This window comes from Glycine max, chromosome 2 (genome assembly GCF_000004515.6).
Source record: "Glycine max cultivar Williams 82 chromosome 2, Glycine_max_v4.0, whole genome shotgun sequence".
NCBI lineage: Eukaryota > Viridiplantae > Streptophyta > Magnoliopsida > Fabales > Fabaceae > Glycine > Glycine max.
Window position 1 is genome coordinate 10,038,093 of NC_016089.4, and position 72,089 is coordinate 10,110,181.

The following is a 72,089-nucleotide window of genomic DNA, read 5'->3' on the forward strand; positions in this document are numbered from 1 at the left end:
TATCCCTCAATTAAAAATAAGAGTGAGAAACTTAAATAATAAAATGAAGGGGCAAGTAATTTTTTATGTAAAGATTTTCGATGGAGAAAATTCAAGTAAAAATCTTTTGGAGTATTTAACATTGTTAAGGGTGTGTGAATGTTATAAATTTCTGATGCCATATTCAATTTATACGGTAAAAAATAAATATTGTTGCATGGTCAACTAAATGATGAGTGCAATCTAAAGCAAGTTTTAAGATAAAATTTCTTACTTTAAATGAGAGAGTTATATGTTAGACTTTTTTGTCAATATATATTACCTTTTTTTCATTATAAAAACTAAAAATAAATAGCAAATATTTTTTGCTGATAAACTTAAAACTAAAACTTTAGTTATTTTATCTTTAGAATAATCTTATATAATTACATATTTAAGACTCGAACTAAAATTAATATCTAATTTATAAGTCAATGCAAATGCAATTGTCCAATCACCTCATACAACACACAAATATCATTTTTCTTAATTCTGCACACATCAATCATTATGGGTACACCAATCATTGAGTCATCTTATAAGACTGAAGCTTTAGACATGTAAAGAATATTATTTGAGTCTATAGTATGATTGCATGTTTGAAATTTCTTATTAAGGTTATGTTTAACAAAATTAGTTAAAAAAAAAGTTGGAAGCTGATAACTAGAAACTGAAAAACTAGTTTATTAAATTATGAGTACTAGATAAAACTAATGGCTGAAGTAACTAAAAAAAAATATGACTAAAAAATAATAAATCATGATTTATTTAAAAATGATAAACATGAAATTTGATAAATATATCTACGATAAAAAGTGAATAAAATATAAAAAATTATAAATTATAAGTTAACATTTTTAAAAAATGTTAACTTTAAATAACTTTTCAAAAAATTATTGAGAAATTACTAAAAAAAATTATTTATTAAAAAAACAAATAAATTTTTTAACTAGTAAAAAAATTAAAAACTAATTAAAATATCTTGACAAACATTATCATAAACGGTCTTCATATAAATTTTAGTTTATTCTAATAAATTTTAAAGTTAAATTTATAAAAATAAACTCTCATACAATAACATTTTTTAAAGAATTTTTTTTCTATATCTAACTAAAGGTATTTAAATCTTCTTATGTAACACTCAACTAATTAATCTCCTGCCAAATCAATCAATTTTGAGAAAAAGTAATACGACTTGATGTCTAAACCAAAAATTAAACCCAGACCTTGATTACCCAAATCTCAAACCAATTGTTTCAAACCATTAAAGAAATACTTAATTCACTAAAATGCATCCTAGGTCCAATTCCATAAACATTTAGATTAGTTGCTTAATTTTTTGGCCAACCCATTGAGGCATGTGGCGACTGAAAATTGACGACAAACAAAAAGTCCATAAAAATGAAAGTCAAGAAACATAGTGACACGACCCTTGAAAATAAAAGGCCCGTGCCGTGCCCGCCATGTAGTTGTTTATTCGTTCCTTTTTATTAATCCTTCATCCATTAATTTCATCTTTGTTTGAATTGAAACTTTTATCAAGTTCAAATCATGCTTGCCTCTTCTTTTACTTTTTCTTCGTTATCTCTTTCAGATGCTGATTGAAACTTTTATATTAATGTCAACTAGCAATTGTTGATTGATGTATTTCATACTTTAATTATGTGTTTTATTTTTGGCGAAAGTCTAATTATGAGTTAAAACTAGGAAATGCAATATATATGAAATAGCAAGGTAAAGTATAACATGCTAACTTTTTTGAGAGAAAAGAAAACATGTTAATAATCTAACGCAATCCATCCATGAATGACATTAACCTAAATGTCACTATGAGAAAAGCTAATACCAATTCCAAATAAAAACTTAGACGCAATTAAGAACAACTAGTGGTTGGTTAGTTAAGGTAATATTTGATCCAATTTGCTTTGAGTTGCTGTTGCTGCATAAAGAAGAAGGTGAACCAACTATATTTTTAATTTTTTTTTTGAAAAAGTTGGTTTTACAAACTTTTAACTCCTATTTCTTTATTTATTTCTCTATTTATTTCAAATTTCTAAATTTGAAAATATACCACTTTCAAAATTTAACTTAAAAACTATAAAACCATATATTGAATTTTAAATAAATATATTTTCTTAGTCTAAACATTTATTTTTAAACCAGTTTTAAGTTCCACAAAAATAAATTATTTGCAGTTGGAATTCAATTCAAAAGCCTGTACTGAAATTCATAATGTATTATAAATAAAGTGTTTTCAAATATTTTTAAGATTGAGGGGGGCACAACTCCATTAAGCCTTCTAATATTTAGTTAAATTACTTAATATTTCTACAAACTCTATTGCTTTTTTTTTTCAATTACATCACTTATCTTCTCATATATTGTTTTCTTATATCTTTCTAGTGTGTAAAAATTGTTCAATAAAAATTAAAAACAAATATAATTTCTCTTTCCCATCAAGTGTGCATTTGGATTGGAATATTTGTAGAGACTATACTAAGTTTCCATGTAATTTTTTTTATAACCATGCTCTCTCACATTTGATAATATTGCTGCAAATTAAATTACAGTTTTCGATTCTTTTTATCACTGATTTTTTTTTTAGAGATAACGATTAAAGCAAACATATTATTTTCTCTTTTTATTCCCAATATATTATTATTTTAAATACAAAACTAGTTATTACAACTAATTTCATAACTTTTTTTTTTAATTTTACTACAAGAGAACCAATTCTTTTAAGCAATTCAAATAAAATAGATTATCTAGAAATCATTTTTTTTTTGTACATCGGAAAAATGAAAAAGACAAGAAAAAGAACTAACGGGCAAACATTAAATCATTGCCTAAACAAGCAATGACTGAATTAGGGATGGGATGCCCACACTGCCAAAAGATCAGCAACTTTAAACTAACTTATTGATTAATTTTATTAAAGGCACCCATAAGACATTGTGTATAATTTTATTTACCGCTAATTAAGTTTTTAGTTTCTTAACTTTTTTATATTATAATATTTGATCTTTTTTTTTAACTTTTAGTCTTTTATTAATTTTTTATTAGCATTTTCAGTTCCGTTAAACTTTTTTTTCCTTTTTAGTTCCTCATTCATTTTTATTACAATAAAATTAGTCTTAAATATAAAATAAATAAGAGACTAAAAATTATTAAAATAATGATTAGTTTTGAACAATAAAAATAAACACAAGACTAAAAATAACTAAAAAAAAAGAAGGTATTATTTTGCCTCAAGAGAAAGGAAAAGAGGGGTATGGAAAGGAAGGGGCCAAGGGGGATTCCTTTATTTGGTTTGCAAGGTCAATGAAGGAAACATACATAAGGTATTATTTTGTCTATGTAATCATCACTGAGAATCATAATTAGAATGATAGTTTAGAGAAATTTAGTCAATTTAGTTAAAAAATCATAAATTACTTTTTCTATTCTCCAAATCTGCTAAATATTAGAAGGGAAACAAAAATAGGAGAGCATTACGTATAAAAAAAAAAAGGAGGGCATAGATTTTAATTCCTCTATACCAAAAAAAATAATTTAATTCCTTATTTTCCTCTCCTTTCCTCCAAAATTTTTTAATTAAAGAAGATTTTTTTTTTTTCAAAAAAGAAAACAGCTCTCTTCTTCTTTTACTTCCTTTACTTTCACCTTAACTATAGATAATATATAGCCTAACTTCAAATCATGTTAATACGGTATGAGAAAAAAGTAGGATGATTTATTGTACTGTGAAAAGAAGTAATTTAAAGGGTGCGAAAAACATGGGTCACATATAAGCAGTAATGGCCCATATTTGTCCGGTTGATAAGTTGTGAAATAAATCTCAATTTTTTTCAGAAATTGCTATTTGCAAGTCCCTTTTAACTTAATAGAGTCCTTTTCTTTTTTCAAATTACCCTTGTAACAACATTCTCCCTCATTCCCCCCCCCCCCCTCCCATATACCTCTATACCAGCTTCTCTTTCCGCCTCACAGTCGCACATGCCCTCCAACTTTGAATGGACTTGAGGTGATGGGTATGTGGAGGAAGAGAAAGAGATAATGCTAGGAACATATTCATTCTTATTAACTGAAATCTATTGAAAATAATAAAATTTTATGGATTTCGAATTTTATTTAATGACTCTTTCTCATAATTTTGTAGTTTTTAATGAATTTTAACTAATAGGAAGGAGTGTGTTAGTAAAAATGTGTTAGAGAGTGTGTTGTTAACACTCATAGGAAGAAAAATGCTAATGTGGTGAAGAGGACCATGAAAAGAAAGGGGCAACGAATAAAGTAATAATAGAAGGCAAACTTGAAGGTCATTTCTTAATGAAATTCTAGAATTTTAGGCATAGATTTTATTTTTGTGATTTGAATTTCACTATCACTAAGTTGTAAGTTGGGAATTACCTATGCGAGTAGTTAGACATGCATGCAATGAACCAAGTTGAGTTGGATTTTACGCCCCCATTAAAAAGTGGATTTATGTGACAAAGGTTTCTAAATCATGAATTGTATTTAACACACACATCCATGCCAGAACGAAATTGAGAGAATGGGGTGCTTTTATTCTTTTTTGGGAAGAAGGGATAAAGAGTAGAAAGAGACGAGAATAATTTAGGGGAAAAAAATTAAAAAGCTGATGTCTAACCGTATAAGAAAAAAATGGTGGTGCAAATAATGACTTTTTTTCTTCTTCTTTCAGTTATCCGGGTTAAAGTGGCCGTGTTTGAGTCGACGGTGATATTGGGTGGAGGTGGGGCTTGCTTTGGAGATGTAGGGGTATTTATGTCCGTTTATATCTTTTAGGGGATGCAGGAAGCAAAAAATGAGGGGCAGGAAGTAAGAGCCTCATTGGTGAAATAAAGTCAAAGCCCAAGGCCCGAAATCTACTCTGTTTTCGCTGAGAGAGAGAGAGAGAATGAGAAACCACCCTGCATTTCAATTTCTTCTCGGTAGCTCATCGAAAATGCAAGCGTTTCGACGAAGAATCTCAACAGCGACAATCTCCACGGCGAAGCAATTCAACGCTCTTCCATCCATTATTGCCGGTGAATTTCCGGCAACGAGACGGCGGTGGTCGAGCCGCAAGTCCCGGAGCGGCGAGGACGAGTGGAACGAGGCGTGGGAGACGGCGTGGCTTCCGGATGACCTGACGCCGAAGACGCAAGCGCCGTGGGAGAGCGACGTCAACTTCCCTTCCTCCTCCTCCTCCTCCTCCGCCGCCGCCGCCAATGACGGAGACGGCGACGAGGAGACGAAGGCGTTCGTGGCGGAGATGAACGAGAATTGGAACGAGCGGCGGAAAGGATCGAAGGAGAAGGAGAAGAAGGAAGAGAACGGCGCGCTTTACAGCGTGGAGAATATGAAGAAGGATTATCGGTTGAAGAAGCAGAGAATGCACGCTGGCTTGTGGATGAAGGAGATTGAGAAGCTTGAGGAAGCGAAATTGGGCGATTCTGATGTTGCTGGTGATGATGACATTCAGAGATTGCTTGATAGTTGCTCCGAGTATAATTCTCTTTCTTAAATTGGACTTTGAGTTTTTGATTATTAATTTATAATTACTGATTTAAGTTCCATATATCATGATGCATTGAGATTATGCTAGTAACTTTTAAGGCACCTTTTATAATCTAAAACCCTAAAACATAACTCATAAACCTTAAACATGTTTTTCTTTTATAATTTAAAACCAGAGTTTCTCGTGTTGAGTGTACAATTTGAGACTATTTTTAGACCTTGAAATGAAATTTCTTGTGTGATGTGCGAAGAACCGGATAGGTCCGGTGTTGTGTTTGTTCTTTAGGTGAAGACTGGTGAATTTGTGATTTGATTAATCATTAATGAAGAGTGTTAACTGCATACCCTAAAAAACACTAACATTGGTTAAAATTTATTTTAAAATATTACAAAATTATTATAAGTAGGGTTCGTTAAATAGTGAGATCTACACAATTTTGTGATTTCCAACAAATTTCAGCCAGTAGTAAAGTGTGGTAGAGAATGTTTTGCTAGTTGTGGTCTTGGGCAATGCATAGACACAGTCAAGCTCCCCTGTGTTGAAATTCAACTTATAAGAAATGGAGTAGCGGGGATTGAACTTCTGACCAGTTGGTTGTAGAAATATCTAACATATGCCATGTCAATGACTCAATTACCAACTCTCTTTGTAGCTTAAGCTTCTTGGTGAAAGATCAGGATTGGTTTTATATCTCTAATATGTTCCTTTTTTTTTTCACCAACAATATTGCATTGCTTTTGAGAGATGAGGAAAAAAGGCAGCGAAAGATAATCTATGAAGAAACTAAGAAAGTACTGTTGTTTATTTGGGGGGAATAATAGATATGTTTTCTTTCTCTTCCGAATTCTCTTATGTAGATAGGTCTAGGTATTAGTTGGTGACTATTTATTTTATTTTTCTTTACAAATTTTGATGATATGCTCTTATTTTATTTTACACACACAAGATGTAGGGCCATGCTTTGTTGTATACACTATGGATTTTTCAGGTCTCTTATTTGTGTTATATGTGCTCATTAATGTCTCACAGCATCATAGTTGTAGCACACATTCATCTTTATTTTTATCAAATTTCACACATTGGATCAATTTATGAATTTTGTACTTAAATCCCCTAACGACTGCAGCATTTTTGACCCTGGCAATAATGATCTCAACAATGTGCAAGTTCAAACTTCTGAGTTCAAAAACATGCCTGATGGATGGGAAACAATATCAAAAAATCAAGAAGGAAATGTGTGGGAGATGTCACAGAGAGAAGAAGATATACTTCTCCAGGAATTTGAACGACGTATTGCCTATAGCAAATTTCAGGTGTGTATAAAATAATAGTTTGACATGTTGCTTTTCTAATCCCAATATTAAAGCAATGCTGTTGTTTTTTTGGAATCATGGTATGTTGTCATCAGATATCTTGGTGTTTCTTCCTAAATTTTGTTTCTTTTATCATTCATAACTTTCTAAAACTTGTATGCAGATTGCTAGTTTTATCAAGACTCATATATTTAGCCGGAGGAGGCCAATTGATGGGTGGAAATATATGATTGAGTTGGTGGGACCAAATGCTAAGAGAGGGAAGGGTAGTGTTTCTAGAGTACCAAGTCTATCTGATCCCTCTACCCAACCATTCAAGGAGGAGAAAAATTCAGTTGATAAGACATATGTTCCCCGTGAGAGAAGGTAGCTTGGTCATGTGGTGTTGTGTAATCACTTTAATTGTGCTGAGTTGCTGCTACTTAGCCTTTACTGACAACAGATGCTCTCCATGGAATCTCGGTTAAGGTTCAAAACCCTGCATGAAGGATAAAAGCAAGTGACAATGTGACCCAGGATGAATGTGATACTAATTATTGGTCTAAAAGCAAAAGGAATTTTCTTATTTGCGATATTAAGAGTTACTCCTAAATCTGGAGTAATTGAACGAAGATATTAAACAGGGGATCCCAAATTTTAACAGGTGTTTAATGTCTGTAGCTATATTTTTGTTTACTTGTCCTAATCACATGAAGGATGCAAGAGAGGTTTCATCAAGGATATCAAAATATGAAAATGGCTGATGGCTATATTATATTTCATTGAACTTGTAGAACTAGATAATAATTGACGCCCTCTGCATGCTAAAACATTGTAAACAGTTAATCCCATCGGACTGATCTGTCTACACATAGTATCATATACTTAGTGCCATGCGATAGCTTGCTTTTTGTGTGCATGACTCTGAGTGCATTTCAATGAGAGGGGAAATAGATGAGTAGAAACCTGCATTTTAACAGAAAGCTTCTGACTGAGAATCGAAATTGGAAACAATATTTATCGTTGTGGTTCAGACCAAAGCTTATTTTATTGCGTGGTTTTATCTTCATGTGTTAACGTGTGCCCTACTTCTACTTTTCTGTCAAAGAAAAAAAGCTTGTTTATGTCATCATGCTTTGGCAATCTATCCATGAGCTAAGCTTCCTTTTTTGACACAGAAGATTGCAGGCTATATGATATTTCAATTGAAAATTTGAAAAGACAATACGCAATGTTTGACAATATTTTTAAGCATAATGGCCGTTTGAACATATAATTTCATGTTAATTTATCTGAATTTCTCACAAGTAGTTCAATTTTAGTGGCAAATTTTTAGACAAATTTTAAAAGAAATGCCCATGGTATGCTTTGCTACTTTTAATTTTTATTATTAAGTAAAATTTTATGATAGTCTTGGCAATAAAAGGACGAAGCCATCGTTAAGTCAAATTCTTCTTTATCCTCTGGGTTGCTAGATAACTCAAGACAATTTACATGAGCCATTTCGAGTTAGTTTATCCTGTCAGATTTTAACAGAAATTATGTTACTTCCACTTATACACAGCTGTAAACTTCAACTAAATTTTAGAATAAATAATTAGTTTATTCTACCTCTTTTCATCAATCAAAACGTAGGCTTAATTCAGTACACTCATATGGTAAGCCTGGTGAATGAAATATCTGATTCAACTTTGTATCTTCGAGCAAAACCTTTCTTGTAAATCCCTATGAAATTACATCTTTGCATGTGGCAAGATTTACTCCTTTATACCAGCTAGCCCTAATAGCAAGAAAACAACGTAATCTTAGATTATATGTTTATTGGAATGAAATGTTGTCTTCATTCCTTGGACTATGAAAAATTCGTGTTCATTTTGAAGAAAAATGTTGGATGCATACCATGTTTTCTGTTGAGCTGGTGATTGATTGGTTAACCTATATATAAACTAAACACAAAATTTGTTTATACTCTTGTAGAAATTCCACAAATGAAAAAGCTGATAAGTGCTAGCTAGAAATAGAACCAGATCATTGAACCTGTATAATATAGTTGCTTTACTGAATGTAGCAGGAGCATCACACTCTAGACAGTAAAATAACATTTTGTTTAATTGATTTTAGAGTTGAGTTGGATAACTATAACACTAATTCCAATCACCAATTCCAATGTCGCCACACTTCATCTAATTCAGCTACGATCTCCTATGTATGAGTTTAGCATTTTTTATTTATCTTGTGTGCGTGTATGAGAATCAAGACCTTGCATTCATGCGATGTGACATTGCACAACTTTTGTAAATTGATCCATATAGCCTACCTCACCTAGTAAGATATATATAATATAATGCTTTGTTGTTGTTGTAAGCTCAGTGAAAAAAAAATCAATGTGGCTATATCTATTTACTTGAAGTAGGAATGAAAAATTCAGATTTTCTTTGGCTAGAAGATAGTGATTGCTTCTGACTTTGGTCGTCACTAAGATGAAAACAAGCTAAAATTGGCATGATTTCTCTCATTCCCCATCACTTTCTCCCTCTTTTATCTTTCCTGCTTATGTCTTTATAGTTGGGCTAACTGGATGAAATGTCTGAACCTGAACTAAACTTATCTAAAGTCACCAAGTTCATAAGTCATACACTTAAATAACTATTTAAGGAATTGTCATAGTGATAGTAGCTAGTATACTACAGAGAAAAGTTTAAGGGTTAACTCAGTTAATCTATATAATCATCATCAAAGATCATGTAATTTCCATTCCTCCTTGCTCTAGCTTCTCTGTCAGCCTGCATATAATAAATCTATAAGTACTTTTCATGATTAAAATAAGCACAGTAGCCTATATTTTCATGTTTAAATTGCATTAAAAAAGGGTTACTTCCTATAAATTCTTCAATGAAATTCTTGGTTTTGTATTTCATGTATATAAATGGATTGGACTGAGTTTTCTCTCAAGCAATTCACAACCAAATTAGTTATAAATGGCATTTTAGAGTAGTTTTCAAATTCGGGCACTTCTGCGAGTTAAAATAAGAAAAAAGGAATAGTGAGATAAATCCCCCAATTTTCCATAATATAAGGCTCAGAACAGTGATATCAATCATGTCTACGGTCTTCCTCTTAGGAACTATAATATGCCAATAAGCTTAGTACTATCTCTAATTCATAATTAAATGTATTTTAAATCATCCAAGGTTATGGAAAAGTCAAATTCAGTGAGATTAAGCATGAAACTATATCTACATTGCCACCAGAAAATTTGGAAAATGTGTACCTTGGTTATGAGTCTTTCAAATACTTCTGTTCCATGCTCTTCCATGTATCTTTCAGCAGCAGTTAGGACATCATCCTGCTTACTAAATATGTTCTTTCTTGGAACATACCACATTTGAGAAGCTCTTGGGATTTGAGGCATTTGAGGCATTTGTGGATTCATGTAGAATGGTCTAACATAATGCCTATAAACATGTGCTGCCCCATTAAAGTTTGGAAGAACCAGCCAGCAACTTAGTATCAACTTGGCATAGGGCCATATGGCAAGCCTGAAATTAGTGACACAAATTACATTGGAAAGTTGCAGTGGAACTAGAAACTTATTAAAAATTTTATTGTCAAGAAGAGAAGTTGTGAGAACTTTTTGAAGGACAAAAGCAGATCAATTGTGCATGTTTGAAAACTCATTGTATATGAAGGAATCACATTTGTGACGTGGAAGTTATAACTATTAGTTTCTAAAAATCAAATCCGAAACATGAAAAATTTCATCCTAAATGTGAAACCAAACACATTAAAAATAGTGGTTAAAAATGAAAGTTTCTCCAATATGGTAAATAAAAGTCTGAATGACCTTCACTATTTGCAAGTTATTTGAATTCGGCTAATTAACTTTGATTATTTAAATGAGTCAAATTTAAGTTTGTTGTTAATTGTTTATGCATATTTGCATTACTAAAAAAGATAATTTTATTTATACATATACTTGTAAGTTTATTTATAATTATCTTATGTCTACAATTTAGTTAACTATAATGATTAAGAGTTGCATATTTAATTAAAAGGCCTTTCAATCTTCCTTAAAAAATTTTAAGTTGGTTTTATTAATAAAAAGTAATGATATATAAATCACTTTTATTTTAAATATTTTATCAATATCTCTCATTTCTCTCTATCTCTCTTTTTATCACATCATAAATCCTATCATATTTACATTTTTTTTTCTTTTTTACTCTCTCTAGTTGCTAGATAACACATTGGGTATCTATAACATTTTCCATTAATAAAATAGTGAGGTTAACATGTTCACCAAATACCCTAATTTTGGTCATACTCAAAGATTTATAAATTTATAAATAATTATAATAGGTTACAAGCTAACAAAAAAGACTTCTACAACAAACTCAACATTAAAACTTAACGTTTATTTTTCTCAGATTCCAAAATTAAAATTTAAGGGCATATTTGATTCCTTTTTCATTTTTAAAAAAGTTATTTTTGAAATAATTTCGCACTATCGGCAATCAATTTCTCATTCAAAAAATCTATCAAGTTATGAAAAATTGAAAATTGTTTCTATAACAAGTATTTTAAAAGCTAAAAAAAGAGAAACAATTGAAAGATGCATGTTTTCTCATGTTTTTCGTTTATTGTCATCTTGTTTAACCTCTCCCTTAGTTTCACACTCTACTCTCTATCAGTTATTTGAGCAACTAAAAAGTAAAAACAGAAAATACAAATAAAACATACCCTTAATCTTAGATGTTTGATTTTACTCTACCCTTTCATACTCTTATTAGCATTCAAACAAACAATGTACCAAAAAGAAATTGCATACTAAATAAAGCCTTGTATATAACTAGCATTACTTGACCACCAATATATAACATTACTTGACCACCAATATATAGCATCCAAAAATGTCCATATTCACTTGTTAACTTAACACTTCTTTACCAAAAAAACAAAACTTGTTAACTTACACTTCAAGAACTTTGGCAAATGTGAGCTCAAAGAGTGTGATCAAAGAGTAGAGAACCCAATAAGTGAGCCATTGCTGATCATCAGTCCTAGACCTAGTCTCTATGGCCTTGATTGAAGCATATCTGTCACTCACATACCAAAACCTCAGATACACATTGCTACACTTTTTAGCACAAAAGTAGTAAACATTTTACATTCAAAAAACTAAAGGCAATACTTACAAAGGGTAAACAAGGGTGACCAAAGGCCTGAATAAAAAGTAGAAACACAACTCAGATCATAATGATTCAATGTAATGTAACATACACAAAAAGTTAACAAAAAATAAAAATCTGAATCTACTTCATATAATGGTATTCAAACTTAAAGAGATATAACAGAAAAGAAGCATACAGAGCAAGAACATCGAAGTTCTTGGCGACCACTTGGAGAAAATTGTTGCCAGAAGCACCCATGTGTTGCAATGCTGTTCTGTTTTCTTCTCCTTTTTTCTGAAGTGGAACTCAGAAAAAAGAGGGTTATTAAAGAGAAAACAGAGAGAGGCTTCAAAAGTGGGACACTACAAACTAGAAAGTAACAAAGACAATGAAAGTATGTTAAAAAAAGGAGTCCTAAACAAAAAGCTTATATTATTTTATGAATAAATAATAATATATGATTTTTTGGAAGAGAAATAAATAATATATGTAATAACAACATTTTTATAAATAATTTTATATTATAATTCGATTTAAGTTTATTTTGAAAATTGTGTTAGTGATGATTTTTGATTGATTGTGTTATTTTTTACTGAAAAATATTTAATAATTGATTTTATTGGAAAGTCGTATTGATTATGATACTTTTATCAATCATATTTTTTTTTTCTTTTTATTTAAACATGAGAAATTATCTAAAAAATCCAAGTCCAGTTTTATTCTGATCAAACACAGGTTAATGATTGGTTGTTCAAGATACCAAATTTTTATCAATTAAACTCATATTTTGTTACACACTTTCTTTCTTTCTTCCATCTTTTTTATTGGGAAATTTTATAAAAAAATATAAATATAATTTCTGTGAAAAAAAGAAAAGATTTTACTAGAAAATTAAAATGTATTTAGCACGACAGCAGAGGCACCTTATGTTATGGAGAGGGTTATGACTGGCAGCTGCTGTCAATAAACTTCCCTTGAATTACGCCCCACATACGGATTACGAGATTTATGATATGGATAACAGTTCTACAATGATTTTACGAAATGCTAATTTTATATATATAGAAAACTCTGGGTAAGGTAAATAACAGGAGCTTATCAGGATGAGAATAAAGCTTAAAATTTAAAAAACGTTTATAAAGATATTTATATTCTTCTGAGATATGAGTGAATTTATTTTTTATTAATTAGATAAATTTTTAGTAAATATTAGTAATATATATATAATATGAATATTAAGTGATAATTTTTATATCTAAGAAATTGATCCGGTTATTTTAAAGAGTTTAATGATTATGTATTGACGGTGTAAAATAATTTTATATTATCATTGATATGATAATTACTATAAAATTTAATGATTTTATCAAAGATGGTGGATTGTGATTAGAGATGACAGCAAAAAACTTATTACACCATCATTGTATAATTTTTTTTTCTCTTTTAAATTAAAAAATTTAATTTATGATAGTAGTAAAAGACACATCTTATTAACATTTGAAGATTACATGTAGGCATTGTTTGGTTAGGAAGATAGAAGATGAAAGTTGTGAAGAGAAAAAAAGATAAATTTTCTATATAGTTCGATTAGAAAGAGAAAAAAAAGTTTTTCTTTTAGAGAAGGGCGGAAATTATTAGGACTCAAAAAATAATATACACGTCATTATTTACGAACCTCCCTCTTAATTTCATGAATTAAAATATATTTTAGTTAATCATAAAAAATACTTTTACTGCAATAACAAAAAATATATTAAAAAAATAGGCTGCTAAAATTCATGACACATGATCCTTAAAAGCCATAATGCAATATTTGGTAGCCCAAAAAAGACAAATCAAGGTCGTGTAATCTTGGGCTACCCATTGTGTTTTGGGCTTATTAAACTATTTTAGTTAGATATTGGTCTTGGGCCTGTTGGTGCCTGTGTTGAATAAAGGTCATACCAGTGAAGGAATTATAGTCTTTGGAAGAGTAGAGAGTGGAGTATTTTGGAATTTTGCAATTCCACCCATTCAGATTAGTTGGTGAAATCAAAGTGATGCAATTAATCTAGAATTTATTAAAGTTGTATAACACATAACCATGCCCAGAAAGAGGACAATAGTCAATATAGTGCAATACACTTTTATGGTAGAATAAGAGCAAAAATCAACAATCTTTCGTTGGATCGCACCTGTGACTTACCATATTAATATTAATATACTAACCTTGAAATTTTTTCCTCAAGGGAATGGCCCTGCATAAAGCAAAGCTACTAAGGATGCTTCTTTAATACAATATTGTTTTCATTTTTCAAGATAAACCACTTAATTTAATAATTTTACGTTCCTTCTAGTTATGCATGACAACCAAATCAATTTCCCACTAGCTACCATGGGTTAAATACACAGCCAGCTTTGTTTGCCTATATATAAAAAAAAAAGTACACGGCCAGCTTTTATGTTCATGTGTTTTTTTATCAACTTTTATGTTCATGTGTTTTTTTTTATCAATAAATATTAGTTATTAGAATATGAGTTTTATTAATAGAAATTATCGAACCTGCAATTATAGAGATTAATATATAATTTTCTTGTAAAAAAACTAAAATCTAAAATAAAGATAATTACAAAATCAAGTAAATAGTTTAATTATTAATTCTTTTTAACGGGAGGAGCATTTAAAGGATCCTACTTTTTTTAAAAATCTTTGACCATAGCATAATAATGTCCCTTAAATCAAAGTGATGCTTAAGTAATGTTTTTCCCAAAATGGCGATTCCGAAATTCAAAAGAGCGAAATAAAATTATCCTAAACCAGAGTCGGCTGCCAATGCTACCAACCATTCTTAGGTTAGAAGATCATTGTTGGACCAAACATGATAATTGTAGATATGACCAAACATCAATTTATATACATGTTTTTTTTATGGTAGCATTGTGCATATATCAGTAAAACAGTAAAAAAAATGTGCTAATTTATGTAAATGGAGACTCAATTATGGGTGGTTGGTGATATATCAGATACGTACAACCATGATGAATGTTGAAATTATGCTTTAGGCCCCACGTTCTGATGAATCTAACCGTTTATTTGGGTGATCCTTAATGACTTTCTGTTTGTATATAAGTTTGTTTTTCGATTCACACAGTAAGTGCATTGAAAAAAAGGATGGGTGTCTACTGCTGAATAAAGAAAAAACTGCAGTAGTTTCTGTTGGACCTATATATATACGAAATCAGAATTCAAATGTACACACTTTGTTCCTTACGCGCGACAAAAAAATGCCCTTGATCCCTAATGATTCAATGGTAAAAGTTTTGAAACAAAGCTTCAACTTTGTTAGGAGAAAAATAGGGTACGATTCATAAGAAAAATAAAAATAGGATACGCCAGCTTATAAAGCCACAGTATGGGATTATAATTGGAGTTCATTAGAGTGTCCGTTCATAGACTATGAGTCATGCACAACAAACTTAATTAACAATGGATTGAATTGGAGTTCATTAGCTTAAAATTAATTGTACTTTTTTTTATCAATAAAATTAATCGTACTTTCAAAAAAACTTTACTTGAATTTCTTACATAATGAAGTTTGATACTTGAAGTGCCAATTCTCAAAAAATTAATTTGCCCACTACTACAAGTAAACCATTAAATATTTACATTTTGGTAGATTTTATAGATAGAAGACGACTCTTTATGACTATTATATATTTGTTTCTTGACTTGTTAATATACTCGACAGTTAATACAGGTCAGTGACAGTAATACATGACCCAATAGGTTCATGTGAAACGGTGACAAATTAAATCTAACAAGGTTTTTTTTTAGAGGAACAAGTTATATGGTTGAAGTATAGGATAAAATATAAAGTAACCGCATCAAGTACTAAATATAAGTGATTTGAATATAGACTAATAAGGATTGTGTCTAATGAATGTAAATACTTTTCTTAAAATAAAAGGAATACAATAAGTGCATGTTTTGTTAATGATTGACATTTTCGAAAGAGTAATATCAATATATTATGAGTGTTTAATGTTGTATATGCAAAAAGATAGATGCAAATACTCTCACCAGTACTCAGAGTTAAAGGAAGCCACGAACGAAAGACGTAATTAAGGGAAGATTTCACAAACGAAAGAGGGAAAAGAAGGTAATTAACAATCCGTAATAGAAAAATTAATTAATACTAAACAGGGATGTTATGCACATTTAGTAAGTAATTCTAATTCTAATGTGATAATGGAAGGGTGTCTGTTTAGGAGTTGATAACTTGCGCTTAGTGAACTTTGGGTCAAGGCTGAACTGCTAAAGCCTTTTTTTTTCTTCTTCGATAACTGATTTGCGGAATTCTTGAACAGACAACTTGAAATTATTGACATCAATTGCAATGAGAAATAGAATATTTGACAAGTCTAGTGGTAATTAAGCATTTTGAAAAGTAAAAATAAAAATAAAATTAAATAGTTACTTAATTAGCAAGACTTGTGCAAAGAATACAATACCTTTTACTGCTTACATCGAGATGCATCTCTAAGTAATTAAAAATAAAAAATAAAAAAAATAATAAGAGTCAAATCTCATTTTGATATCTAAAATACATTTTCCCCCGCTTATCTACCAATTTAATCTCATGTAAATAAATGATATTAAATCCGTAAATCTTAATTATGTTTCAATTTTGTCCTCTCTTGATTCATTTAAAATATCCTTACTTAGAGATGCATCTTATGAACTATAGAATTTTTTTTATCATTTGAAATAGAATTTTTTACTATGTTACATTATTTTGTTTGAAATAAAAATAAATTTTAATATTATGTGTAAAACTAATAAATAATTTTTAGAAGTCGTCATTGTTTATTAAATAATTATATTTTAGAAGTTATATATTTAAATAATTGTAGAAAAGGAAAAAAAATTTCCAGTCCTATATAATAGATTTCTGAATTCGTCTGTGATAGTAAAAAACGTGTTAATGGATTGATACTAATTAAAATCATAAAGCAAAGCCTTTGAATCAATCGATCGGTTTCCTTTGACATAAACCCAAATTTTTGGTGCGGCTCATGAGATGAAAGTGATCGACAACTGGTAAAAATGAAACAAGTAGAACGTTAATGGAGAATGTGGGGGAAAAAAGTGGAAGCTTCAGTTTACAATGATGTTATTTTTTTATTTATCCCGATTAAAAATGTGGTGGATTTTTTTAAAATGAGATGTTACATTATGATTGGGGGACAGGGTTTGGGACATGAAGTGGGTACAAATGTTTTTTTCTTCCTTCTAAATCATATGTATCATTCAATTAAACCATAGCTATCTTACCTTTAAATATTTAATACAACCGTATTCAGATTTAAATTCAAAATTTTAGTTAAGTTAGAGTAATTTTACCTTAATTGATCGACATATTTGGTGATAGTAATACAAGTGTTTTATATATAATTGACATTATTTGATATTTTAGTCATTTTAGGTTTAATTTTCTGTAAAAAAGAAGCTATATTTTGGGTTTTACCTTTTTGTGTTATGAAATTTTCTCATATTCGAAATAACATTTTCCGAATGAACATTATGAAAAACCTTTAATCTATCGTTTTATCATCTAATGTCTATTAGTTCTTCGAAATTTCATCTCGTTCTCTAGCTTACTAATATTCCAAAGTTGGAACCTGAGGTATATAATTAATAACGTCCGATGCTATTTGATAAATAAATAAATGAACAAGGTAAGAACTACAACACTTCTAATAGTTAAATTAATGGTTTGGGTACTGTTATGCGCATGAATCTTTTACCTTTTTATTTTTTTTCGCAACTTTTTCTTTTTGTGGTCTCATCGTTTTCTTAACAAGGAACCCACTCTGTCCTACCTAGTTTTTTTTACCTACCCTAAGTATTGCGCCATGCACGACTTCCTAATGCATAGACGACGTTCATATAAACCATAACTAGAATACGAACCATGCGCACAGGACTAGTTTAATTATCAGAATATAATTTTATATTATTAAGATGATACTTTTGAAATCTAATTTTTTTTTGTGTTTTGTCGTGTGTAATTTTGTTAAGAGGGATGAATAAGACTAAGCAGCATTACACTTTATACATCTTCACAATTAATTATCATTAGCTTGTAAATATTTAAAAGTAACATCATTCAAATGAGTAAGTGAGTTGTATAATTTTTCTATTTTTTTTACGTTAGTGACTTATATAGTTGAATAATTACAATGGTCCAATAATATATGTAATAATTTTAAAAAAGATTGGAGTTATAATGCAGTTTGTTTAAAAAATACGCAACAAATTAAAAAAAAAAAAAGAAGAAATCAATTAGAAGTGTTTTATTCCATTTTTAATTTATGCATAGAGTTTGGGAAAAGGAGAGGTTATCCTATTTCACCATCTGGATAGGACATAAATTTCAACAAGGATTAATTACAATACTAATAGCTAACTTAGCCATAATTTTTTTCAAGAATCAATTCAGCGCATGCAAGACTTTTGCATTGACACTATATTGGATCCAACTGATTGAGATAAATAATTGGCTGGAAAAAAGTATATAGCTAGAGTTTGTTAGACATTTTCAGTAGACACAAATATCTAAACAACAGTGAGCAATTATGAATGTATCAATAACATTTTATCATTTTCTACGACCTTTAACTAGTATCACTAACGTCTCTAAAAAAATAGTATCACCAACGATTACTTTTTAGCATTTATTATTTAGAAGATAGAATGAAATTTTAAATAGATGTTCAAAACTAGTATCATTTAATAATATGAAAAAAGCTAGTATCAATTATGTTGAGATCGAAGCAAAAAAAAAAAAAAACTTTAAAAACAACTCATTTATATTAAAATGGACTAAATGAAACTTTTGAAAAGAAGAGTGTGTACATTTTAAAATAAGCAAGAATGAGAATGTAATTTAAGCATCTCTCAAAGGAAATGAATGCAATCTACTCAAGTATTTAATGAGATTCAACGATTCTACTTTTAATTTTCTACCTCTTATTTGATTAAGCATAAGCATTTCATTTCATTAATGAATTTAAATATATTTTTCTTTTCTTTATCTCTCTAATTAAATGCTGACAAAGATAAAACAAACAAGTTATAAAGAAGAAGTAATTACTCTCAATTAATCAAGTTTTTCTTTTCAATTATCAACATTTAATCAAAGGGAAGCAAAAGAACATTTGAACCTTTTTCATTAACATTAAGTACATATTGATGGCACAAATGTCACCCCAACAAGTGTACTATTGTGGTTTTAATTAAGGCAATTAAATTAGGCTATCCAATGATAGAAGTATCTGAGTGGTCCATGAATCAAACACGTACGAACATTTTGTGCCAAAGATGCCAGAAAGAAAAGAAAAACTATATTTAGACACAAAAATTCCTATATGATTTCTACACTTTACTTGATGGGGAAAATAAAAATGTAGAGAGATGTGTTTTGGAATGAGAATTTTTCACATTTTATTATCTAAAAAGGAAGTGAAGTAAAGAAGAAGAAAAAAAGGAAGTGAAGTAAATTATATATATATGAAGGCTTAAAGTTTTATATTACTTCTCGTATATAACAAAATAGCTAGTAACGTGGGGCTGAAAATGAAAGTCACAAAACAAATTTATTATATGTAATTTAAATTCAGATTTCATTATTACTTTTGGGAAACTTAATTATTTCTTTTAAAAAAATCTCTCAAAAATAAAAAAAAAAAGATTACTCTACAAAAATTAGTCAAATTATATACCCACTTTCAGAAACCTAATTTTGGTACGGGTAGTTTTTAAATTTTTTGAAAACAACAGTACTGAATAATAGAGAGGCAAAGGGCGAAAATGGGGTAATATGTGATGAGTTCATAGCCCCTAGAAGATTATTACTGTTAATTCGTGCAACGTACTATACATACAATAAACTCAGGCTATGATAGTGTATATATATATATATATATATATATATATATATATATAATGGAAAGAGAAAGAACGAAGGTCTTGTGGAGGCAGTGATTGTATGTGAATTTTAGGCAATGGCCAACCCTTTGGGTCTCACTGGTCACCACCTGAGTTTAAGAGCTTAGCTACTTCAAAGTGGGCTCTTTCTTCATCCAAAGCATCTATTATTTATGTATCTAGATATTGGTCCCTAGCTAGAGCTATGTACTATAGTACACATACATAATTCACAACTGCAGCAATAAGGGATGCATCATATGCATGTGACAGTGTTTGCAGTACTCACCAGAAGGGCAGCATCTTCAACTCAATGCAGTAAAAAAAAATAAAAGATCAAATTCGTACCTTATTAATTTCCTCCCCGGCCAAAGCAATAATAATGGACAGTTATAATGAGTTTGTTAAACCTACCTAGCTTCCTCTTAACAATACTACTAATTTATTAATTAATGTGTCTATGTTTCATATATGTCTTTCTATAAAATTATAAAATTATATATTAAATGATGACAAGTGATAGTGCAGCACCAAGCAACAAATTAATCATATCCCAGATCATAAGACAGCGATCTGATTTTTAATAAGAAACTAACTATCTAAATTAAACACCTTCATAGCACGTATATGAAATATAGAGGAATACCATTGTTAAAATATACGTGTATTAATTTCTTCTCGAATTAAACCCTAACATGATCAACCTCAGCAAAATCACACCAAAGGTCCAACCAAAACCGCAAACTGAACTCAATATACCAAAGCAATCAAACTTGCGCTTCTTGCATATTTTTGCAAATGGACATAACATATATAATTACGTATTTAATATATATTATGCAAATCACTAATTAGTAGTAGAGCTAATAGTAGTAATAATAGCACTAGGAATAATATAGTAATTAAAAGAAAAATTAAGAAGCTAGCATCAGATCATACACTTGTGATTATTTTGACCCTCAGGAATGTTGACTGGTGGAATCACGTCCATCGTCTCCGCCGTGATGTTGCCCGGCACTGCCCGGAGGCTCCGAGACGCCGTTCGCCGGAATCTGCCTGTAGGCATTAAGGGCTGCAAGCATGCCTAAGTTACTTTCACTTAGAAGTTGAGCACCGCCGTTGCCACCACCGCCGCCACCGCCACCAACGATACCGGAACCTAGTTGACCTCCGGGCATAAGGTTCATCGGAGAAGCGAAATTCATGAAATGAATGCCACCTGGAGCAGACATAGCTCCTCTATACACACCACTATTCCCAACAGAGGGAATTGCCCAAATGGGATTATTATCGCTGCTACCATTGTTGCCACCGCCGCCGCTGCCACCACCACTCATGGCTTGGTTGCCGTGACCCGCCACCATCCAAAACGCCGCCGTATTGGAAGCGTGGCTCGCCGGAAGCGACCCTGTGCTTGATTGTATCAAATAGCTTCCCATTTGTGATAGTTCTTGCTCTGGCCTTCTCTTTCTCCCTAAGCTTCCATCGGAATCAGAAGCCACCGATTCAAGACCGCCGCCCCCGCCGGATTCTTCCCGAAGCTCTTGTTTCGCTTGTTGAATTACATTAACGTTACCCATAGGGTTGAAATTCAAAATTGCGGAGATTGAAGAAGTGTTCTCCAGCATGCTCCTTCGAGAATCCTCCATCACCATGCTCATGCTCCGGTCCCACTCTGCGCGGCTTCTCAGCTGAGCCGCCGCCGCCGCGGCGGCGGACGTGGAGAACGTGCTAGGGTTGAAGTAGTTTCCGCGGAAGTAGTGCGACGGGGCCGACATGGTGGAGCCAGAGCTGCGGAGGGAGATGTTGAGGGAGGTGAAGTTGGCGGGAATGGTGCCTGTCCCAGTGGCGGCGATGACGGCGGGCTCCGCCTGCTGGAGGAGCCACTCGATGGTCTCGCCGTCAGACTTATGTCCCAGCTCACGCGTGAGCTGGAACACTCTGGCAGCGCAGGCCGCCGGCATGCGGATCCGGCGGCCTCGCCCATCGACCTTCGTGTGGCGGTCCTTGGTGGAACTCCGTTTCGGCGGAGGCTTCTTGGACTGCTCCGCCAAGTGGAGGTCGTTGTTATCTGAAGTAGTAGTAGTAGTAATAGCAGTAGTAGTAGCAGTTACCACGCTGGTGGTGGAACAAGGTTGTTCCGTGACGTCATCAATGTCCTTTTTCTCTAACAGCTGCAGAGGGAAATTGAGTCTGCTTCGAATCCCATTTTGATGATCAGCTTCCAATTCCATGATCTTGTTATCTCATATAACCAAGCTTCTCTATAAGCACTTTTTTCTAAGGAAAAAGAAAAGAAAAAGAAATGAATTGGTGGGGTTTATTAAAAAAAAAAAAACCTTACTCTTTTCCTCCTATCTGGTAGCTAGCAGCTATAGTGGAAGTAGTAAGTAGTAGTACTGCCACTAGATTTCTTTTTCTATATATTTTTTTGCTATGTATGTTGTTGTGTTTGTGTGTAGTAGCTAAGGAGGTGTGATGAGGTGACCCTCAATTTCTATCGCTTAGTGGGCTAGTGGGTCTCTCTTTTCTCTGTTTGTGTGTTTTGTGGAGCATGGAATTCCTTTCAGATGGGAGATTATTGCAGCTGGGTTGTTTTCTCTGTGTTGAGAGAGAGAGAGAGAGAGAGAATGAGTGAATAGAGGATAAGGGAGAGGAGAGGGCAAGCTTTAAGCAACAAAAATAATGAGTGGGAATAATAAGGGCTCAGTAAAATTTGAAAAAGCATAGGTTTTCTCTTCCTTTCTGTTTTTTTTATGAATGGAATCATTTTTTTTTAGTCTTCTCTTGTGTTATCACTCTTCTTATTTTCTACAGTCTTGACATGAATGAATGTCCCCATTTTGAATTTTTTTACTTTTGGAAATTGGATGGTTGCAACTTGCTGTACAATAAATGTTACAAATTGAAAGGAATAGCAGTCGTGTATACGGAGTAACAACATTTCCTAATTCGTGTGTCGTTTTTTTTAAGGAAACGTGTAAATCGCTATTTCTCATATTATTATTATTATTATAAAAAAGGAATGCATTAATTAGCTTAAGAAATGGTTTTAAAAGAAATGTTAAAAATCTTAAAATTTACAAGAAAGTCATAATTGATACTATTAAGTGTCGGATTGTCCGGTTATGAACCATTTTTTTTTATAACTTAATACAGTACCATTTTTTTTAATAAAATAGATATATTTGTTTTTTTTTTTTTTGTGTGAACATAGTTTATATTTGTTTTAATTTGTTCTAATACGTCACAGGTTGAAATACTCCTTAATTATATTTTATTAAAAAATTTCCTATATTTTTTTTTCATGATAATTAAAACCGATCAATTTAATAATTAAACTCTATAATATTTTCGTGATTATATATAATATTATATTTAATGGTTTAAAAATTTATATTTTAATCATAAATATTTATTTATATTTTAAAATAATATGTCATACACTAAAAAATGATATGATAAATTAAATATCAATTAATTTTAAAATTGTATGTAATTTAGTATACTTAATTAACTACGTGGTAATTTTAAATCTTATGGTTAGATTAATATAAAATTACTTTTTTTTTTATAAAAAAATGTTATTTTTATTAAGTTCGCAATAGTTGATTGATCCTAGCTATCTGAAACACATGAAGAATCAAATAAACACGAAGGATATTGAATCACTAGGAAATACATGAACTTTGCGAAGGTTGTTTCTTTTGGGAATAAAGGATTTTTATTTTATTTTTCTCTTTGCCATTAAATTTAATTAGAAGTGGGAAAGAAAAGGAAATGAACCAGAAAAAAAAGATTTTAAGTAAAATACAGGGTGTCATTTGATTGTGGTTGGACAGTGGACAGTCTCTTGATTCAGACTCCACGTGCGGTGCTCTTTATCATTCAATCCATAAAGACTGTGGTGGCCGGAAATGGGACCCAAACTCCTAAGTCAAAAATACTAAAAACTAAGGCAAATAAAAAAGATAATCAAGTGGATCCCATGTCATTCAACTCATCATTGCCCTTTTCTTTTTCCTTCTTTGCCCCTCATTCAAGGGCCTAGGGCTTCCCCTTAATCCCATTTTCCTTGCCCACTCCCTTCCTCTGTTCATCATCTAGGGTTAACTTAATTAACACTAGCATTTTATTAGGTATATTTATTCCTTCCATTGCTTTTTCTTTTCTATCATTCTACCACTTTTCCATGTTTTTTTTCCATTTATGATTAAAGGAAATATCATGGTTTAACTTACTAAAAAGAAATGTAAATTACCTCATCTTGTTGTTCTTAGTACTTATCATCATGATTGTACTTAATAGTGTTTTTTTCTTCTTACAAAAAACCATGTTATATCCTGAATCATTAATTTGACATATGCCCTATATTATATATACCTTATATTATACGAGTCAATCGAGTATAATACATAGGCGGATATATGTAGCCCATGGATGTTTTCATCGGAAAATAATTTAAGAAAATTCAAGAAACTAAATTGATAAAAAAATTGTTATTTTTATAAAATAAACTAAGTCAAATATGCATGTAATTTTAGCTTTCACCCTATTTTCTAGTTATATTAACAGGATTACAAGAGTATATATATACTGATCTCAATGAAAGGAATTTTCAAGTTAGTGCTGGCGTGCTGCAAGACTACTTCTCATAACAGATTACACCATTCTTTTGATATTATTCTTAAGAAATGTTTGAAACGTATTCTTTAACATATGTAATATATTTACAAGTTTTAAAATTTTATGGCACTTGCTGTTAGAAACGTAAGGATATTGTTAATGCATTAGCCATAATTGGATTGACTGATCAAGAACATTATTAGGGAATCTAGGATTCAACTTCCGCTATCTTCGCCATGGTTTATTAGTGAAAGCTTCAAGTTTTCTTTGTTAAACTTACAGTTTCATTTCTTTTTCTCTGTACCAAATTGAAAAATAAATTAAAGAAAATTTTGATAGTTAATTAATTAATCAACAATCAATCATCTTATTTCTAACAATCGTCAAGCTAATTCTTCACGAGGCGGGTATATACACATATATGTGGTCCTTCAGAATTTTGATTTATAAACCTCAAAACACTATAAGATCTGCCTTTTACATAAAGTCATAAAGGTTCTCGTCACAAAGAATTGTTATGTCGTTGCTCGTCAACTACATTTTGGTTAGTAATAAAAAAATATAGCCCACTTTCTAAATAAAATTGGCTATAAAATCATTTCTCCACTACTTCCTAGCTAGCTAGAAAATCTGCAACTTGACTTAGAAAATTATAATAATTTAATAATTATATTATACAAAACTTAACATCCATGAGAGAGAAAATTGAAGCAAGGCACGTGTCACCCCATGTGGCCAAAAGGGCCAAGTTAACTTTAAAGGGAACAAACAATGGAAATAATATGACCCCGCAATGCAATGGCATAGTACAATTACATTTCAACAACCAACATACCTAACAAAATGATGAAACAATATCGAACACCGCAATTATATACGCTGTACTAAGTGGTTTAGAAAAAGATTAATTAATTAAGATGTAACATTGTTTGCACATGTCACTAAGAGAAGTTTTTGCATTCGATAACGATAATTCCTCCAACTGATTTGTTTCTCAAATTTCCTATTATGTTTGTTTGATTTGTACCACAATTAACTTGCTCGGTTCTAAATGACACTTAGTCATGTCATTCCTCTACAATTGGAGATGCACTTTTTTACCCACCATGGCCATGCCAACGATTCTTGATGCCTTTGAGTCATTCAGATGTAACCAAAGGTACACTTTGATTTCTAAAAAAAGAATCAATAGTATTTGTGGGCTGTCTCATGCACTGTCACTATAGCTAACGACACAACCACGTTCTGCTCAGAAACCTAATGGGGCTTATCATTATTTTGCCTGCGTAACAGCAATCTTGCAAGCATGTTCATACAGGTGAAGCACAAATTACAGTAGAGTAATCACATGTGTAAATGATGTAACATTTAGGTCATAATTAGATAACAAAAGGATTTTGACATATTTTTTGGAAGAGGTTACATGTATTTTTCCAGGAGGTAGAGTACAACAATAAGACTACTTATATAAAAAAAATTCTTATAGGTATTTAACTCAATTGAGTATTCAAAATATAATAATTAAGTTAAAACACTTTCACTTCTCTAATTGATCTCTGTGCTCGATGATATATATTTGACATTATATCCACTAACTCTCCATAAAATTGGTTAAAAACTTCTCTTAGGCATGTGCCAAGCACATTCTATTATAAATTTGGGTCTTAAAAACAAGACCATACTAATGTAGCATGAGAACATTAGGTGTGCCTTGAATATACCCCATGTAACTCTTTTTTTTAATGCAAACCCCCTTTTTACATAGCAATAGAAAGACCAAATTATATCCTAGTTCCATTTTTTTTTCCCTGGTGACTTACTAGTAGCTTAGTTATATGAGAGTCAAGAGTGATTGTACAGCAAAATAGAGTCCTCATCATGAGGCAAAGGACTAGTACTAGTTGATGATCACAAATCAAACAGTTTTTATTTATTTATTTCCGAAGTTGATGAATCACGTGCTTTGGTACCTATTTATGCCGGTGATGAGGATGGCTTACCATCCATATCAGCTCAATCATGCACAACAATTTTGTCGGAATATTGGTGGTTATCGGGCTATAAATAAATCTTTTTCGTCCCATTTTTGGTCAAGCCGGTCACTCGTTTTGAAAGGTGCAAATCTAACTCCCATTCTTATGATATATTATTCTATCGTAATTCTCAATCTTCTGCCTATACATAAAAGATTATTCCGGTAAACGCATCATCTCTATCACTATTATAACAATATGTTAATTGAATAATATATAAAAGAAATTTGATTTGTGGTGCCCCATACGGCACTTATAATTATTAATTTGATGAAAATGGGACGGCGAATATAAGAACTTTTCACAATATTATTATGATTTTATTTATGATTTAAAAAATTATTACACGTACTCACTTTTTTTTTATTACTTATTTTATAGAGTATTTGTAAGAGAATATGCATGTCATTATTTTACCATCTTGTTCATATACTGTATTTTTAAAATAAATCTTAAAATCAAAAGAGAACTATTTTTCTTTGTTGTTTAGAAAACATTTCCGAAAAGAAACAACCAGCTGTTGGGTATTTAATTTAATTTGAGTGCTAACGGATTATTATATGATTAAGAAGAAAAGAACATACATTGGATTGGAAGGAAGAGGAATGACAGGTTTTTTCATGAAAGAAAAGAAAAAGAAGGAATGACAGGTGGCGTGAACAATATTAAATTCCAAGGGCAAGATGGACTTTTCACAAAGTAAAGAACTTATTGTGATGATAATAATAAAGGAAAAAACCAAAACGAATGACAGGTAGGTTAACAAGTTGTGTAATTATCAGAATGGCATATGATAATTTAATTTTGGTCCAAAGAGGGAAATGTGAAAAGAAGAAAGGCACAATTATTATTTTTTTTTTCAATCAGGAGTTATCTGAAATTTTTTGTTAACGTCCAATTAATATTTCTTCTACTAAATAGACTTACTTTGAGATAAAGTAACACTTTTAACTGTGATTTAAGGTTTAAATAAAAAATCAAACTTGATACCATAATTAAAGAATTTAAGTATGAAAGACTTGTATCAGCAACTTGAAAAATAAATAGTAACACGCTTTAGAATTGAATGGTGTTTAGCTGCCGTACCCTGCACTAAAAGTAATGCATGTTGGTACAGTACAACAGGAGTGGGGTCATGCTGATGCATAGGTCGCAGCAGTGCGTTCTAATTAGTGAAGTCTCTTTGTAACCGCAAACAAGTTTGGAGTTGCAGAGAACTGCATGCCCTGGCTTTTTCTTGCTGCCTCAATCTCAAGGGTCAAGACAATAAGATTCCTTTCAACACTCAAGTCAAATACTTACTCATTACACCAGTTATGATATTTTAACCTTTTTCTTTCTCCTTTCATGTGCTCTTTTTCTTTCAGGAAATTCAATTTATACAATCATTTAAAACTAAAAGAAAAAAAATATATATAATAAAATAAGTAATACAATAAAGCGATATATTTGGGTTATATTGCATGTTTGACAAGTATTTTAACTAAATTTCCTTTTACTTGATGAAAAGTTTTATTTCACCATTCATGCAAGTTTTTAGTGTTTTGTGTAAACAACTATTTTTTAATAACTTGGAACAGATTTTGATATTCTGTTTTAAGTAGTGTTTTAGTTTCCAGTTTTTAATTCTTATATATTTTATTTTTTTTCTTCTTTTTTATCTTTGAAATGATATTTATTAAATTTACTTTATACCCTTTTATATAAAGTATAGTTTTATTACTATACTAATCAACATAATAAAGATATGACGTCAATTTATGTGTTATTTTGATTCATTTTAAATTTGATTGAGAATACTTTAAAATATAATATAAGGTTAATATTATAATTTTTAATCATACAACAAAATTAATTTTTATTTTAAACTTGGTTGATAATATTTTAAAATACAATGTAAGATTAACTTTTTTTATTCATACAGCAAAATGAAAATTTATATGAATCATCAACTTTTAATTACTAGCTAATGTTTTTAATCTTTTATTTTTTACTCATTTTTTAATTACTTTTATCAAACATAGTCTTATAAAAAATATTTTTTTTATAATTTATTATAAATTATTATTATAAAAAGGTATTTAAATAATACTCTCTCTCTCTATATAAATTTTAAACTTTCTACATCGAAATATTTTCTTAGAGTTTAGTAGTGATGTAATGCCAATATAAAATAATCATATACTGATAGTCAATCATAAATCAATGTTAGTATAACTTAGTATTCACCAATTTTTTTATAATTAATTTTCGTTGAAAATCTTGAATGATTACTTTTAGTACATTTTTTTCATAATTATATTTTTTTCTATCCAAGATATTTGAATTTAAAAACATGTTTAATGAGATTCATCTTAGTTTCACTCGACTCAATAGAGATAAGATAGTACCCAGCCTCTCAAACTCAACTATAATAACATGAAGAGATTGAAGAATAAAGTTTTTAACTCGGCCCAATGGAGTCCGAGGATATAATTATAAATATAAATTTATTTGATTTCAATGCTCCTAAAATTTTTAGTCCATATTATATATATGTACTTTTTTTCGTTGAATTATTATATATTTGTACTTGCACCACCTAAATTTGACTTTAACTAACTCGTAGAAAATAACATCAATTTGATTTAAATTAAAAAATTATATTTAGTGTTTATAAATATGATTTTTTTAAAAAAAAAGTTGTCCCTTTTAATTTTGTAAATTTTAAGATTTTTAAAATAATACACATCATCACTTAACAATAATTATATTATGTTTTATTTATACATTAGAAAATTATTCTGCAATGATATGATTATACGTTTGTCGTGATCTTTAAGTAATGACGAACATTATTTTAAAAAATTTCGATGTTCAAAAACAAAAAAAGAACTATAATGTTTAAATTATTAAAATAAAATGAAATCAGATTTAAATATACTTTACTCTTTTTATATTTACAAATAAAGATAGAGAATTTAAATTAATTGATTCATATAATTATTTTTAAAATTAAAATTAATTTTTATAATGTGTTTGAGTAAAATAAATTAAAAATTAAATAAAATTTGGAATTAATTATTTCGATGAAAAAAAATTATTTTAACTAAAGTAAAATCGCATATATTGACTGGTTGGAATAATTTATCATTGACTTTTAGATTATAAAATCAATTCTTTAATCAATTATAGACAAAATATATTTTTGATTTCGTGATTCGATTTTCAGATTTATAATTAGGTTCATAGCCCAATAGATATCCTCACAATATTATTGATTAAACGGCATCTCTTACCAGTTGCCTTTCTGCTCATTAAAACCTCAGTCGTCTAGAAATGAATAGTTTTGAACAAGAAAAATAATTATCGTCAATTTTTTTTATTTTTAAATTTAACATCACAGGTATTTTTTTATGCAAACTTGTTTAAATTGAATAAGATTACTGATTATGAGCACAAAATCTTTCCTCCTAAAGATTAAAGTAATTATATATTCCAAACTTGAACCTAAAATTAATTATTGGTTAAGTTCTAACAGCTTCATATCAATTAATTATTGGTTAAGTTCTAATAATATAATTACTTTAATCTTTCCTCCTAAAGATTAAAGTAATTATATATTCCAAACTTGAACCTAAAATTAGTATCGAAGTTATTTCTAGTGTGAAATTTTTGCTTTCTAATATTTAAGATTAATTTTGGTGTCCTCTTTGAAAATATTTTAATATCATTAAATAATAAAAAATTTAAATATATCTTTTAAGATACTTGTTATAAAATTTAGTAATATAATAATAGGTGATTTTTGATGGTGTAAAAATTATTTACATTATAATGGAATTTAAACATGTAAGAGTGAGAAAAGTAAATCTAAGACATAAAAAGAGTACATGCACGCAAGCGTACACATTAAACACTAAGGGCACACAACATTAACACATTACACTAATTAAGGGTGCCTGCGCACACACTATTGACACTAGCTAGGCACATATTTACAAACAACACATGCACACACTAAGTACACGAGCGAACACACACATCGATGTGCACACTCAATAGGTTGTAAAAGAAAGACGTTTAAATCTTCATCCACGTTTAAATTAGTTAAGTGAATCATATACTTTTCTTTTTTAAAATCAACCTTTAGAGTTAGACATTCCTTTGCCAATTTTTTTAATTTCCCAATCAACAATTTCATTTATCATTAGTTCCCCATCAATCTACCTCAAAATAGCAAACCGAGTTGAAGAAATCACATAACTAAGCACCCTCTTTAGCTTACTGTCTAACACTTTTGAAATAATTTTATAAATGCTTCCAATAAGAGATATGGGTCTGTAATCCTTCAATTCTTAGGGACGATTATTCTTAAGGACAAGAGTAAGGAAAGAAGAAGTAATTCATTTTGGCAATTTAATTAGCATTGTAGTAAAATTCAGGGCATAAGTCACATACATCATCTTTAACTAAATCCTAGTAGCTTTTGAAGAAAGAAAAATTGAATCCATATTATCGCAATATTTTAAGTCACAATACCAAAGAACAACTTTAATTTTCTTCATTAAAAAAAGGCAAAAGGAGAATAGAATTTTTAGGTTTTGATAATCTTAAAATCATTTGTAAAGGACGATCTTGTATTGACTCTGAATAGTCATTCTAGAAACAAGAACTTAATGTTGATTATATTTCTTTCTCTCCAATTAGTCGATCATCAACCGTGATAGCAAATATCTTATTTTGCCTCCTCTAGTATAGATCATCTTCAGTATTAGACAATTCCAGTAAGAAAGAAAAACATACAAATGGGTGAAATGGTAAGAGTTTTTTTTAACACACTTCACTCCTACTAGAACGTGCGTGCGAGGATATCTCTACCTCTTACGGGAACAAATACCAGCTTACAATTTCTGACTGATAAATAAGATAAAAAAAAAATTACACACTAAAAGAATTATGCTCTTCTACTCAAGATTTTTCCCGATAACTTGAGACCAGGTCATTGATGATTATGATTAATTTGCTAAACATGTATTCGATAGAGTCATACTCATACATTTTCAACAATTTATACGATTCACAATGTTGATCTTTGACAAAGATTCCACCCACTGATACTTTTTTTTTGTTTTCACTTTTTCAATATCCAACTAACGAATCATCAAACTCGTCTTCTAGATCTAATAACACCTTCAGCAAAAACAAGGCGAAGTTGATTGACGCATTAAGATACACCATGGCTTAATTAGAACCGAAAACATAAAATAACAAATATTTAATATTACAGCAGAACTCCATCACGAACATTCTTATGCCACCACCACTTGCTCCTTGATTGTGATCCCCTAACGAGGCTATCTTTTAAATGCTAAAAAAAAGTTAATTGTTAAAAACTTACATAATAAAAATTATTAGACCCTCCTTTTCATAAAAAAGAATAAATATTAAAAAAAAAAGAGTTTAGCTAACATGTAAATGCATATGTATTTGTTAGGAGTTTTATATATTACGCTGGTTATTTTAGGAATTTTATTATTTTTTTTAATTTTAAAAACTAATTTGATCTTTTAATTTAAAAAATAACATAATATCTCTTTTATAATCTTTTGTCCCCTATTATTTGTCTCAATTATCTTCTATTTTTTTCACTCATTCTTTATTATTATTACTGTCAACATCAGGCATTTTCATTAGTATATGTTGTCTCGAAAAATGATTGTGAAAAACAGTAACGATAATGGATTTGAATGGCTGGAGAGAGACATAAGAATTAGATAAATAAAGACGTCATGAGTTTGAATTTCCACTAACATAACCTATTGATTACGAGCATTTTCTTATGAAAAAAATTAATAACTTAACTTACATTGATCAGTAATAAATTTTCCTTGAAAATGGTTGCTTAGAGTTCATTTTTTGTGTACGGGTTATAAAAGTATTCTAGCGATATTTGCTCAGTCAAACACGGTGAACTGCAATCCAATTTAATATATTGGTCAGTTGGCATTGCTCAAATGAACCTTCTTAAAGTAACACACCAATTGTGAGCGGGTAAATTGAGGAATTGGGTTTGACATTAATTTTTTGTTCTTTTTCTTTCGTCAATCTGTTAACTCTGATAGATTGACTTTGTGTCATAGACATGGCAACGGTCCCATGCATGCACCTTGAAGTGAATTGCCCATGTGTTAACAAATACGTACAAATTATTAGAACCTTTTTTCACTATCACTATTCATAACTTCTAATAAAAAATGGCTGATTATTTATCAAGTGGATGACATTAATTAATTGATTTCCTTAAAAATGGATGAGCTTTAATTTACAGCCAAACACTTCATAAAAGATATTACTAACTAGTAACTAGTCACCATATAACTCAATCACAATGTTTGGCGCCTTAATTAATTGACAAACAAATTAAGCAGCTCAAATATATTTAGGTATAAAAGTAAGTTTTAGAATGATATCTTTTTGAACCAATTAAATTAAGTTATTCAAATCATTGTATTTTTATTTGAAATTTATTTCTTATTTAAATTCTTGAAAATATGTAAGGTCCAAAGTAAATTTTAAGATGCAGTTTCTTTGATCTGATTAATTACAACAATTTTTAAATTATAATGATTTATTTAAATTTTATCTTATAAACTCTTGAAATTGTAAAAATACTCATGAAATTATCATGATAGGTAATTAATATTTACACTAGTTAATATTTTGATAGTTTATAAATATTAAACAATAAAAAGTATATATTTAACTAGAATTAAAAATGTATAGTAATAAGATGAATGGGATTTTTATTAACTATGAGAGAAAGCCATAGCATAATAAGACTCATTTTTTAAAAGAAGAAAATCTTTACTTATAATGTTATCTATCAACTAATTAATAATTTTATTTTAGCTTTTCATAAAAATATTAAGCATTAGTAGTATTTTTAGTAATTAATAATTTTATTTTAGCTTTTAATACTATCATTTAATCACAATTTAACATGCATAATCTAGTTCATTGAATTTTATAATAATTATATCTTAAAAGTTATATTAAAAAAGAAAAAAAAGTATATTGATAGTGCATGTCTATATATTAAACTGATATTTTTAAGAATTTTGAAATAATAAAGTTTAAAATGAGGGGTTTGCATATTTCACCCTAAAAATCCAGCTATGTTACCAAACCGAACTCTATGTATACCTATTTCAACTACGATAAAAGGGTGTTATAGTGGACTAAGTTTGATGAGCTAGCTCGATATAAAATATGAGCTAAACTAATAAAATTTTATGTTGGAAATTATTTTGACTTAATCTTTTTTTTTTTTGTGTAGGGAAATTAGTTTGACTTAGTTTAGTGTAATCTACAATATTTGTTTTTTGCCAGACTTGGGTAATATATTATTTCATGGTGGGAGACTCAACTTTTGGCCTGAAATTTGAACAATGAATATATATTATACCTTTTTTTCCTTTATTATTAGCTAGGTTTGTTAGTTTATACTTTTTTTGGTGATAAAGTAATGATCTCTTAGGTTATTTTGTGATGGGTTTTAAAATATCTTTTTATTATAGTGTTCACATTTTTTTGTAATGGACTTCTTGGAGATTTGTGACTGCAAAATATATATATATATATATATATATATATATATATATATATATATATATATATATATATTAAAAGAGTTTAATAAATAATTTTACGTTATTATTTAATCACAAGTCATCATTTAAATTATTTTAATATAATTATTTTAAAAGTCGTTAACAAATTTATCATACATGATATGATATATTGTAATTGAATGATTATGTAAATTTTTTTACAATGTCAATGCATAATTCTTTTTTCTTTATGTTAAATAGTTATTTAATATATTAATTTAACATATGAGAATGCTATTAATAATCATTAGAATTGGAATAATATAATAAATGTGTATGGGAGGCAAAGAGAGGTTGAGTTTCTTCTACTAACAAAAAAATTAATTAACATCTAATATTTAATATTTATCAATAAAAATATTTAATAATCATTTTATAATTTAGAAATAATTTATTTTAACCAACACTAAAGATTAATTAAGAAGAAAAAGAATCAAGAAATCAATCCCCGTAATTAAAATTATTTTAGTTCCTACAATTTGGTTATTGTTTTTTAGTTATCGTAAAATTATTTTTATAATTTTAGTCTTTATGTATATGTGAATGACATGTAGCATGTAACTATACATATGCGTGCATGGATGACACATAACACAATGTAATATTCTATTGTCATATTATTTTTTAACAAAAATTTCTTTAATGACAAAAACTGGAAATATATATTAAGGATATTTAAGCCTTGAGTTTACTATATTATTATATTAATGTCTGAAAGTAACTTGTACCATGAATTCAAACTATAAAAAATGTTTGAAGCTTTTGGCCCTTTTCAAAATTAATTCTTATAATTTCCAATAAAAAAATACACATTTCTATAGATTTTTTTAAAAACATTTTCAAACTAATTGTTGCCAACCCTACTCTAACACTAAGAAGAGTGCTAATCAAGGATTTAGAGAATTATAGAAGAGACTTTTGGTTGTTTAATGAACACAACTAGTGCTAATATTAATCTTTGAATTTTATATGCCATAAGTTCGTGATGTCTTTGTTAAGTCTCTTTCGATTGGAGACAAAGTAGGTGGTAATGTGACAAACTCAGCATCTTACTTTAAATGATTAGTGGGCAATAATAGCACAAGGTGCCAATCTCAATCCCTTCATCTCCAATTTCTTCGAGATAGAGTTCATGCCCCTTTTGTGGCTCGTATAGATTAGATTATCTATTTGCTATCATAACATCATACACCAATACCGTTTATTGGATATAATTAATTGAAGCTTTAGTGATAATGCTTCTCAAAACTCTATGATTAATGATCGATGTGCCTCCAAAGAAGATGGATTATCTATGAAAAAGAATATAGATCTACTAACTTTAATTAATTATATAAAATAAACTCCGGTAAAAGAGAAAAAAGACAAAAACAGGAATAAGCATTTAGATATGATGGATAACATCACGACGAATTTAAAAGAGCAAACTTCATTATCTCTATAATTTACTTTCCTTTTCTGTCTAAAAACTATACGTACAAATATTTGCCTTTGCTTTACTCTTTGTTTATATGCATGAAATTAGGTTAAAACAGCTTAAACAAGAAAAGCAAAATAAAGGCTTTGAAGATGTCATGGAAAGGGTAAGTGTATGGGAAATTAGGATTAAAAGTGATGGTAATGAATAACAGTGGTTCTGCGTCGTGGAGGGTCATATCGCAAAAGACTTTTTTGCAATGCCGGGTGATTTGGTGCCAAAAGTTATGTTTGAAAATGAAATTTAGGTTATGCTAGGCTGATAATGATCAATTGAAACAGTCAGACGATTTTGTTGAAAATAAATAAATTCTTTGGAGTATAAAAAAGTACTCTTAATTTTATTTAAAGTTATTACTTAATTGATAGAAAATAAATGTTTAAAAGCTATAAATATTCTGGATTAATTATATAATTGTATGACTGTCCTTTTCTTTATTTTATTGCAGGAAAGTAAGTTTTATCTTTAAATATAATTAATATGTATATCTCTTACATTGTATGAAAACATTAAATTTAGGGAATTTAAAAATAATTAAGAAAAATATTAAGATATGTATGCATACTTAATTTAAAATAATTTTAAATTAAAACTTGATAAAGAGAGTTAAGAATAAAAGGTGTCGTTCTTTAAGAGACTATAAACTAAAATACTAAGTCACTTTCAAGACAATATACTCTAATTTAATACATAGGAGAGAAATAATTGGCATCTATAAAAGAAAAAAGAGTAATCACCCGCTAACAAGTAGATTTGAATAGACGTGGAAAATAAAAGGAGAAAATGTAAAGATAAAGCAAAACCCAATTGATTGAAATATAAAAGGAGTTGACCATTGATGTTTCCACACCCTAGATCCGTATCTTTTTCTAAACTTAGCCTCCATAGAGTCATACTTTTAGGTTAGAAGATGTGAAAGAAAAAAATTGTCATATTTCTTTTTTCTCTTTTAACTCTTTTAGATAATATAAAATTAATTATTAGCTCCGATTCCTAGTAGTTATATTATTCCCTACCACTAAAGTGCTATATGACTAGAGAAGTTTGATTCATGAATATCAAGTGCTAAATATAGCTAGAGTTTCATTTTTAGGACAAGTACCAATAAGTGCTGTAGCATTAGCAATTCCAAAGAAAAAACTTTATTTTTTATTCCAATGGTTGGATTTTCTTCACATGGGACTTCGCATAATATTTTACTCTCTTCAAATCCTCTTGATTGGCGAACTCTTGTACGCTTGATCTTCATTTATTGCCTTCCAATTATACACATTCAATATCAAATCATTATGTAAGAGTAAACTACTAACATCAACTAAAAGTTTTATCAAAATTACCTAATAAAGTCCAAAAATAATCCGACAAAATTAAAGCAAAACTAAGATAACCAAACATGTTAGGAAAACATCCATAAAAAAAACATGTTAGGAAAACTTATTCTAAGATTTAATTTATAAGAGTTTTTAATCCCATATTGTTCCAAAATAAAATAATAATATACATATAAATAATAGAAACAAGATTTTCATTAATGTTGTACGAGAATAGTTATATAAAAATTACTTGGGACATCCATCTAGTTTTACTAAATTTATATATAAGTCTTTATAATTTAAAACTTTTTATAAACTTCTAGTTGCTAAAATATATTATTTCTTTAAATGTATCTGTACTAACTAATAATTGCTAAAATTTTATTACTCTGAACTACAAGACCAATGCTTAGATAAATTATGGAGCAGATTTATTTGACGGATAGGAGAAATGAATATATTCATATATTTTATGAATTTTCAATTTTTTTTACTCTCAAATTTCTATTATAATTGTCGTATAAAAATAAATAATTTGTTTCAAAATAATTATCATTTTAATTTTTTAATGTGACATTAATTATATTTTTCATTTATACCTCATATATTAATAATGAATAACAAAATCTAAAAATAAATTAATGATAATATAAGGTTAATTTTATAAAATTATTATTTTTTATGTATATTTATTATTATTTTTTATTTTCATACAATAACCTAAGACAATAATTATTTTAAAAGGTCACTCATTTCATAACTACTCCAAGTTAAGCACCCTTAACTATGAAGTTCTTATGTGATAGGCTATCGAAAAATATATGCATCTTGTTGGTATAAGTAGTACCAATTAATTTTTTTAAGTTTTCATCAACTATACAGTCTCATACCTACACAATCTTTGGATTCTTCTCTTTCCGGTGTGATTCGTCGGGGTGTTACAATTGTTGGATCTTTTTCAATAGAGTGGAATGATGAAAACATTTTTTCTTCCCATTGTACCAACAAATGGTTGATTTGATCCTTCGAAACTACACAAATCAGAACCATATCATCCATAATATATCATAGCCTTAAGCCCTCCAAGTCTTCTATATAGCATAAATCTTGGTCATTGTTAAACATTTTTAGGTCATATAATCTTCCTACCCAGCTCTCTTTGAACCACCTAATCTTTTCTTTAGGGATTTTGATATCCACACCATCCCACTGATCTTTCTAGTTGTTGTGGTATTGATGGTTTTTGTTCTACTCTATCCACACCCCTTTCACTTCCTGATGTTTGTGAGTTATGGCTTGTGCATAAGTCCTTTGTTGTGTCCATACTCCATGTTGATGTTTCCTGTAGTGATAATCAAAATGTTAAGCAACAATTATCTTTCATCTATCTTTTACATGCTCATTCTCCACCATACCTTCCCATCATCTCCCAGTATTCATTAGCTTTTATTTCGATATATCAACAAACATTTTTTTATTACCAATACAAATTTTGTCCAATTGTTGCTCTAACTCCTTCTCATTTCTAACACCTTTGAACCTCAAGAAACCATATCGGTGACCCTCTTGTTTTCTCTTTTTTGCTATAAAAATCTCCCACACTTGTCCCTATCTTTTAAAGATATTTCATATGTTCCAATCTCTGTGACCCTCCGAAAATCTTGAGAAAAAGAAGGTTGAAACATCTCTTCCATTCCTCTAGTTACCTTTATTTGTCTTACCCTTTCACTCCCTTCCTCTCATCCTCACGGGCTATTGATTTGTGTTATTTGATAATCTTTATGCGGAATCTTTCTTGAGCCCAATATGAAGACTAAGGATATGATAAGTTTTATACAAGTGCAAGAGTTAGTCCAAAGAGGTCTGGATATTCTTTTGCCAAAATAAAAGGTCTAGATATTCTTAGACAAAACAACCCAACTTATATACCATTTTCTTTTATATACTAAAGGTTATCAAACAAGTTTTCTAACAAAGATTAGTTAATATAGCTCGTAAGTATGCACCAATGTTATGGTGACCCTAATTATAGCTACAACAGTCCAAATCTCTATTTGCTTTCCAATTCATGACAATGGAGTAGGGAAATGCCAAAATGAAATGTGGCTTCATGAATTTTCATCACTTCTCCTTCCTAGTTTTCTATCAAACAAACAAAGCAATTTTTTTTTGGGCAAATGTTAGTTATTAATTGTTAGTTGGAGGATCAAACTATGACCTTTCCCTCTCTTTCTTCTCTTTTTACCACCAAGCCAATCTTATAATTTCTAAAAAAAGAAAATTTTAATATTTCTCCTTAATCTCTCTTTCGAATCTCTCAAAACAAAGGTTAAAGTAGAGAAAAAGATATAAACTTAGATAATATGATATAATAAAAAGAGTAAATTACACTCGCATCCCCTATGTTTTTTCCAAATTACATCCGACACCCCTCCTTTTTTGCACCCTACAAAAAACTCCTTCATTTTTTAGCTCACATTACATCTAGACCCTCTCCCTCCTAAACATCGTTTAATAATTTAATAGAAAATAAGCACATGTTGGTCACATGAAAATTTATGTCTAAAATACTCTATCTTCTTCCTCTTAAATCCATAAAAGACACGACATCATTTTCAAGTTGAAAATATTTTAACACTCTTATTTCTTTATTTTTTTCTCTAATTGAACGTGAACCCAGTTTTTTGTTGGACATGAACCCACCTTATTAGTACGCATGTGTTAACACCCTTCCTCCTTCTTCTTCTTATTCTTTTTTTTAGTTCAATCTTTTTGGTGCATGTTGGGTCGTTTGGTTGTTGCGTTTTTGTTAGACGTGTTCCCAACAATGTCTATTAATTGAATATGGTTATTTGCTTCAATTTTTAGTATTTTGCTCCTGGATTTGTGTTTTTAACTCCTTTTTTTGAAATATTTATTTTTGATGGCTAGGTGTTTGACATAATATCTCAATCAAGAGCTGCATCTTTTTCAAGTGTTAACAATAATGAAGTAATAGTCAAATATTATAGGAAAAACTGTTATTGCCTTAAGAAATGTCCATTCATAAGATCAATTATTAATTTGTTATTGAATATTTAATAAAGATGTTAGGACAATTTTTTTTGTTCACATATTTCAATTGACGTTTGTTAACGGCATTAACAAAAGGAGTGATAGAATTAATGTAAAAAAAGGAAGAGGTATCGGGTGCGGGTGTGAGTATAACAAAGATGTTAATTTCGTCTGCTCACATATTTCAATTGACGTTAATAGAACGAGGATAAAAGTAATATAAAAAAGGGGAAGAGTATGGATGCGAGTGTAATTTACTCTAATAAAAATAGGAGGCAAAGAAAATAATGAAATGTTAAAAAATATACAAATGTTTGTATTTTACTATGACTATGAGTGATCATACATTCTAAAAAAAAAAAAAAAACAGTGACCATACACAAACGCTATTTTATAAAATATTCCAAAAGCATCTATTTTATATTTTCTCTCTTTCCTTTTCTTTTTATCATATTATATCAATTTTTATATTTATCTGTTTTCTCTTTTCTTTCACCCCTAAAGTGTATAATAACATAGAGTAGTCCATGCAACATTTTCCTATCATCACTGATATTTTGAAGTATGGACACAAATGAATTGAGCGCTAGTAACTCCACGTTAATTTGTCTTTGTCGGCAGTCTTCTCTCGTTTTGTTTTTCTTTTCATCAATTACAACAAATATGAAGTATTATTGTCCTTTATTCTTGTCAAATTCCAAATTCAAAACCGGCAGTGTTGATTTCGTTGGTAATTGTCTTATGGCAATGATCACAAGGGATTGTGTTCGAATTCATTAAACACATGGCTATGTATAAACACAAATTCCAAATTCAAAACTCATTGCTTATTACTTACGAGAAGGAGGTTTCTTATTGGCTAATGCTCAATGCCTGATAATTGGCAGCACTTCAACCAGTGCGAGTCAGAGTGGACAACAGTTCTCAATCTATAATAGTGCAAAAATCAGAATAATTTGAAAGTTTATAATGAAATTAAAGTTGAAGTGTTATCATGTATTTTTTTAAAAAAATAATATGTTGGAGTGTGTTACGACAAAATTTCTGTTAGTGTTCCTGTGAGAAAGCATTGCATAATTGACGGAGAAAAGGGGTACCATCAAACTTTCATAAAGTTTCTTCCAATGGAATTTCAGGGCAATTTTTTTTAATTCTTTTTAATTTTGAGTTTCTCCATTAACAGGGTGCATAATAAACCTATGTCAGTGTGGCAGCTCCTTGATCTTAAGAAGATATGACAATGATTTGATGTTGATTGCTCACCAATAATTTCCAGCAGTTTTCCTTTCTACATTTCACAATGTGTGAAACCATCTGGCCTAATAAGACTGCCATATCGTGTATTTTCTTGGGTGGGACCATAAAATTGCCTTATTTTTCAAACTAGTTGCATGACACGTGATTGACTCATCACAATATCATGGTTCTAACTTTTGGGGTCCTAAGAGTGCCACCTCTAATGGTTTACATCATTCATCTGTTGACACAGTCCAAATGAAACCTCAGGATAGAACTTGTTTTGGCTACATGTGAATGGACACTCTACTATGACTGTGTTGCCTAACAAAGATAGAATTTGCATTGCGTGGATTGTAATGGCTGAAACTAAGATCCTGGTTTCTATTTGGGCTTCTAAGGTTTGGGGTCTTTGCCTTATTTTTCTTGGAAAATTTTCAACCCAAAGATTCTTATGTGCCTTCTAAAGGGGGCAAATCAATTCCTAGATTGAAGCAAGCTTCTGTGCTTGTCCGTTACTGTGAACATGTGTCTCAACTCTCAACCGTTTAATTAATCATTGCATAGAAACTGAAAAAGAAAGAGCACAATGACTGATAAAAAAGAAGCAAATTCTAAGAGACAAGAGAGGATCCGAATTCATTGAATATATCAGGCATATGCAATTGCTTGCAGTAAACGGAAAAACAAATGCTTTCTTAGAGCATGTTTGTGTAGATATTACCAATGAAATTTTTATCATTCCAAAACACAAAACGCAAAAGATCCAAGTTTGTTACTTTTGCAATGTATTCATTGGAAAGAGTAAAAATTGGTGACAATGTGGAAACAAACATACTCTTAACGTGTTTGAAAAGCTGAAAATCACAGCAATTTCACTAGAAAACATAGAATTTATATCTACTAGCTTCTAAGTAAATGGCTAAATGTGAAAAAGCACGTCTAGGACGTGAAACAAAACAATATAAATCCATTCAAGGAGACGGAATTCATGAAATTCTCATGCCAATCATTGATTGTTTGATAGTACTAGAGCATGTTGAAATATAACACGAACTCAATTCTGTTTTATGTTTTAAGAATAAAACAGTAAGTTAAAAAATGAAAAAACTCGATTTCATTGGAATAAAAGGTAAAACAAAAAATGACCAGAACGTAATCGGACGTTTCATTCAATCCTATTCATGCATCAAATCCTATCATTATTATCTGTTATAAGTACTCAAATTGATAACTGACATGTATAAAGACATTTTTTAAGATTAGTTCATCTCTAGCACGAAGAATATGTCTGTCACCTATGGATTTGAAAGTCTATAGTAGGCAAATGCCTCTGTCTAGAAGTCTGTTCAAGCATTTCATCATTTTGTCAACAACTACTCTGTCCACCAAAAACTCAATAATACATAATAACCCTACCACGTACAAGCTGGGAGCTATGGCCCTTTCATGCTGCAATCACAGTGCTTCCAGGAAGCACGTTGTTTCTGTCCCAGATTGCTGGGTATAAAGCAACATCAAAAGCAATGTGAACAATTATTATTAAAAACTGCAATCCAGCACCTTGTAAAAGGAAAAAAGTCACTCACATTTCCAAACACATTATTCTCTCAAGTTACAAGTGACAATCCTGATAAGTTAATAACTAGATGAAATATGACCAAATGCCAAAAATAAAAGAGTACTTATGGACCAAAGAGAAAATCACATGAGGAATATACAGTGATCAAAATGGTATTTGCCCCTACTTTTCCAAATGTTTTGCTCAAATAAAAATGTTTAAGCCTGAACTCCACATAGCTGAGCATTAACTTGCTCCCAGCATGGTCTTGGATCAGAAAAGACCCCAGTCATGAACCCTGAAGCTTGTAACAGCAAGTTTAAAGACCTCTTCCATGGGCATGCATCCAGCTTGAGCAGCTGGAACAGCTACACCAGCACCAACTGTGTCTGCACTTTCGCTAAAAGGGCTGCAGATATAAAATATCATTCAAATGTGTATGTCTGCAGATATAAAGTTCAGATTATATTTCATTTCACTTCTGATTTGATATCTGATCTGCTTAACTCTTAACATAGCAGATTTAAAATGATCAATTGCATATTAATATATAAACCAGAAAGGGCAGGTTTCAACCCAAAATAAACAAGACATATTGCACTCACCCCGAGGTTTAACATGATACTGTGTATATAACAGCATAATACTGTGTATCTTTTCCATTAACACAAACCTTTCTAGATTTCTTATACAGTTATATGGATCAGAATGGTCAAAGAAATGTCAAAAAAGGGGTGAGTATTGAGTATTGAGTATCGAGTGTAATGTCATTAAACTTCAAGAGATGTGAGTGTAATTTGTCCTAAACAAAAGGTCCTAATCAAACCTAAACATCTATCTAAATTTCAATAGAACTCAACGAATCAGTCATAACTTGAGAAAAAGCTTATTGTCATGAAAATGATATGCTAAAACTTACTTTATAACAATGGGCTCATATGCAGTGACTAGTACATCAGTATCAACTCCTTTAAGATGCAAATTTGCCAAATAAACCTGAAGAAATGAAACAATTTTGGAATGACTCAGACCAGTCAATGTAGGAACAGTGTCTAATTAGCATTTGCAAAATTTGAAGAAAAACAGAAACTACTTTCACAAAATTTTGTGCTTCCCTTCCTTGCCGTCCTTTAGAAATTGCCTGCCGATAATAACAGATGACAGCAAGTGATTAAAAACAAAACCAACATTATTTCACACAAGAGATTTCTAGGTCTTACTACCTCTTTATTTGCTTATACAGATCGGATGTTTTGGCCAATTACAATATGCATCTCTATAACCATGGAGAGACATGTGACATGTCTGATTCAAGAGGGTTATCGAGTAAAATGAACATATTTCATAAAAGAAACTCAATTTCTCATTTGATAATCTCAGAAGGAAATAGACATAGACATAGATCAACCACATGCCAATCATTGTTCCCACCAAGAGAAGCCAGTGTTCTTGACAATACAGGCTGAATCAATAAAGTGATAAAACAAATGAATTACAGGCATAGATTGGAAATTTTATAAACAATATGAAGACAATTAGGAGATCAACATATATGCAAATATCTAAGTGGTAGAACAGACTAAAAACTATGTTTCATCTGTAAGCTAGTCATCCTAGCATCACTATATCAGCAGAATTTATATGACATCTCAGACTGCCTCTGATGAATAAGCAGCTAAATGTACTCCTAATTATAGCAAAATCTTAAAAGGCTGGGTAGGCATCAATTTAACAGTATTGAGGTATAGGTGACACCAAGATGCAAAATTATTAACAGATACAATTAACACAAACCAAAAAAAAAATAAAAATATAGAAGCTACTACACAAGTAATCATGTAATAAAGTCGTCATCAAATAATATCAAGATCAAGAGTAATTTTTTTTTTTTTTTTTTCGTACCCCATTGCCCGGAGGCTCTTCGCTATGCGAAGGTATGGGGGAGGGATCAAGAGTAATAAATAATAAATATTAAGTTGATTCAATTTTGCACCTATAACATTGTCTTTGCACATCCTCAATCTGTGACACTGAATATATAGTAAATAACTAGGCACACAAGTGGATTGTGAAATCTAATTGGCAAGCCAGAGAAGGAGAAGTATAAGAAACAACATATGAACATCAATCCCGTCCATGGTCACTCATTCAGATGACCAGGAAATGGTATTGAAACACAAATCAAGGTCAAAACAAGCATAGAAACTTTACCATTTGACCCACTGCAGTTATTACAACTGCAGGCATATTCTTGTACATCAAACCAGGTGCTTCAAGAACTCCTGACTGCTCAATAACCTGAAGTAATTTAAAGGGGATGGATGATCACGAGACACAATAAACTTAGATGATCAAGAAACACAATAAACTGTGCAAAAAATAAGGCACTAAAAGAAAGCTATCGTCTCTGACAGAAGTTCCTTTGTATTAGTACAAGCACACTCACACAAAGCAATGGAAGTAGTGTTATGCTCTAATAAATCAAATCACTTTGGAATTAAAATGGAAGAAATGTTACCAGCCATGTTATAGTGTGCTGAAAAGAAACGGAGTCTGCCAATCATCAATGACAGATAAACCTCCTAAAATACAAAGAAAACATTCACATAAGTTAAAGCTGCAGGTAAATTCAATTATTCTCTGTCTAATTGGATTTTAAATCCAAAGGAATGCTTGGATTCATCTAACAGTTTTGAGCACTTTTGGACATGAAGAGGTTTGGAAATGGCTTCAGGTTTCTCTAGAGGAAGATGATCAAACAATTGGTGAGCACTGGGGGCTAGAACAGTTATGAGTAATTACCAGAGGAAGACAGCCCAAAAATTACAACAGAAAGATAATCAGAATACAGAATAACTGAAGATCATGGAGCAATAAGTTGCTGCCAGCAGAAATATTAGTCATTTTAGTTCGGGTTTCTTTGTGTTGTGCAGGTTTCATCTTATTTGAAGCAGTGATGGAAAAGAACGAATAAGAGAAACACGCTGCACTTTAAGAAAAAAGCGTATCTGCAATGCTATTTCTTTTTATATTGTAAACAGGTATTTCGAGCTAGAGGCAATCTTTTTTTTTTTTTTTTCTGTAATCTCTGATGAAGGTTGTTTCTGACTTGGTTTGCACCACTTGTGCTAAAACTAGTAGTTATTAATAAAATTTCTTCGTAGCCTAACAAAAAAGAAACACACATAGGATACAATTAACGCAATAAAATCTAATTTTCCCTACACCAATTACAGTGCTCTCACTTCATGAATCCCATAACTCGAAGAAACAAACCAAAACCATAATGAACGACATACCACACTTCCTTCAGCATCCTGTTCAGTAGCAAGGTCTTGAAGAAACCATGCAGCACTCCCATTATCAGCAACATCAGGCTTGAATTCTAAAAGCTCAAAGATCAAGCTTTCATCGTGGCTCGGATCCGCAAATACCTCCTATATATAATATCAAGACCCAAAAACAAGTCAGCAAAAGGACTAAACAAAACATGGAACATTATACAATCAAAGACAAAGCATGACAAAACCTGATGATCAGGGACTTGTCGAATATTGCTGACATCCTACAAGAAATAACCAGAACCTTAATTTCAGCAAAACTAAAGCCACACAGTGTCTTCCAATGGTTTATGCAAAGAACAAAAAAAAAATGACCTGGAATCTGTGGGGGAATGTGCTAGCTATTTTGCCACCAAACAAAGGGTGTTGGTAAACAATATCTTCTGGCATTTTGCCGCCAATAAAAAGAATACGAAACAGCACCACCCTAGTTTACATCAAAATTGCAAAATCACCACGACCCATGTTAGCAATTCACATGAAACAACAAAAAGGAATCAAAAAATCAATTCTTTTTTAAGTTTCTTGCTTTAGGGAACGATAATTAAGCCCCCACACAAATGTGCAAACCTAAGCACAGTATTGGATATATGAAAAAACGTTGTTGGGACACCAAAAAAAAGAAACCTAAATGGGGAGTAAGAATATCTGGGAGGAATCGAAGTACGTGAGTGCAACTAGCAACGGGTGAAGCTCTAGTTTGTTCTGCCACTATTTAAACCTTTTCGTTGCTGACAATATACTGCTTGAACTTTAAGCTTTGTCCCTAAAAACAATACTGGTTGATACTTAAGCTTTATCCATTTCTTCCTTTTATTTAGAAATTAGAATTGGAAATTTAGAATCACTGCTTGAGATTGAAGCTTTCTCCTTTTCTTGTTACAAAAAAAAAAAGTTTTCTCCTTTTCTTGTTACAAAAAAAAAAAAGTTTTCTCCTTTTCAACGGTGCACCTTTCTATTATTAGTTTATTAAGTCATTACGTCAAAGGATATAAATTAAAGATGCTTGTAAGTTGTTCATCAATAGTTCAATAGTGGAATGAACTCGATTTTTTGTAAATCAAAGTTTCTTATTTGATTTTTGTGGACGGAAGAAAAATTTTGTTGGAAAAGGAAAACTCCAATAAAGTGATAAGTTAAATTTTTTAATAAAAATTAATTATCAATAATTCATATCAATAATAACAAAAGATAGCTTTACAAATTTTTACATGGTAAGAAATAAAATTTATTTTGAGTATTGCTACTCGCACACCCTTTTGCTATTATTAATGTCCACCCACGTATGTGTCTTTTAGTTATATTTCCAAATTATCCCTTAGATGGAAATACAAGATAAACATGTTTCCTTTACATAAATTGGGGTAAAAATTAAAACATAAAGAAAATACGGTTTTGTTGCACACTTGCATAGTGTAATCATATTTTTCATTGTGCTTTGATTTTTCACTCCCATTTACGTAATTGGAAACATATTTTTGTTGCGCACTTAAAAATTTACGAAATGAAATTATGTTTTCATTATTCTTTTTTTGGTCAAAAATCTCCACACCCTTCCTCTTCCCCTTCCCCTACAGACGGCACATCACAAACACTTAGAGCTGTTTTGGATCTGGGCTGAGTGGCAATGCATGTGTTCTGATTTGGATTGAGGCGGGGGAGACGATTTTGGATTTGAGAAGGAAAGGGGCTGTGGGGATTTGGTGGGTGGGCAAATGAAGAATTTCTCAAGGTTGGTAGTGCCAACAGCAAGGGTTGGTAGTGAGAATTGTAGTTCCCATTTATTTTTAACTTGAACCCAATAACAACCGAAAAACAAATGCCCCAAAAAATAAAAATTGGCAAATGTCATATCCATTCCCCTTTTATTTTAATTTAAAAATTTTACTATCATTAACACTGTCTATACCCAAAATACCCTTACATGCTATTTAATGATTATTCCAGAAAGTAGTTTTAGAATGCTATATATCATCTAATCACGTGCACTTACCATTCCTGGCCTTCCCCATTTATTCCTATAACAACCTCCCTCTTGAGTTAGCTATCAGTTGCAATCTGTCCCCTACACACAAAGGTCTAATTTTCTGTGTCCCTCTTATTCTTCCTAATATGCACCCTCCTAAGTCCTAACCTATCATAAAGTATGCTACAATATCCCAATCACCGGCCACATCAACCAATTACATAGTTATGTCCCATAACTGATTCTCTAAAATGCTGAATGAAAGTGAGTTACAAACTTAAATTGTTCATAGCACCTTCACTGTGTAGCAAAGCATGGATCATAATTTTGGTATTGCACCGCACTGCACCGATATGTTCAAAATAGATCGACAAGATATTACACAGCTAGAGACATAAAACAAAGAGGGACCAATTGATTAGAGTGAGGACTGAAGCCATACTCCTAAGTAACAACAAGAACGCAACAAAAACAAAGAAACTCATCAGTGATATTTGATAGAAATACTAGAACCAGCTAACTATCACACCAACAGTTACCCCCTTGTCTGAAACGGATTCAGAAAATATCACGACAAAAGAATCAGAACAACAAAAATATTTAGTAATCTGAAACTGAAGTGACTACATACATTAAAGAGGATGCTTATTTATATAAAAGAACTAACTACAAAAAATAAATAAGTGATGCAAGCCTTTATTAGAAACAAGAAATATTTATAAAAAAAAAACCATTTATTGTTAAGACTCTCTACTTTGCCTTGCTCTATCAGTCTTTTGCATAAATTCCTGGACTAATTGTTCTATATATCAATAAGCCACGGGAAGAGGACCGAAGAGAAGCCACCAAAACAATCTCGTCTCAACTTTGAAGAGATGCATGTATCGGTTAAAATGCTCACTTGGCACTCCAACCACATTCGTTATCCGCAAGGAATTGAAGCTTCTTCCTCCAGTAACTGCTACTATAACTTACAAGTTCTTAACCTTACCCCTTGGAAGTAATAGGTACCTTTTAAGTGCAAGGATAAGCACCCAGGTAGAAGCAGAGATCTTTTCCTTGATCATTAAGAGCAGTGCTGAGCTCAAAACAGTTTTTAAGATCTGAGCATGCAATCCTTTAAAATATCCCAGTATGCCCTCCCTTTTCCATATTCCATAGAGAACACTAAGCACTGTTTTCTGTGATTTTATCTTTGTTTTGGAGGTTTCTTCAGCTGAGTCTGCAGCTTGAATGATAACTTTGCACCTATAAGCAGAAAGAGATCTTAGAAGGGTCATACTTCGTTCACAAATCAAAACTAGTTTGAAGAAACATTTAAATACCTGATAGCTGGATATGTTAGACAGGTAGCAATGCTCTTTGAAATTGCACCTAAAAGAAAGGCCATAAATGCAGAAAGGGACGCTGGAGATGTTCCTTTATCAGCATTGTCTTGTTTATTCTTCAGTGCTCGTTGTTTAAGCTGATCAAACACCGTATACTGTAGCACGTGGTAGTTCCAAATTAAGGTCTTTTGTTTTCAGATCAAGAATTCTAAATATAACTTCACAGAAAGCACACAAACATATACAGAGTTCCAGATGATGCAAACTGCAGCTTGACCTACCTGAATTGCAGGGTTTGATGTCAGCAGCAAGGAAATACTGAGGCCATCAAATGCATCACTCCAGTTTCCTTCTGTAAGGGTCTTCAGTAGCCCTTTAGACTTTCCAAATTCACTTGTCTGCATCCTTGAAGAGGCTGTATCCAGAGGCTACACAATCATCAATGAGGTATGCTTAGCATTAAATTACAAAGTTTGATATGATACCTTGTCTCTCATATGCAACTTAACAAAGGACAAACAGAAAATAATGTTTATAGGTAGATAGTAAACTAGTAACAGTGGATGATTAACCAAAATTGTAGTAGATTGTGCATTAAGGACTTCAATAGTTTTCATGTGGTTGAACATGTTTTATTCCAGAGATGCACTAGATCCTCTCCTTTTTGGTTTCACAATCAAAATACAAATGACCAAAAATAGCATCAAGCCAGAAAGCATAACTACACAAGACTTTCATCACAATTTTGTGCCATCAAAGATACCAATAAGAAGCTAATGAAAATTTGGTATTAAAGTGTCCTACTCCTAAAACTATAAAAGACGCGTTTTAATTTTTAAATAATCAATTAAAACTAGAAAATAGCTAATGCTGCCTCACCTGAGTCGCAATGGCTGTGCAAGCCCCAGCAGCAGCAGCAATAACCAAGTTTGCTTTTGTTCCAATGGATTTATAACCACTTTTTTCTAGATACAGTCTTTTAAAATAGCTGTATCCGTAGAAGTAGACAAATTGTGAAATGAAGGATTGAAGATTCTTTGTTCCAAGGCCCTGGTAAAGTGAAAGCACCTGACGGTTAGATATTGCCTCCAATAATACATCAGTGAGATTCCTGCAAATAAAACAATTAGAATGAAATTAAGTATATATACCCAAGAGATACATTCAGTTGGCTAATTTAGACACACAAAGGCCAGGAGGTAAGATCAATCAACCATTCAACCTGCATACTCAAGCCAAGAAATTATGATGTTAAAAAATGATTCTTTGATGTAAATGCAACTTGGCACACCGCACACCACATGCAGAATAATTTTTATCATTTGTAAAATTTGAATGCATCACACTTCCCTGTTGAATTCCTTTAAAAAAACATAAAATGTAACAGTCATCATAGGAAAAATTAAACTATTAAGCCGACTAAACCACTAAATAGGCTCTTGTAAGACTTAGTTCTCCTCAATTTGGTCCCTCTAATTCTAATATTCATAATTGAATGCTAAAGGGTCTATCTGATTCTCTTAGATTTTTTGTTTCAAAAACTGTTTTCTAAAACAATTCCACACTACTAAGTAATCAATTTCTCATCCAAAATCTATTAAGTTCTGAAAGTTGTTTCATTCATCCTCTCTTTCTATTTTCTTCAAGTGCTAGCTATGTTCAATACATAGGGGACAAATTTCAGAAAACAGAAATGTATTAAAGGGACAAACACTTTCAAATGTAATTACAGACAAACAAATTTTAGAAAATAGAAAACTGTTTTTTTGAAAATAGAAAACAAACAAGGCCTAAGTGTTTTAAATTGATCCAATTTGATGGTTTTACACATTCTAGAAGCTTTAAAACTGAAACAGAAAACTATTCAGACAACCAAAAACAATTTCATCTAATTCATATCAGAGGAAATAACACCCTCCCCAAAAAAACCATCTCATATCCAATTCTCTAAAGTGTTCCCGATAAATCACCATTGTTAGGTGATCTGGTTACCCCGTAAAGTTTCTTTTTTTTTCCAAGAATTAAGAAATGCAATCTGATAGAAAAAACAACCACCAAAAAGCCTTATATCCCTCTGGATCACACCGCGCCATTCAGCTCAGTTAAAGACCCAAGTTTTAGCGATACTATTTCCATAAGCATCCCTCTAAGACAGAAAACTAGAATCAAAACAAACCCAAGCTAAAAATGTTAAGTCTTTCAAGATCAATAATAGTATATCTGAGACTACAAAGCAAATGCTTTTTTTTTTTATAGGCAAATATTAGTTTGGTAAAATGTTAGTTTTGTTAGCATAGGATCGAACCCACAACATTTCCCCTCTTCCCTTCCCCCTTCACCTTATATCTCCAACAAAGCAAATACTAGAAAAGGGCAAGGCAATTAAACAGGTGGTTGATCAACGACCACCATCTCCTCAACATAAGACCATAACACAAAGTCTCGATCCAAAAACACCCAATTATGGTAGGAACACACAAAAAAAAAAACATTTTTTATTTTTAAATTTTCATCACCATCAACAAGGGGACAAGAAACCAGAACAAATTGAAAATCAATGATAACAAGGGAAATTGAGAATGATGGGTAGGGATTAAACCTGTATTTTGTTCGACCTGAGGAACGTGCCTCAGCCTGGTACTTGGTCTTGCAGGTGTCAAGGGGGTAGAGAATAGTGGTGCTGATCAGTGATCCTATGGCCCCGGAAGTTGCCTCTGCCAATGATTCCAGATCCACGTTCATCTTCTTCTTCCTCTGGAGCCCAAGATTACAGTGGCAGGGGTTGTTGGAAGGTGTGATATTATTAAATTTTGTGATAAATAACAATGCATAAGATAGATGGATAGATATATATATATATATATTATATTATATAGTATATAAATTTATAGGAGTAGTGAGACAGGGGAAGGAAAATGAGTGTTACAGTCAGAAAAGGAAAAGGAAAAAGAAAAAATGGATTGGAGCAATGGACGCACCGAGACAAAGAAGGGTCATAGTTCATAAATCATAAATCGTGGAACGGCACCATGTAACGTTGTCAAACAAGGACAGACATCATATGGTTCCACGAAACTAAAGGAAGAAAACGTGAGTGGCGTGCTGCTATATAATATGTAGTAGTATCTATCTGCCGATTAGGCAAGTCCGTGACTCCGTGTACTACTTCCGCGTTATTGTGTGCGTCACTGCGTGCTATATATACTAGACGGTGTTAACAAAAACAAAAGACACTACTACTACTACATGACACATGCCCATAAATACACGATTCTTCAAAAACCCATGCAATCTAATTGTCATCAAATGATGAAATTATCCAATGGTCTAGTTCAGTCCCTAGAGTTTTTAAGAATTAAAAATTTTAAGTGTGATTGAATCCTTGAGCATTAGTTCTAAAGCCTACCTAAAAGGTTGAAACTTATAGGAATACTTGTGATTAGAAAGTCAAATATTTTAATTACCGTGATTGAAAAAATAAAATCCCAAAAACCAATAAATATAAGAAAATGTTTGATGGAACATTAGAATCAATTTTTTTTGGATTTTGTTTAGAAAGTTGATCTAATCTAATTCAAATCAAATTTTCATTTATAAAATTTTCATATTACCCATGTTTACTTTTTTTATTTCTTATATATTTATAAAATTATTACATAATCTAAATTTAATTTTAAAAAATAGTAATAATTGGATATATATATATATATATAACTATTGAATTGTGTAAATTTCTTTTTATAGTCTATATTTGAAGAAACATTCTGGTTATGCAATGACTTGTAGGTGAGATGTGATGTTTTTTTATTATGCTTCTTATATATTTTATTAAATATTTTCTTACAAAAATAAAAGTAAGATTAAATCAGGCTGGTGGGATTGGTGTAGGACACTTGACCTATGATTAGAGAACATAAGTAACTGCGATTAGAGAACATGAGCAAGTGCGGGTGATTCATATTTTTAGAGATGTCAATGCATGTGCTAACACATGGATAAACTCAAGATACAAAATGGTAACATATTTCTTGAAGGAAGAGCAAGCTAAGAGGTTCTTATGACAATTGTCTTTTATTGATATTTAGGGGTTTTCAACCCTAGTACATTTAGTATTTATATAAAAAAAAAACATAATATATAAATATAATTCAACATTTGAATCAAACTCTATTAAAGATAAAGATGCATGTTTCAATTATTTATCCCATCTTTCTAATACTTGTATAAAAAAATATAATTACTTTTGATAGTTGGTCACTAGAAGAGCTTTAAGTCTACAACTATCTACTTGATGTATGGTTTGACAAACATTTTAGTTAGTTTTTAATTTTTTTATTATTTAAAAAAAAATTGACCATATTAGTAGTATTTGATAAACAAGTGTTTTCATTAAAATGTAGCATTTTTTGGAGACATTACTTTAAGCAACATTTAGCTTTTTATGTTTTACTATCTCTATCCTTGAATATATGATTTTTTAAAACTAATTCATATCATTTAAAAAAGTTGGTTAATTTAGTTAGTAATATTAAATTTATTAGTGACTTATATTAATTTTATAAAATCACCCTTAATTTAGTTAATATTATTTTTATCTTTTAAATATTTATTAAATTTATTTTTTTATTGATTTTACATAAGGTGAAATTTTATTTACCATACTAATTAACATAATAAAAGATTGATGTTTCCTAAGTATATGCCATTTTTTTTATTTTATTTTAGATTTGGATGAAAATATTTTAATATATAATATAAGATTAATAATACGATGTCCAATATGAAAAAAAATACAATAATTAAAATTAAAAACAACTACTAGTCTATTACCTAACTTTTAAACTTTCAACTAATTTTTTAATTTTCATTTTAACTTTTTAAATACTTCTACCAAACACATTCTTAACCTATTACTTGGGCCTTTGACCGTGAATAAATATCCACCTCAATTTTGGAATTCACTAGTTCAAATTCATATAAATACCAAGAAATTTGTAACAAAATATAAATACCAAGAATTTTTCCACCCAATTTTTTTTCCCTCGGTGTCATTTCCTAACCTACAAGAGAAGAAGGAATGGTAGGGTTATGAATTGGGCCCACTAATGAGCTAGGCCCATTGGCTAATTTGGCTAACCCCTTTTCTTGATTGGACCAGGTGTGAACAATATCCAATAAATAATTATCACACAATTATTTTTTGGTTTGTATTAAGAATATTCTTCAACCGATATAGTTTGACACTATTTTTTAGATTACCGAAATAAATTTTGTTTCTTTTAGAAAAGTCTTGTTTATGCATAACAAAGAATCAAACTACTAATATGTTTAAAGATTCCAACTATGTACAATGTATTAACTGTGTGCTTAACCCCCTTAAAAAAAACTGTGTGCTTAACTGTAAATATTATACAGTATAACAGATATCCTATCCCTTAAACTGAAAAGAAAAGGAGAGTGAAATGTATTCAGTGAAGAATTAAAAAAGAAAAAAAATAATGAAGTATGTTTAGATGTGTTTTGAATTGTGCGTATGAAAAAATATCTATAAAAAAATATTAATCCCTTAAATAGATCTTACTATTTTAAAGGATTAATCTTTGACCTTAGACTAAGAATACTCTGATTTAATAAAAAAAAATGTAGAAAAAAAAACAAGTGAAGAAAAAAGACGTTGAAGTTTTAATAAATAATACTAATCAGGTGGGAGTATGACCAAAAAACCCATGACACACTCTTAACAGTGTTAGGATGGCATTGAGGGATTTTATAAATAATAATAATAATAATGAAAAAATAAGGTATAAATATAATGGACAAAGCATAAGATGTAAGAGTCAGGATGGCCGAGTGGTCTAAGGCGCCAGACTCAAGTTCTGGTCCTCGTGAGAGGGCGTGGGTTCAAATCCCACTTCTGACAATTCTTTTTTCTTCTTTTTTAAAGGTTTGGGCTATGTTGGATTGTGGCCCATTTCGAATCCATTCCGTTGGACCCAGATGGTATCTATGAGAAATAACGAGTTGTTCACCTCAAAAGTAAATAAAATAATAGTTTCCATTTTTATATTCCAAATATTTAATTAGCAACTAATAATTTAAGGAAAAAATAAGGTTTTATGTAGAGGAAAAATAACAGATGACTAAATTTATTTAATTTTTAAAATAATACAGGGGTTAGAGAAACTTTTGAAGATTATATTTATGCACACACGATTCAAATTAAAAAGATAACTTCCACATATGTTTTTAAAGCTTCAATTTTTTTTCTCTTCTAGTTGTCTTCAAATTAAAGGAAATAACACTACTACAAAGTTGAAAACCAACAGGAAATAATAATTCTAAAGAATTGATTGAGTGGAGTATATCTAATAGATTTTAGTTTTGAACCGTTTTTTGTCTTCGGGATGGATAAATATAACTCTATAAGTATATGTATATCTTTTTAAGTATTCTTTAAGTTTTGTGAATTTTTTTTTCTTTCATTAATTATTAAGTGGTTTATAACTATAATATTTTTATGATTTGAATTTATACATAACACGTTGAAATTTTTAAAATTTATAAGAGAAAATTAATAACATGTAACTATATGTCATACGAAAATTCTTAATCGAATAACCTAACACTGGTGTGTCATTCTCTCTCCTAAATTTTCCAATCTAAGAAAAAGAAGGAAATTAATAATAGAACCGACAAGAGGATGAAGGTCATCTGAATTCCATGACAATCAATGACTCCATAACATAATCCAGAACATTCCTTTGCAATACAAGCATGTTCTTTAGTTTGTCGTATTGGCAACATTTTAATCTCTAATTGAGCTGTGTAAAGCATATTTTCTCTTCTGGCCGAAGAGCTACATCCAAATTTGAGTCTAGTCATCTTATTCTGCAACTGCATATAACTGTAAGAAAATGATAACATGAACAGCATGGAAGTGACACAAAAGGGAACACTGGTCCCCAACCATGTTCTTTTCATTTGGGACCCTTCACGAGGTCGAGGTGTGCCATATCCCTTGAACAAAAATTAAATATGTTTTATTTATGCAAAAAAAAAAATCATCACTTTGCTCTTATTAATATGCCACGTGTGCATCACGTGGTTGGTTGAAATTTCACCATGCACTTGCAACAACAAGGGTATATATATATATAGTGCACATGCCATTAACAGTTTTTGAAATGACCATTTCTGGCATAGAAAGAAGTAGGTGCATTTACATCCCATGAAAAAATGTGTAGTTATTTTCATGCACCAAATCTCATTGATTTTTTTACTTTTGGTTATTCACTGATATAGGATCAATCACAAGCCGCAATAACAATAGGATTAATCACAAGCCACAATTAATAACAATATCCAAAACAATGCCTCTGTAACCTGTTGTGGCCACTAACTAGTAATGTTTACATGTTCTATATGCCTTAGCCATATATAAATATAAACAAGTATATACATATATATCAATCAGCACAAAGAACGTCCTATAATTTTCACAACTATTAGTGTTACATTGCTTCTTGCATGAGAAGGGGAGTTAGATATTTTATCTTTGAGGAAAAGGGCTAATAAAGTTTAGAATTGACAATTTTTATTTTTATTTTTTGTGATCAATGATTTATTAAACAATTACAATCAAAAATGAAAAATAAAATAAAAAATTGTTGGGGCCATGGCAACCGCCAGCCAAGTAGCCTCCACTATTGGGTTGCCCTATTTGTCAAGAGCATGTTTGAACAGAGGCCACAATGAGTGGGATGGGCAGTGATTTTATGATCACAATTAAGCTAAAATGGAAGTGTAGTGACATCTTGTCCACATTAGTTAGGAAAGCTTCAAGGAATACTTGGAGAGAGGGTAAGTGATAAACCAATTAATGTCACTTTCTAGTGGTTCATCATAGGATAAGGAACAAGCATATAGTTCAACAAGAGAACAAAGAATGTAAATTAGCTGCAGGAATAATGGTGATGGAATCACCTATGGATTTTTCTCCCAACATTGTTTGTCCCTTTGTGCCCTCCTTGTCTGCCTTATTTTTCAAAGGGTAGCATATGACAACCTTCTCTTTGTGTGCCAAGAATTAGTAAATGTCAATGACATAAATGAGTACTCACACTAATAGAGTAGTTGGAAATATATCAAGTTTCCTGTGTAAAATCTTCAGGTTGACCTTTTAGCATGTTCACTCAAAAATGATCCACAGAAGACTCTGGTGACTTTGTGTTCTATTGCATAGGTTCCCTAAGTATTTCACTTTTAGAGATTAATATGTCATTTTTAAAATGGAGAGTAATGATACATGAATTATCTTTTCTTTTAAATATTTCTTATTTTTTTTCTATCTCTCTCATGGAAAATGTTTGATAGACACCCCAAATATTATCTAACACTTAGATAGAAAAAGAAGAAAAAAAATATATAAGTATGATAAGATTTATGATGTAATAAAAAAATGAAGAGAAATGAAAAATATGATGTTTAAAAGAAAAGGTGGTTCATGTATGATTTCTCATTTAAAATGATGGGATATGCCCTAGTCATGACTATGCCAAAGGTTTTTCAAAACTTTTGGAGTAGATAAGAGTTCTGTTATTTGAATATAAAAAATTAATGTAGTATTCTTAAGGAGGTAATTCCTTGTCAATTGGGTACGAGTAGGATAATTAGATAAATAATAATAAAAAAATTTAAATATTTAATGTAATTGCATATTCAAGCTCAAAATTGACATTATTGGTTAAACTTAAAAATATCATGTTAGTTAATTCATATATTTGGTGGTATATAATTATAACTACTTTTTTACTTATTCTTTTTTATCTTTTTCATATGCATGCATCTCAAAAATACACTTTGTAATCAAAGGAGACAATATTTCGTTTTACTTTTTTATTGCTCATAATAAAACATTACACAATATAGTTGATTACTTGAGGAAAACAAAATTCTATCCCAAAAATGTTGTGAATGTGAAACATTGACAAATTAAAATTTTGATATTATTGTATTTTATTCTTTTGGATTTTCATTGATCATATAGTTTATATTCCAACAAATATATTTTTGGCTCCATCCTTGACCTTGGTGGTTTATTGCAAATGCAACCTTTTGAAAGTAGCTTCAACTGGTGAACATTCTAACAGGGGAGCAATCAGATTAAGCTAGTGGATGCTTAATGTAGCAGCCACATAAGCCACTCTTGCACGAAGTGTCGCCCTAGCATGATAGCTTGTATCATAGAGGCACAAAAATAAGGTTCTTTCAAAAGCATAAGGCATTAGGATCAGAGGTTTCCCTACCTATAGCCTCTAGGAAATAACATTGAGAAAGGGAAAGAAATATTACTCAAGAAAGAGAATACTTTATTAGCTACAAACCAGAATTTTTTGACAATTCAAGTTGTTAAAAGATTTAAGTTCTCTGTCAAATTCTTGTCATGGTTCACACTTCACAAATTGGACATCCTTTTTTCTCTTGGCAGAGATGCAAGAAATATCAAGTTCATTGCTTAGGGTAACCTTGATCTAAAAGAAAATTTTATTGACATCATAAATAAACTAAAAAGAGGGAAGGAGATGAAATTTAGTCTAATAAAATATAAATGAGATACATAATTTGTGATACTAATTATTTCCGTACAAAATCAAGAAGAAATAGGATCTAACATTTCCTTAAATTTGATAGTCTAAATCCCATAACTTGTATCTACCAAAATGCCCTGCTTGTTTCAGCAGAGAAATAAGTTACATTCAAGAGAGAAGAAGAGAGAAACTTGACTAAGAAAAAATTGGAATGCTGAATCAGCCACCAATGACCATAGTTTCTAGGAGCTCTCCACTTCCTTCTTCTACAATTCACTTCTCTTTACCTGAGGAAGAATCATTTTCCTGAAAAGAGGAAGAGAATTAATTTAATTTTCTAAATGTGTATATGTACAAAAACACAAACAAGCTAAAATAGAAATAAATAAAAAAAAGAATGACTATACCTATTGATCTCTTGCAATGAAGAACTGCTTCATAAATTGAGTTCTCATGATCATGCAAATCACCAATACCAGTTGCTGCAATTGTTGGTTTTGGTGATGAACCTTTTTGTGGACTGGTCAAGCATTTAACTTGCCAATCTGTCTTATCAATATCATCAACTCTAATGCTCTTCCTTGACCTCCCTACTCTCTGCCTTAATTGGTTGACATACCTAAAGAAGTCCACAAAAGTTCTCCTTGTTGACTTTCTCCACTTTGTAAGCAATCCATGATGAATTTCCATAGCTCTTTGAGAAAAAGTCCTAGAAGAAAAAGAAGAACTAAGCTTGGTTTGAGTGGGATCTGGTGTGTTGCAAAACTCTACTTTGGAAGGGTCAACAAACATAGGCCTTAGAAGACCATCAGAGAAAATTTCATCAGCAGGAACAAGAACAAGAGGTGAGTGAGGGACAGAAATATCAAAATTGAAGTTAAATTCCTCACAACTTTTTTTCACACTGAAGTTGAATTCTTCTTCTGAGGTGCCTCCATAGGAACTATAAGTGGGGGGGGATTTATTACAATTTGATAACCAACTGTATGAAAAACTCTCACTGGCTAGAGGCACTGATGAGGGTGGTTCCATTATTTTGCCAAGGATTTAAACTAAGCAAGCAATGATGAATAAAAAAAGACTTAATATACTCCTAAGGACAAACTGATGTTATTGATAGCTTATAGTGACAAAACAATGGTGACCACAAGGGGAAAGTTTGTCTATTCTATCAAGGTCAAGTAGGGAACAAATGGAACAACATAAATGCAAAATTGTATCCACTTTAAGTAGTAAAAGTTTAGCTAGCTTTCTCATCTATATAGTTATTGTAGTCTACAAATTCTTCTGGACAGAAAGACATACGATCAACAAATGAAAGTTTAGCATGCTTTCTGTCTTTATACTTTGTAAGAAAATGTAGTAACTTGAATTTGCTTCATAGCCTTTATTATTTCAAGCAAGTATCTGTCACACCAAATAATAATAATAAGGAGCGTGATGATTGGCATGTTTTATGATGTAAAACGGGGGTTTTGAATTTTGACGTATGAACAGCATGATAAATGTCATAAAGTATGGTATGAAAAGTTTTTTTTTTTTGGTATATTATAATTTCTTTATTTGGTAATGAGTATAAAAAGTATTTGAATGGTACTAAAGAAATTCTTAATTGAATGCGTCTTGTGTAAAATATTTACGCGTAATATAATTTTGAAAAAAAATAGCCTAATTATTGAGCTCCGCGTAACCTGATTTGAAAGTTTTGCATTAAAATGCAAGAGGAGCACGTGAAAGTTGTATTTGCCAAAAGGGAATGGATTACACAACCCTGCTATCTCCCCCAAATTCTGATTTAAAGTTTTTTTTTTTTTGCAAATACTATTTTTTTTCCATAAAGACCACACTTATTTTACACGAGAGAAAATCTTTTTGGAATAGGACAAAACTGTATCCTTACAAAATATTTAATGTAACTCGATATTTATGTTCAAACTTAAGAACACTTATTAAACAAGAACAACTTTGTGTCAGTTTTTATAAAAAAAAAATATTATTATATCTAAAATATAAAAATCATTTAACACATATTTTAAAGTAATTATTATATTTAATAAGATGAATTTAAGGTATCTTATTTAGTGGTTTTGGAACATTCGTTCTCGAGATTCTAAAACCTTTCCTCTATTGATGTCTATTTCATCACACACTTTTTTTTATATACAAATGTTAGTATTGAACCCGCGGCCTTATTTCATCTCACACTGATAAGGGAATCTCACAATTTTATGCCTAAAGTTTGAAATAGCAATCACAAATTATTGAAAGGAAGTACTTGTAACAGAAATAAGGTCGACCTTTACCGAAGCATCAACCTGTTCATCCATGAAGGCCTAATTTCCCCCACAAAAAGAAAGGATAACGGAAAACCAAGATAGAAACATGCCCCCACAATATTTTAATATAATATGAATCAAACATAATAGAATTATAGAAGCATAAAACAACAGAAACATAAACAACCAGAAAAAAAGGTTAGTGGCTATGTCTCCCCAACCAACTGAAACTTAGCTTTCTGCTGAGATACAAAGAGAGAGGCTACAATCTTAGTCCACACTTGACAGATCAATGCCTTTTCCACTTACACACATACACATTTTTACACAGAAGAAAAACAAAAAAAGGTTTCTAACTGTTATGGTTTGCGAAACATTTGCTTTAAAACTTTTCACTTGCCAAAGTTTAGTCAAATCAAAACTCTGTTCATTCTCTCAAGGGTCGTTTTTTGTTTAAACAGAACAAGTGGATGATAACACCAACAACAGCCATAAGGCTATCAAGATACATCCTAACTGAAAAACTGATGAAGCCAAAAGAATAACTTTGTAGTTGACACTTAAAAGCCAAAGTTGTGGTTGATTTTTCAGATAGCTACATGAACATGTATTGATAAATATCTTTAGTGCACTGCATTGTTAGGCTTACTGCATTTGAGATATTGTCCACTTTTGCTTTTTTCTGTGGACTTTCACGAATTTGACCTTAAAAGATGTCTCATCAATTTAAGATCAAAGAAGAAGGGTGTTTATAAACTATCCTTGATCTTAATTTCTATGCAATGTTAGGAATTTTTGGTGTACTGAAACAATAGTTCCAATTGGGACTAAGAGACTAAAGACTTTGGCAACCTCCACGTGTGGCCTAGGCCCTCCTAATATCAATATTCTAATCTTAAGTCCGTTTGTTGTATTGTCAGACTCATCCCATCTGAAGTATTATCTGCTTTGACTCTTGGCTAAGTTAGGTTAAGGAAAGAGAATATGTATAAACTACCCTTACCCTTAATTCCTTAGCAAAGTGAGATGACTTTTTTGGTGTTCCCTAACAAAGAAGTGACATTGAAACAATTGCTTGTCATTTGTCTGTGTCAAGTTACGACGTATCAGGATTTTGTTGGTAAAAGATAATTTCTTGGATTTAAACATAATTATTTCCACTATCTCTAAGGACAACAATGCTAAGATTCCATGCACCACAGTCAGCTAAACTATCATGTAAAGTAGAAAATATAAGGAGAATAGGACGAATGAGGTACTGTGCTAAATTATTTCTTTAATAGAAAGTGTAAAACATAGTCGGCAGTATTTCAAGCTGATACATTGGATCGAGGAGGGTATAAATTTTTTTCATTTGAAGACTCCCTTTTGAAGTTATTCACTTTCTGAAAGCAAAAATTGACATAGACAGCCACCATGAAGATTGATCACAACAATCGTTTCTACTTGGTTTTTCTCTTCTAAAAACTGAGAATGCAAGGAAAGTTAGCCTCTTCCATTTGATCTTTGTCTTTGTTCACATCTGGGAAGATAAACATGTGAACAATGTCAAAATCAAATTTCAAAGAGAGGCACTCTTAAGTGTTTTTCTGTCGTGAAGCCAACAATTAACAAATGAGTATTCTGTGTTCCTAATATATAAAAGTACTCTCAAGTCTCAAAGGTGGAAAGATAGTGGCAGAAATTTAACTAGCACTAAACTAGAGCAAATAAAATTATGAGAGAAATTAGCAAAGTAGGCTTACTTTTGTTAAAGAAACCTATAATTAATAAGCTTGTACGCACTGCAAGTCTGCAACAGTGATTTGGCCCACATGCATGTATTTGTTCCCTTGTGCAAAATCTGATTCTTTTAGGCTGACCCAAGTAGATATTAGTCCAAAATGAATTTTTTTATTTTTAACTAAAAAAAAATCACACGTGAATATTCCTCCCCAACTATTTATTTTATATTTAATAATCAATTAAGATTCAAATCTTAAACTACTTTATTGAGAGACACAAATTTTCCACTTATGTCAATCGTTATTAAATTCCCAAGTGCTGCATATCAATCCACATAAACCTACATGGACTACGGGTTAGGTGAACTGCAGGAGTATACCAACTTAATGGAGTAAGGACCTAACCAAAATCTATTAATTTTAGGAAAGTTATCAACGTACACCCTATTTTTGGAAGAAAGTTTAATAGATTTAAGATTATTATCCCAACTTTAATTTTATTAACTCTTTTTTATAAATTAAATTTTTTAATTATATGTCATGTAAAGATTGTTCACTATCATAAATAAGTGGCGCCCAGAACATGTAATAATGATTATATTCACGTAGGTAAGCATTACTCACTTTTTAACACACTTATTGTTATTATTGGTTAAAATTTATGTAAGTTTATACTAATTTGAGAAATAAGATTCACATGAATTTCATTAAACAGAAGATAATGTGTCAGAAAGAATGTTAGATAGTGAGCATTTCTCCAATCTTAATATTTATGTTCATGGTCCTATTGGCCAATTTTCATCTACACCATGTTCTAGCTAAGACCAATGGAGAGATGCATTCACTAAACCACTGTCATCATTTCGTTTTCAGGCTCTCAAAGATAAAGTCGGTGTTTGATGAGCAGTGAGCACACTCTTAGTCATCCACCCTCAGCTTAAAGGAAAAGAGTATTAGAGATATATATTGTTGTACCTCTTATTTTCTTATGATTAAAAATCGGATTATATGTGTGAAAGGACTTACATTCGATTCCTACATCATACATCATTGATGAATTTAAGTGTAATTAAGCTTTAAAATGAAGATTAATCTTGTGGTCGGTTCAAAGAATCAAAATTTGTAAAAATAATTTAGGATCTCATCCAGAAATCAAAATACCTTAATAATGATGATTAAGAAAAAAATATGACTATACTACTTGAGTTTGCATAACCAAAGTCCTCAAACTTAGATCTTTTTGTTTGTTCCTCAAGCATTTTCTTTGAAAATAATTTTGTTCAAAACAAACACTAGATATAGACACTTTGAAGTAAAATCTTGGTTTGATCCGTTGTGAGAAACTAATCTATTTCACTAAATCCTATTCTCATTGATAGTCCTCTGACATAGATCACCTGCAACTGTTTTTTAACTAAAATTTCAGTTTTCTAAAAAAAAAAAAGAAACTAAAATGTCAGTTAGTTAGTTGTACATGGCCTTGTATACCCAAGTAGCATATTTTTCCATGTCAAAACAAAGTCATAGCTTTAGCAGTTTGATTCACACATGGAGAAGAAAAAGAAGTAAAATAAAATAAAGGTGGAACAGGTTGAACTCCAATATGAGGGCGTAAAGATTATTTTGTAAGTTGTGGTGATAAGATTCCTCTATTTTTTATTGCTTGTTACGGTTTTCTTTTGTATTTAGGTTAAACTCATCAAATTTAGATAGGGCCTTGTTGATTTGGGCCCAGATTGTTATGGGCAAATATTGTGTCACTTTGTGCTGCATTAGTTTCTTCTTCTTTCTATATACATATAATAATAAAATGAATAAAAATCAGTTTGAAATCATTTAGTTGACTTTTATGGAATTAAGTAATTAGTATTGGGTTTAATTTCTATTTGCCTCTAATTTTGTTTTGGGCTAACTTTATCTTTGAGAAAGTGAAAAATAATTTTAAAAAAGACTAAAATTAATAACCTCTTTATTTTTATTTATTTTATTTTTAGTTTTGTTACTGAGTATTTACTAACCTGCTTTCTAGTCACTGCATTGCCTAATCATTGTTTTGTATTATTTAAAGGCTTAAAATATATATTGATACTGGAAAAAAATCATTTTGGTGTTACTTCTTAAAAAATTTCATTTTAACCCCTATAAAATTTAATATTTGTTGGTTTTAATCCATGTTGCTAATTAAAAATTTTAAATGATGATATAATCATGACATTCGCTGCCTAGTAACTTTCGCATGTAGTTTTTTTTTTATAGTAAATTGCATTTCTAAATCCCTCCTCAATTATTTTGATGTTATCAATTATTTTGAATATGTAAAAATTTAAAAATATAATTTACTTAAAAAAATTATATATAACTGTTTTGTCAGACTTCTTTTTTTAGATGATTCAATTTTTCAAGGAACAAAATTATATTTAAGACTTATTTAAATTCTGAAGACTAAAAGATCATTTTGTTTCAATAAAAAGAGACTAATTTAGCTATAACAACTCGTTAATCTTACACTTTATTTTAGAATACTTGAACCGATAATTTTAAAATTCTCTTTTTATTAGCTGCTAAAAGGTAAGTCCTTGGAAAACAATTCATTTTAATAAAAAATTAATGTACATTATGATAACTTATTTATTTTATTAAAGAATAGAACATAATAGGGATTGAGAAATCCCTAGCAACAAGAAATTGAAATCTTTAACTTAGGAGTAATTGAATTCGGAAAATGATAACGAAAGGGGGATTTGTGTGTGTCTATGGGCTATTATATAAAAGAAGCAAATGAAATAGGAATGGGAATGTGATGGAGATGGGTGCAAATGCAAAGCGAAGTGGCTCTTGTTTCGTGTGGTGTGTTTTCCAAAGACCAAACTATACTTAATTTGAGGGTATTGCTTTGTTCACCCTATACAATTGTTACTCTAATCAATTCAAGTAATAGACTAATTATATTATAAAATTATTAATATTATCATATATATAATAAAATTTTTAATTTATATTTAATACACATGTAAATTTAAATAATAAATTTTATAATAATTAATCTTGATTTAATAATTAATCCATATTGGTTTCATGGATGATAAAAATAAAATTTCACTGATGGATTTAAGAACAATTGTGCTTGGTGCACAAAATAATACTCTTAATTCGAGCTTGTCAGGCCCAACAGACCCGGGCCCATTTTCTTGAACTTGAAGTGGTTTTTTTTTTAAGAAAATAATTGGTTATGACAATTTCAAATTGTGAGAAATTGCATATAAAATTAAAAAAAAAATCCAAAATCAAATTTTAGTAACTAAAAACCGTCAAAAACTATGAAGCGGTCTTTTTTTAATTTCTCCGTTAGGACGATGTCTAATTTTTGTCATCTCAATGGAGAAACTAAAAAAATATCTGTTGAATTTGAGAAATTAAAAAAAAAAATTTAATTTGGAAGAGTAAAAAATTATAAATCCCAAATTTAATGTTAGCCTAATAATAATAAAGGGTTTAGATAATTTTACCAGAAGGTCTAAGTTCAAAGCTAGTTTTGTTAGACAAAAAAGAGTTAGTTAAACAATAATTATCTATTTGATTCATAACTTTGGAGTTCTAAATTTGGGTTAATTGTTAACTAAATTGTTTAATCAACTAAAATGTTGACAAACCATAAATGTTAACAAGTGCACAGTTGACATTAAATCATAGCAGCTCCATTGCTCGTTTTAGATAGAGTGGAAATGAATTCGGAATTAGTAGCATGTTCGCCTCAAGCGCCATGTGAGGTGGGGCGAGTGTAAACATGAACCATTTATTCATGTTCAAGTTCAACAGTAATCGGCCAGCATTTTTGTTTTGCTGAAAGTAATATTCCAGGACCTTGAATGTATATAATTTAAAACAATTTATTTCATATCTAATAATTAATATTGATGATTTGATTTATATATATCATTATTGATATATTTGATGTGACAATAAATATATATCACAATTTTTTCCCTTTCAATTTAATATAAATTATTAGCACTCATTCATAATCCCCCATCCCCTTTACCCCGTGAAAATAAGGTATTATGGTAACTAGTAATCATAAAACTAATTTTCGAGGAAATTATTAAAATAAGTTTTATTTCTTTCAATAAAATCTTCTTTCAACTCATGACATAAAATTTTAAAATTATAAAATTGATCTAATGATAAAAAAAAAAGAAGGGAGAAAGTGAGAGGTTGCAAATTCGATTTCTCTTCCAATGAAAAAATAATAACTAACATTTGTTAATAAAAAAAAATACATAATAAAAAATCGCATTTATTAACATGTTTAAAGAACTAAGTCATCAAGTGAATTGTTAGTTCCTTTTTTTTCTGAATTTTATTATTATATTACACGTGTGTGCTTACAAACATATTCCCCTCTAAGAAATCTCAATCTCACCAGCTGTTATTTTCTTGGGTTCATATACAATTTTGTAAAGAGTGTCTTCGGACTAATTTCTTTAAAAAAAATATATGAAGGCACTTCTCAATCTTCCATCAATTAAGTATTGTTTATATACAAAAACCAGGATTCCAATTCTTAACTGTGCTTAAGAGATATAAGTCCATCAACCACTTTGTTGGTGCTAGCAAGTCATTATTTCTTAGTACTTAATAAGCTAACTAAACCTTCAAGTTGTGGTTGATCCTTAGTCGTATATTAACATGAATGGACCCAAAAGTCTATGGGAGTAACATATAATGTCTAATTGGGAGGCTCTTTTGAGGACAGTAAATAAAACACGAACATAGTGAAATGACTTTATTATTATTCTTAAGTCAAAACCCATGTGTGTCTTTTATTTTTATCCAAGAAAACAAAACTATGTGTTTGTGCGGCGTGTCATGATTAATATACTTAACAAGAAACCATATCAGCAAGACACTTTTTGAATTTGGAATTTGATGGGTATATTCCATGGTTTGAAAATGATCATCAACGCATAAACATAAACGGGCCATCAGAGCATTGCATGCAAGGAATATTTTCAATTATTCTTACTCACCAAAAAACATGAAAAGATTTTAAAATATACGACGCATGTGTAAACTTTTTTTACATTATCATTCAATTATAATATATCATGTATTAACTTTTATAATATTTATTTTAAAACTCATATCAATAATAATATAAAATATACCAATGACAATTCACTTTTTTATCATTAAATAAAGGTTTGACTCATTAAAGTGCACATTTCTTTAAAAATATAGTTATATTCATTAAGAAAAACATATTTTAACATTTTATTTTTGAGAAAAGAGCTATGAATTAATAATATAAAATAATTTTATATTATTATTTAATTGTAAAATATCATATAAAATAAGTTTGATGACTTTTAAAAATTATCTTAAAAGTGATAGTACTGATAGATGATTTATGATTGAATCTCACTATAAAATTATTATATTATTACTGTATCATCATTAAACTTTTTAATTTTTAGATAAAGAAAAACTTTAAAAATTATATTAATAATAAGGTTAAAATATATTTTTTGTTATTGTAAGTTGATATGTGACAAGTTTTGCGCATAAGTTAGATTTGAGTAAATTCATATATATATATATATATATATATATATATATATATATATATATATATATATATTAACTTAACTTTCACTTGAATAAATCTTGACCATTGATGGAAATTTTAATTTTATAATAGTTATTGATATTTTTTTGTAACAATTGTATTTAATAAAACATTAAACTATTCACATTAATGCTATATAATATACAATTCTGATTATTAAAAAATAATTTTATACTTTTTATATTAAATACTAACATACTTTACAATTATAATAATTAAATTTTAGTACTAATTGAGATTTTAAAAAAATAGTTATTTTAAAATATATTTTACAAACAATAATAATTTAAATCTATGTTTTTATAATTTGGTTTTGTAAATACATAGTTAAATTAAAAATATTTCATAATATGCAATAAATTCAGGATATAAATTAATAAATTAATTAATAAATTATATATATATATATATATATATTAATTTACTTTTTTTAATCTAGCTATTACATATATTTCATAAACAATAATAATAATTAAAAGTAACGCATGTTGTTGATGGGTACATGAATTTTATATTAGTCGTTATTATTATCTACTCAAATTTAAATGACATAATTTTTAATAATAAATTTAATTATATTAAGTATTAACAAATATATAGTTGTTGACCAAATCATATATAACAAATTTAATTATATTAAATTGATATTTAATGATATTAAAACAATGTTTTTTAAACAAAGAATAAATTTGTTTTTAAACTCAATATTAATTACCAATATTAATATGTTACTAAATATTTTAATATATTAATTTTATTTAGAAACACACATTTAAAAAAGGTATAAAATCTAGTTTTTCATTAGAATGCACGGGTATAAAATCTAATTTTTCATTAAAATACACTTCTGAATCATGACTTACTCTAAAAGGAATCAAAACTATGAATTAACAAATTGGTATGTCATTTTGCTGACACGCTAGGGACTATCCACAAACAACCCTAAAATCAAATGTGAACCCAAATCGCTCTCGCATTCACGGTTTTCCAAAAATATATTTTGGTTTGTACTGTCTCAAACCAATTCAGTAAATTGCAACGAAAGATTTGAAGGATCTAGTTGAATTGATTGAATAGGATGAGGGTACTATAAATTCTGATATTATGTTACATTGCTACGATAAAAAAAAAAAGTTGTAACTACACTCCACAGGTCATAACTTCCACTTGCGTTTCTGCTATCCCTCCCAGGTAACACACGATACAGCCACACCTTTTCGAGTGCTTAACCAGGGGGTTTTCCTCTGCCTCTATTCCTCTTCTTAACATTTTTATTATTTAAATATACAATAATGAGTATATATTACAAAAAACTTTTAATTTTTAAGATGATTATTCTAAATTTAGTAATTTTTTTGTCTTAATCTCCCATTCCATCTGAGAAAAAAGATCATAATTAATTTTAAATTCAATAAAAAATAAACAAAAAATTATTTATGTCAAACATTAAACTCAAATAATACTTAAATGATTTAACTTAATTTTGTCAGATTAATCACTTGAAATTAGATTTAATAAATTCAATAAATTTCACTTACATCAAAAACCCCATAGTAGTATAGACTATTATAGAGAAAACTTTAAAGCTCCATTATTATTTGTGTTTTCAGTCTTCATTTATCATTTTTAATATTTTCTGTATAAGTTTTTTTAAACCAAAAAACAGATTTAAACTAATGTGACAATTTTATAATTAAAAAGTAAAAATTAAAATAAAAACACAAGTAAACCCTTAAAATTTTAATTGAAGAAAAAGTAAAATTTCAATCCTACAAAAATATGTTAGCATACACCCATTTATTTTATTTAGAAAATATGTTAATTGCATCTTTAAATAATAAACAATAAATTATAATTTTTCAACGTTTACTTTTGAAACATCAGTGTACATAGCTAAGCAATCTCTTTCTCTGTATATTCTTCGCTATTTTCTTAGCTGTCCTACAAAATTTATCACTAAAAAAAAAAGAAAGAAAAAAGGTTCTTAAAAATCCTTTCTTTTGTGCGCTGTAATGTGTTTGAGCCTTGAGGCCACCTTAAAACATTCAAACTCTCTTGGTGGCACAACAAAACAACGACACACAACAAGTAAAACCTGAGAGAGAGAGAGAGGGTAAAAGGGTATTAGATCCTTCAACCAGATCAAATTGAAAACAACAAACCCATTTCTTGGTCTAGATTTGTTAGCATTGCAGAAGAACCAGATACCCCCAAGTATTGTTATTATCATCATCATTGCATCTATCTATCTATCTATCTTCTATTCATTTTCTCTCATTGTATCTGATTTGTGTTGTTTTTTGCTAACACAAGCAATGGAGGTTGTAGAGAAGGAGAAGAAGAAGTACATCACCTCAGAGGAGCTGAAGGGTCACAACAAGGAGGGAGATTTATGGATCTCAATTCAAGGTAAGGTGTACAATGTCTCAGATTGGGTGAAGGAGCACCCTGGTGGTGATGTTCCTATCTCAAACCTTGCTGGCCAGGATGTCACTGATGCATTCATAGCATACCATCCTGGCACAGCATGGTCACACCTTGACAAATTCTTCACTGGCTACCACCTCAGTGACTTCAAGGTCTCTGAGGTGTCCAAAGACTACAGAAAGCTTGCATCTGAGTTCTCAAAATTGGGTCTTTTTGACACCAAAGGCCATGTCACTTCTTGCACCCTTGCATCTGTTGCTGTTATGTTCCTCATTGTGATGTATGGTGTGTTGAGGTGCACTAGTGTGTGGGCTCATTTGGGCTCAGGCATGCTATTAGGGTTGCTTTGGATGCAAAGTGCTTATGTGGGTCATGATTCTGGCCACTATGTGGTTATGACAAGCAATGGTTTCAACAAGGTTGCACAGATCCTCTCTGGGAACTGCTTGACTGGGATAAGCATTGCTTGGTGGAAGTGGACTCACAATGCTCACCACATTGCCTGCAACAGCCTTGATCATGACCCTGATCTGCAGCACATGCCGGTCTTCGCCGTGTCCTCGCGGTTCTTCAATTCGATAACTTCTCATTTCTATGGGAGGAAGTTGGAGTTTGATTTCATTGCAAGGTTCTTGATCTGCTACCAGCACTTCACTTTTTACCCGGTTATGTGTGTTGCCAGGGTCAACTTGTATCTGCAGACCATTCTGCTATTGTTTTCGAGGCGTAAAGTGCAGGATAGAGCCTTGAACATAATGGGGATCCTTGTGTTTTGGACTTGGTTCCCTCTTTTGGTGTCTTTCCTGCCAAATTGGCCTGAGAGGGTTATGTTTGTGCTTGCTAGCTTTGCTGTTTGTTCCATCCAGCACATTCAGTTCTGCTTGAATC

The 72,089-nt window shown here is 30.3% G+C and overlaps 7 protein-coding genes and 1 non-coding gene across 14 annotated transcripts in view; 3 read left to right on the plus strand and 5 right to left on the minus strand.

The window, feature by feature from the left end:
• The first annotated feature begins 4,923 nt into the window (after positions 1-4,923).
• LOC100775402 (protein GAMETE CELL DEFECTIVE 1, mitochondrial) lies at positions 4,924-7,572 on the plus strand. 2 transcript variants are annotated; one of them, XM_014766344.3, is made up of 3 exons: positions 4,924-5,529; positions 6,669-6,855; positions 7,008-7,572. In XM_014766344.3, the coding sequence occupies exons 1-3, from the start codon at positions 4,940-4,942 to the stop codon at positions 7,083-7,085; spliced, it is 855 nt and encodes a 284-aa protein (XP_014621830.1). In that variant the 5' UTR covers positions 4,924-4,939; the 3' UTR covers positions 7,086-7,572. The 2 variants fall into 2 exon arrangements, with proteins under 2 accessions (XP_014621830.1, XP_003518719.2); XM_003518671.5 differs by having other exon boundaries at positions 4,932-5,529; positions 7,019-7,572.
• Positions 7,573-9,122: 1,550 nt separating this feature from the next.
• Positions 9,123-12,360, minus strand: LOC100775940 (HVA22-like protein c). Its single transcript, XM_003518672.4, has 5 exons — positions 12,202-12,360; positions 12,030-12,056; positions 11,808-11,930; positions 10,106-10,373; positions 9,123-9,617 (listed from the first exon to the last, which is right to left on the minus strand). The coding sequence occupies exons 1-5, from the start codon at positions 12,261-12,263 to the stop codon at positions 9,549-9,551; spliced, it is 549 nt and encodes a 182-aa protein (XP_003518720.1). The 5' UTR covers positions 12,264-12,360; the 3' UTR covers positions 9,123-9,548.
• Positions 12,361-20,730: 8,370 nt separating this feature from the next.
• LOC100781296 (transcription factor TCP15) lies at positions 20,731-22,655 on the minus strand. Its single transcript, XM_003520023.5, has one exon. The coding sequence runs from the start codon at positions 22,206-22,208 to the stop codon at positions 20,934-20,936; it is 1,275 nt and encodes a 424-aa protein (XP_003520071.1). The 5' UTR covers positions 22,209-22,655; the 3' UTR covers positions 20,731-20,933.
• Positions 22,656-42,932: 20,277 nt separating this feature from the next.
• Positions 42,933-48,713, minus strand: LOC100776486 (ran guanine nucleotide release factor). 5 transcript variants are annotated; one of them, XM_006574840.4, is made up of 8 exons: positions 46,935-48,713; positions 46,583-46,694; positions 46,456-46,491; positions 46,226-46,363; positions 45,138-45,224; positions 44,020-44,067; positions 43,846-43,922; positions 42,933-43,335 (listed from the first exon to the last, which is right to left on the minus strand). In XM_006574840.4, exons 2-8 carry the CDS (start codon positions 46,655-46,657, stop codon positions 43,200-43,202), a joined length of 597 nt encoding a protein of 198 aa, XP_006574903.1. In that variant the 5' UTR covers positions 46,658-46,694; positions 46,935-48,713; the 3' UTR covers positions 42,933-43,199. The 5 variants fall into 5 exon arrangements, 4 of the variants coding, with proteins under 4 accessions (XP_006574903.1, XP_006574902.1, XP_040867993.1 ...); XM_006574839.4 differs by having other exon boundaries at positions 46,895-48,713; XM_041012059.1 differs by having other exon boundaries at positions 42,933-43,369; positions 46,583-48,713.
• A 491-nt stretch (positions 48,714-49,204) lies between these two features.
• On the minus strand, positions 49,205-52,303 carry LOC100301879 (peroxisomal adenine nucleotide carrier 1). Its single transcript, NM_001248810.1, has 5 exons — positions 52,161-52,303; positions 50,441-50,672; positions 49,843-49,989; positions 49,559-49,716; positions 49,205-49,481 (listed from the first exon to the last, which is right to left on the minus strand). Exons 1-5 carry the CDS (start codon positions 52,301-52,303, stop codon positions 49,205-49,207), a joined length of 957 nt encoding a protein of 318 aa, NP_001235739.1.
• Positions 52,304-55,397: 3,094 nt separating this feature from the next.
• Positions 55,398-55,481, plus strand: TRNAL-CAA (transfer RNA leucine (anticodon CAA)). Its single transcript has one exon. It is a non-coding gene; the product is annotated as a tRNA-Leu (tRNA).
• Positions 55,482-59,142: 3,661 nt separating this feature from the next.
• Positions 59,143-60,479, minus strand: LOC100781844 (probable membrane-associated kinase regulator 6). The gene is made up of 2 exons (XM_003520024.5): positions 59,556-60,479; positions 59,143-59,454 (listed from the first exon to the last, which is right to left on the minus strand). Exons 1-2 carry the CDS (start codon positions 60,178-60,180, stop codon positions 59,447-59,449), a joined length of 633 nt encoding a protein of 210 aa, XP_003520072.1. The 5' UTR covers positions 60,181-60,479; the 3' UTR covers positions 59,143-59,446.
• Positions 60,480-69,820: 9,341 nt separating this feature from the next.
• The window catches only part of SLD1.2 (delta8-sphingolipid desaturase 1), a 2,847-nt gene continuing 578 nt past the window's right edge, over positions 69,821-72,089 (plus strand). Inside the window, exons 1-2 of one of the 2 annotated variants that reach the window (XM_014766358.3) lie at positions 69,821-69,965; positions 71,088-72,089. The exon at positions 71,088-72,089 is cut by the window's right edge and continues 578 nt beyond it. In XM_014766358.3, coding sequence (XP_014621844.1) covers positions 71,090-72,089 — 1,000 coding nt within the window. In that variant the 5' untranslated portion in view covers positions 69,821-69,965; positions 71,088-71,089. Of the gene's footprint in view, positions 69,966-70,537; positions 70,989-71,087 lie in introns of those variants that run through there. The other variant, XM_003520025.5, reaches the window with a different exon arrangement.

Excerpts from the sequence above, each read along its gene's own strand:
- LOC100775402 (XM_003518671.5), top strand. The coding sequence starts at position 4,940 with ATGAGAAACCACCCTGCATTTCAATTTCTTCTCGGTAGCTCATCGAAA. Across the intron at positions 5,530-6,668 it reads TTGCTTGATAGTTGCTCCGA|CATTTTTGACCCTGGCAATA; the intron begins GTATAATTCTCT and ends TAACGACTGCAG. Across the intron at positions 6,856-7,018 it reads TTGCCTATAGCAAATTTCAG|ATTGCTAGTTTTATCAAGAC; the intron begins GTGTGTATAAAA and ends ACTTGTATGCAG.
- LOC100301879 (NM_001248810.1), bottom strand. The coding sequence starts at position 52,303 with ATGAACGTGGATCTGGAATCATTGGCAGAGGCAACTTCCGGGGCCATA. Across the intron at positions 49,717-49,842 it reads CATCAAACCCTGCAATTCAG|TATACGGTGTTTGATCAGCT; the intron begins GTAGGTCAAGCT and ends CACGTGCTACAG. Across the intron at positions 49,482-49,558 it reads CTAACATATCCAGCTATCAG|GTGCAAAGTTATCATTCAAG; the intron begins GTATTTAAATGT and ends TTCTGCTTATAG.
- LOC100775940 (XM_003518672.4), bottom strand. The coding sequence starts at position 12,263 with ATGGGTGCTTCTGGCAACAATTTTCTCCAAGTGGTCGCCAAGAACTTC. Across the intron at positions 10,374-11,807 it reads TTTGCCAAAGTTCTTGAAGT|GCTTGCCATATGGCCCTATG; the intron begins GTAAGTTAACAA and ends CACTAATTTCAG. Across the intron at positions 9,618-10,105 it reads TTGAAAGACTCATAACCAAG|GCTGACAGAGAAGCTAGAGC; the intron begins GTACACATTTTC and ends TATTATATGCAG.
- LOC100781296 (XM_003520023.5), bottom strand. The coding sequence starts at position 22,208 with ATGGAATTGGAAGCTGATCATCAAAATGGGATTCGAAGCAGACTCAAT.
- LOC100781844 (XM_003520024.5), bottom strand. The coding sequence starts at position 60,180 with ATGGAACCACCCTCATCAGTGCCTCTAGCCAGTGAGAGTTTTTCATAC.
- LOC100776486 (XM_006574840.4), bottom strand. The coding sequence starts at position 46,657 with ATGCCAGAAGATATTGTTTACCAACACCCTTTGTTTGGTGGCAAAATA. Across the intron at positions 46,364-46,455 it reads GACAAGTCCCTGATCATCAG|GAGGTATTTGCGGATCCGAG; the intron begins GTTTTGTCATGC and ends TATTATATATAG. Across the intron at positions 43,336-43,845 it reads TATGAGCCCATTGTTATAAA|CCCTTTTAGCGAAAGTGCAG; the intron begins GTAAGTTTTAGC and ends TTATATCTGCAG.